The 71,151-nt window shown below is 48.8% G+C and overlaps 4 protein-coding genes and 1 pseudogene across 4 annotated transcripts; 3 read left to right on the top strand and 2 right to left on the bottom strand.

The window, feature by feature from the left end:
* The first annotated feature begins 18,781 nt into the window (after window positions 1-18,781).
* Window positions 18,782-22,780, top strand: LOC120713148 (bifunctional TH2 protein, mitochondrial-like). The gene is made up of 6 exons (XM_039999152.1): window positions 18,782-19,217; window positions 19,341-19,449; window positions 20,599-20,886; window positions 21,014-21,425; window positions 21,537-21,806; window positions 21,974-22,780. Exons 1-6 carry the CDS (start codon window positions 18,922-18,924, stop codon window positions 22,396-22,398), a joined length of 1,800 nt encoding a protein of 599 aa, XP_039855086.1. The 5' UTR covers window positions 18,782-18,921; the 3' UTR covers window positions 22,399-22,780.
* Window positions 22,781-22,864: 84 nt separating this feature from the next.
* On the bottom strand, window positions 22,865-26,661 carry LOC120713596 (annotated as a pseudogene).
* A 355-nt stretch (window positions 26,662-27,016) lies between these two features.
* LOC120713149 (monothiol glutaredoxin-S10-like) lies at window positions 27,017-29,562 on the bottom strand. Its single transcript, XM_039999153.1, has 5 exons — window positions 29,189-29,562; window positions 29,007-29,080; window positions 27,963-28,037; window positions 27,671-27,697; window positions 27,017-27,347 (listed from the first exon to the last, which is right to left on the bottom strand). Exons 1-5 carry the CDS (start codon window positions 29,440-29,442, stop codon window positions 27,271-27,273), a joined length of 507 nt encoding a protein of 168 aa, XP_039855087.1. The 5' UTR covers window positions 29,443-29,562; the 3' UTR covers window positions 27,017-27,270.
* Window positions 29,563-31,652: 2,090 nt separating this feature from the next.
* Window positions 31,653-34,115, top strand: LOC120713147 (histone-lysine N-methyltransferase family member SUVH9-like). The gene has a single exon (XM_039999151.1). It carries the CDS (start codon window positions 31,758-31,760, stop codon window positions 33,720-33,722), a length of 1,965 nt encoding a protein of 654 aa, XP_039855085.1. The 5' UTR covers window positions 31,653-31,757; the 3' UTR covers window positions 33,723-34,115.
* An 8,817-nt stretch (window positions 34,116-42,932) lies between these two features.
* On the top strand, window positions 42,933-53,175 carry LOC120713145 (7-hydroxymethyl chlorophyll a reductase, chloroplastic). Its single transcript, XM_039999150.1, has 17 exons — window positions 42,933-43,214; window positions 43,304-43,388; window positions 43,544-43,652; window positions 43,853-43,937; window positions 44,037-44,078; window positions 44,308-44,386; window positions 44,807-44,858; window positions 44,948-45,010; window positions 45,108-45,205; window positions 45,398-45,433; window positions 45,535-45,596; window positions 45,689-45,716; window positions 52,152-52,231; window positions 52,306-52,375; window positions 52,479-52,536; window positions 52,668-52,732; window positions 52,816-53,175. Exons 1-17 carry the CDS (start codon window positions 42,997-42,999, stop codon window positions 53,020-53,022), a joined length of 1,437 nt encoding a protein of 478 aa, XP_039855084.1. The 5' UTR covers window positions 42,933-42,996; the 3' UTR covers window positions 53,023-53,175.
* Window positions 53,176-71,151: the final 17,976 nt, after the last annotated feature.

The raw sequence follows: 71,151 nt of genomic DNA, 5'->3' as shown, positions 1-71,151 counted from the left end.
CATAAAATCATAATTACACATATAACCTTTCATAATTACAAAAAGATCCTTTTTAAGCATTTCAAGCACAAGATGCATATCAACAAACACAATTACTGTGCAGACACCTATTTAAATTACTGTGCAAACACCCGGGGTGTTACAGCCTTCCCCCCTAAAAGGAATCTCGTCCCGAGATTACAGGAAGGAAAGGGTACAAGAACTTGGTACCTGGATTGGTTCTAAGAAAGTCGGGAAAGTTTCTTTGGAGAAAATTTTCAGTTTCCCAAGTAGCTTCTTCTACAGTATGCTAATTCCACTGGATTTTGTACATTTTAACTTTCTCCCTTCTAGTACTTCTTTCTTTTGTGTCAAGAATCTTGATTGGATACTCCGTATAAGATAGATCGGATTCAATCTCGATATCCTGTGGTTCAAGGATTTCAGTAGGTACCCTGGTGCACTTCCGAAGTTGTGAGACATGGAAGACATCATGAACGGCGGCCAACTGAGATGGAAGACGGAGTCGGTAGGCAACGGGTCCACAAGTTTCGATAATTTCAAATGGTCCGATGTATCGGGGTGCTAATTTCCCTTTTAAGCCAAAGCGTTGAATACCTTTAGTAGGAGATACTCGCAAATATACGAAGTTCCCTACCTCGAACTATAAAGGATCTCTTCTTTTGTCTGCATAACTTTTCGGTCTTGATTGAGCTGTTTTAAGATTAACCTGGATAACTCTGACTTGCTCCTCTGCCTCAGAGACTAAATCTGGCCCAAAAATTTTGCGTTCCCCTGCTTGTGACCAATTCAAAGGAGTTCGACACCTTCGACCGTATAATGCTTCAAATGGTGCCATTTGCAAGCTGGATTGATAGCTGTTATTGTATAAAAACTCTGCCAGTGCTAGGCACTTAACCCAGTTCTTGCCATATTGAATAGTACATGACCTCAACATGTCTTCAAGGATTTGATTGATGCGTTCAGTTTGCCCATCTGTTTGTGGATGATAAGCTGAACTACGAATCAGTTTTGTTCCAAGGGATTCTTGCATCTGCTCCCAGAAACGTGCTATAAACTGAGGCCCACGATCAGAAATAATCGTCTTTGGAATTCCATGTAAACGAACAATCTGATCGAGATAAATCTCTGCGTACCTCTTGGCAGAATAAGTGGTGTGTACAGGAATAAAATGAGCGGTCTTGGTGAGTCTATCAACGATTACCCAAACAGAATCATGCTTATGAGGAGTAGTGGGTAAACCAACGATAAAATCCATACTGATGTCCTCCCATTTCCAGGATGGAATAGATAAAGGTTGGAGAGTACCAGCTATTTTCAAGTGACTAGCTTTAACTCTTTGACAAATATCACATTCAGAAACGTATCTGGCGATTTCTCTTTTCATTCGAGTCCACCAGAAATTTTGTTTGAGATCATGGTACATCTTGGTACCACCGGGATGAATCGAAAACTTCGATAGATGTGCTTCATCAAGGATTTGCTTTCTAAGCTGAGGATCCTTAGGTACAACCAGTCGAGATTCAAACCATAGAACTCCTCTATGATCCACTCGGAAACATTTATACTTTGCTTCTCCCTGTGATAACTTTTCCTTGATGACCTTGATACCCTCATCATGTAATTGTCCCATGATGATGCTATCATGAAGTGTAGGCTCAATCGATATATGGTTCAAACTCAAAGAATAATAAACCACAATCGGTACTGGTTCATCATTTGAGATTCTAAGGAATGAAAAGATCCTTACAACAACAAGATGGGGTTTAGGAGGAAGGCATGACTCAAAACCATATTTTTCATCCAAGGAAACCTAAGCATTTTACAAGCATGCTACTAAAATCAGAGTTTCACTCACTCATGTTTTAAGCACACTAACACTTATCTTATAAGGATTCATACTAGAAATTCCTTAACAAGCTCATGTAGCAACTTCAAATATTATGAACCAATCAAACATCAACCAAATATGTATGCACGTCCTGACCGACCTCACAAGATAAACAATTGCCAACTATGGTTGGGCTTACGTGGTTAGCACGGTGGTATACATAAATACGGCTCTCCCTATATAGCTAGTCGATACATTCTAACCGTTCTTATCTTATCGAATCGCGGTTAGTGTTCCTGCAGAAGATTGACAGAACATATATATATCCAATGAACCTTTCATGCCAGCACTCATGAAAGCGTTCCCAAACATTACCGCTCACTATAGAAGCGGCAGCCATACAATTTCCGCCATATGGCCAACGTTAACATACGCTACTCAGAGGCGTATTCACAAGTTCCTTTACTCCCAATATAGTCGACCGAGATCGATATATTGGCAGCAGCTCAAGTAGGCCACTGCTTGAGCGCAGCGTTCGGTTCGCATCGCCGACGGGAAGGCCAGACTCCCTCAGCTGACTGAGCACACTTTACTTCCAATATAGTCAACTAATAGTCGGTATATTGAAAGCACCTCAAGTAAGCCACTGCTTGAGGGCAGCGTTCGGCTCGCATCACCGACGGGAAGGTCAGACTCCCTCAGCTGACTGAGGATCCTTACCATCTTACCTCACGTAGGTGCGTCGTTACAAGAATTAAGAGTTGCTTGTGAGTATGGTTTGACAAGATGTAAAGTGCTGGAAGTCAGATAACATAAACCATACAGAAATAACCACCTAGTAATTCCCATAAATTCCCTAGGACTGTACGTTCTAAGCACAACTCTTAACGAATCCAACGTAGTTTTCCGAAATTCTTTATGGTTCCAATTTTATATGGAAAAATGGTTTTTAAGGTTCCAACACCTCTGATGTACGCTTGTGGCTCTGATACCAGCTGTGGCAGAACCGCCTAAATTATCCCGGCTCAAGTGCGTAAACCATCACCATAAAGGCAACATTAGCTTAAACGCACTTCAAACGGAACAATTTTTGGTCTGTCGGGTAACGTCCCGATACAACCACCGATTCACGGATCGAACAAGCATACCCCCCACGAAGGCGAGTTCAGAGATATTACAACCACAATTTTACAACTCAGGCATAATAACGATTACATACCAGTAAAAAACATTGTTACAAAGCCAACTTAAATAGAACAGTTATACAAGTTATGATTATAAGTTCAGAGTCTAAACAGCGGAAGATGAAACACGATGACTACAACACGTCGCAAAAGTATACCAAGCTAGCCCAAGCATGGTATCACTCGTCATAGTCATTGCCGGCCGAAGACGTATCCCATTCTACGGACCAGCCAAGAGGCAACGAGCAAGGATAGGTCAAGCTAGCGATCTGATCCTCAAAACTCATACCTGAAAAAGGGTTTCAACAGCAAGGCTGAGTATTCTAATACTCAGCAAGACTTAACCGTCAACGGGTATAAGTAGCCCACTTTAACTAGACTATGCAAGGTTTTGTGAGGCTCTGGTATTCCTTTTGCTGAAAAGCAATAAGAGTATGTCCTTACTTTCAAGTTTTAGCTTCAAGATTCTAGTTGATTAACCATTCTATGTAAGCAGCTACTGTCCAATCATGGTGGAACTTCTAAGCAAACATCAAGATTAATAAGAATATTGTTGCTCTTATTACTCTGTGTGGCAGATCAATTAAGCAGTCTCATTTCATCGTGAGAGGCGGACGATTCTGAATCGAAATTCAACCTTGCAAGGACAACCTAGCACACACGTCTGGAACACCGTCGGGTCATTCCCAAACAACCGTTGACCTTTCTTTCCGGCTTGTGGATAGTGCCACTCTCCCCGACTACAGGGCTCCAAGGCCGAACCTTGTCCCTAGAAGTCGTAGTGTTGCGCAACATAAAATAAAACCTACTCCTAAGAGAGAGTGGGAGGTATATCCACTCCCCGGTCCAATCGGTTACTAGGCTTGCCGCGTACCATATTTACGGCATGTGACTAGTACTTTCAAAAACTTAACCGGCACTACCACACACCGCGACCTTAGCAAGTTCATCAACACAGACGGGGTCTCACATAAGATCATGAAATCGAACACAACCCCGTCTGTCGTCCTTATATTGATGACAGAAAGTAAACAATCAATTCCTATAAAGCTCGCGAGTGACAGGCAATCACTCGACTTTTACCGGTCCTATAAGCTTAGCAAGTAGTCGAACTCAGGTCTAGTGTTCAGTACATAGGTTCCTAGGATCATGCATCTAGGGTTTCAATTCAAATCCTAAGAACTGTAAATGCACAAGTAAGTAATATAGTAAATGATATTAGTTTGAAATATAGGTTATGTCGGGGGCTTGCCTTCTCGGTAGTTGCTAACTATTTCAGCTCTAGGCTCTTCCGAACTTTGGTCCGGGGCTTCAGTTAGTACGGCGGTGTTTACTTGAGCTTCGAGATCACCTCCGTCAGACTCCGGAATCAGCTCGTATGTCCCGTCTGACAAAGTAGTTGTATCTATATGTAATGCAAGAACAATATTATAAATACACACATGGGCAATTGTTTATAGAGTAGTTAAATACCAAATTTAACTACACAAGGTATCCTGATCAACAGTACAAAAGAAGTTGATTAACTTCCTAAACAAGTGGGGTGATATCCTATACAAATAAGTCATGGTTTGCAAATAAAACAACAACTCAGAGTACAAAAAGTAATAAAATCTACCAAAATTACACTAAACAGAAAATGAACAAAGTAATCTACCCTACAAAAATCATATCAAGACATGTAACCATATAATCACAATAAATCATTTATGCAGGCAACACCTAGTACAAGCTTGAATTATACAGATCAAAATAGATCAAAACAGAAGCTCAAAATTTAACAGGAGATCTACACAGGGATGATCTATCTACTGTGATTTTTTCATGATTTTATCTACAACGAAATAATTCTGAGAAAATAAATAAAACAGACAACAGATTAGCAAGATTTATTTTTAGCCCCTGATCTAGCCATGAACTAAGGCTCAAACTTCCTGGACAAGCTAATATACTCCAGAAGAACACTCAGGAATATTTTCACGATTTATTAAGAACAGAAACTATTTACCATGATTAAAGTCTACTAAACAAAGATTAAAATCAAATAAATAGCTACACAAGAGATCTGATCATGAAATTTTTATAGCAAAGCTAGTGTAACAAGAGTAAACTACCACAAAAAATTCATAGCTATACCAGCTTTCAAGCATCAGATAAGAAAAAGAGTAAATAACTAGTATTTATAAACCTAGTAACACAAATCAAAATCTACAGCAAAAACTTGCAACTAAAGCCTAACATATTATGGTTCTACTGCATAGAGCTCTTCAAGAGGATTCCAAAACATCAAGATTTTCCATTTTACGAATTTTCTACGAATTGATCTAGAATTTCAAAGATCACAGCAAACTATTACAAACAAGTCCTTAGAGCACTATTCCTCTGAGTCTAGAGCTTCGCAGACAGCCCCCTGGGCTTTTCCAAATTCTAACACCGACGTCCCTGGCCGGGTCAGAGAGGGGAGGCGGGGTTTGACCGGCCGTTTCCCGGCGAGGGGCTCACCGGCGGCGAGGGTGGAGGGGTGTGGGAGCTTCACGGATTCAAGGCGCACCTCTGGGTGCTTGGAATCGAGGCTAGGGTGGTCGGAGGTGGGGTGTCGACGGCGAGCGGCGGCTTGCGGGCTCGGAGCACGGCGGCGGGGTGGCTCCGGTGGTGTTCGGGTGAGGGGAAGTGGCCTGGGAGCTGCGCTAGGACGAGGCGACGCTAAAGGTGGGGGCCGTAGGGGTGGAGCGGGCCTGCAGTGGCGGCTCCGCGGCGGGGTGGAGCTTGCCGGGGTTCAAGCGGGGCGGCGGTGGTGTTCTGCGGCGTGGGAGCGAGGATAGAGCAAAGAGATGCACGAAATCGAGTCCTGGGATATGTGTAGTGCTCGGGCGCTCGCTAGAAGAGGGCGGCGTGCTCTGCAGTGGCCGTTCCACGGCGGCGTCGCGGTGGCGGCCGTCGGGGCGGTTCTGGAAGCGGCGGGGCGCGTGGCAAGGGAAGAGGAGGGCCAGCGCGAGGCAACAGGAGGGGGAGGAGGTCGTCCGCGACACGTGGGTGCCAGCGCACGGCGAAGTAATGGCCGGGAAAGCCGGGAAGGCGTCGGCGGGCGGCGCTGTCGGTGGCCGGCGACGAGAAGCAGAGCAGGGAGGGGAAGAAGGGGATAAGGGCGATTTTGCAATTTCCAAAAGTTCCAGGGACCTCTCTGTAAACAAGCAATAACTTTTAAACTAAAGCTCAAATGGAAAAGTGCCCAACATGAAAGTTGTTCAACTTTTCAAGATCTACAACTTTCATGTTGTGCAAAAATTTATTTGACCAAAGATTCAAGAGCTAAAATTAAAAACATTGAAGAGATTTTGAATTCTAGGAAATTTGTCTTTTTCAAAGCAAATTCACTTCAACTCTAGACTCAAAAGCAAAAATGACTACCATGCATTAAATGCACTGAAATTTTGCACAAACACCCTCCATAAAAGCTATCAACACAAATAACTATATAAAGGACCTTGCATAAAATCATAATTACACATATAACCTTTCATAATTACAAAAAGATCCTTTTTAAGCATTTCAAGCACAAGATGCATATCAACAAACACAATTACTGTGCAGACACCTATTTAAATTACTGTGCAAACACCCGGGGTGTTACAGCCTTCCCCCCTAAAAGGAATCTCGTCCCGAGATTACAGGAAGGAAAGGGTACAAGAACTTGGTACCTGGATTGGTTCTAAGAAAGTCGGGAAAGTTTCTTTGGAGAAAATTTTCAGTTTCCCAAGTAGCTTCTTCTACAGTATGCTAATTCCACTGGATTTTGTACATTTTAACTTTCTCCCTTCTAGTACTTCTTTCTTTTGTGTCAAGAATCTTGATTGGATACTCCGTATAAGATAGATCGGATTCAATCTCGATATCCTGTGGTTCAAGGATTTCAGTAGGTACCCTGGTGCACTTCCGAAGTTGTGAGACATGGAAGACATCATGAACGGCGGCCAACTGAGATGGAAGACGGAGTCGGTAGGCAACGGGTCCACAAGTTTCGATAATTTCAAATGGTCCGATGTATCGGGGTGCTAATTTCCCTTTTAAGCCAAAGCGTTGAATACCTTTAGTAGGAGATACTCGCAAATATACGAAGTTCCCTACCTCGAACTATAAAGGATCTCTTCTTTTGTCTGCATAACTTTTCGGTCTTGATTGAGCTGTTTTAAGATTAACCTGGATAACTCTGACTTGCTCCTCTGCCTCAGAGACTAAATCTGGCCCAAAAATTTTGCGTTCCCCTGCTTGTGACCAATTCAAAGGAGTTCGACACCTTCGACCGTATAATGCTTCAAATGGTGCCATTTGCAAGCTGGATTGATAGCTGTTATTGTATAAAAACTCTGCCAGTGCTAGGCACTTAACCCAGTTCTTGCCATATTGAATAGTACATGACCTCAACATGTCTTCAAGGATTTGATTGATGCGTTCAGTTTGCCCATCTGTTTGTGGATGATAAGCTGAACTACGAATCAGTTTTGTTCCAAGGGATTCTTGCATCTGCTCCCAGAAACGTGCTATAAACTGAGGCCCACGATCAGAAATAATCGTCTTTGGAATTCCATGTAAACGAACAATCTGATCGAGATAAATCTCTGCGTACCTCTTGGCAGAATAAGTGGTGTGTACAGGAATAAAATGAGCGGTCTTGGTGAGTCTATCAACGATTACCCAAACAGAATCATGCTTATGAGGAGTAGTGGGTAAACCAACGATAAAATCCATACTGATGTCCTCCCATTTCCAGGATGGAATAGATAAAGGTTGGAGAGTACCAGCTATTTTCAAGTGACTAGCTTTAACTCTTTGACAAATATCACATTCAGAAACGTATCTGGCGATTTCTCTTTTCATTCGAGTCCACCAGAAATTTTGTTTGAGATCATGGTACATCTTGGTACCACCGGGATGAATCGAAAACTTCGATAGATGTGCTTCATCAAGGATTTGCTTTCTAAGCTGAGGATCCTTAGGTACAACCAGTCGAGATTCAAACCATAGAACTCCTCTATGATCCACTCGGAAACATTTATACTTTGCTTCTCCCTGTGATAACTTTTCCTTGATGACCTTGATACCCTCATCATGTAATTGTCCCATGATGATGCTATCATGAAGTGTAGGCTCAATCGATATATGGTTCAAACTCAAAGAATAATAAACCACAATCGGTACTGGTTCATCATTTGAGATTCTAAGGAATGAAAAGATCCTTACAACAACAAGATGGGGTTTAGGAGGAAGGCATGACTCAAAACCATATTTTTCATCCAAGGAAACCTAAGCATTTTACAAGCATGCTACTAAAATCAGAGTTTCACTCACTCATGTTTTAAGCACACTAACACTTATCTTATAAGGATTCATACTAGAAATTCCTTAACAAGCTCATGTAGCAACTTCAAATATTATGAACCAATCAAACATCAACCAAATATGTATGCACGTCCTGACCGACCTCACAAGATAAACAATTGCCAACTATGGTTGGGCTTACGTGGTTAGCACGGTGGTATACATAAATACGGCTCTCCCTATATAGCTAGTCGATACATTCTAACCGTTCTTATCTTATCGAATCGCGGTTAGTGTTCCTGCAGAAGATTGACAGAACATATATATATCCAATGAACCTTTCATGCCAGCACTCATGAAAGCGTTCCCAAACATTACCGCTCACTATAGAAGCGGCAGCCATACAATTTCCGCCATATGGCCAACGTTAACATACGCTACTCAGAGGCGTATTCACAAGTTCCTTTACTCCCAATATAGTCGACCGAGATCGATATATTGGCAGCAGCTCAAGTAGGCCACTGCTTGAGCGCAGCGTTCGGTTCGCATCGCCGACGGGAAGGCCAGACTCCCTCAGCTGACTGAGCACACTTTACTTCCAATATAGTCAACTAATAGTCGGTATATTGAAAGCACCTCAAGTAAGCCACTGCTTGAGGGCAGCGTTCGGCTCGCATCACCGACGGGAAGGTCAGACTCCCTCAGCTGACTGAGGATCCTTACCATCTTACCTCACGTAGGTGCGTCGTTACAAGAATTAAGAGTTGCTTGTGAGTATGGTTTGACAAGATGTAAAGTGCTGGAAGTCAGATAACATAAACCATACAGAAATAACCACCTAGTAATTCCCATAAATTCCCTAGGACTGTACGTTCTAAGCACAACTCTTAACGAATCCAACGTAGTTTTCCGAAATTCTTTATGGTTCCAATTTTATATGGAAAAATGGTTTTTAAGGTTCCAACACCTCTGATGTACGCTTGTGGCTCTGATACCAGCTGTGGCAGAACCGCCTAAATTATCCCGGCTCAAGTGCGTAAACCATCACCATAAAGGCAACATTAGCTTAAACGCACTTCAAACGGAACAATTTTTGGTCTGTCGGGTAACGTCCCGATACAACCACCGATTCACGGATCGAACAAGCATACCCCCCACGAAGGCGAGTTCAGAGATATTACAACCACAATTTTACAACTCAGGCATAATAACGATTACATACCAGTAAAAAACATTGTTACAAAGCCAACTTAAATAGAACAGTTATACAAGTTATGATTATAAGTTCAGAGTCTAAACAGCGGAAGATGAAACACGATGACTACAACACGTCGCAAAAGTATACCAAGCTAGCCCAAGCATGGTATCACTCGTCATAGTCATTGCCGGCCGAAGACGTATCCCATTCTACGGACCAGCCAAGAGGCAACGAGCAAGGATAGGTCAAGCTAGCGATCTGATCCTCAAAACTCATACCTGAAAAAGGGTTTCAACAGCAAGGCTGAGTATTCTAATACTCAGCAAGACTTAACCGTCAACGGGTATAAGTAGCCCACTTTAACTAGACTATGCAAGGTTTTGTGAGGCTCTGGTATTCCTTTTGCTGAAAAGCAATAAGAGTATGTCCTTACTTTCAAGTTTTAGCTTCAAGATTCTAGTTGATTAACCATTCTATGTAAGCAGCTACTGTCCAATCATGGTGGAACTTCTAAGCAAACATCAAGATTAATAAGAATATTGTTGCTCTTATTACTCTGTGTGGCAGATCAATTAAGCAGTCTCATTTCATCGTGAGAGGCGGACGATTCTGAATCGAAATTCAACCTTGCAAGGACAACCTAGCACACACGTCTGGAACACCGTCGGGTCATTCCCAAACAACCGTTGACCTTTCTTTCCGGCTTGTGGATAGTGCCACTCTCCCCGACTACAGGGCTCCAAGGCCGAACCTTGTCCCTAGAAGTCGTAGTGTTGCGCAACATAAAATAAAACCTACTCCTAAGAGAGAGTGGGAGGTATATCCACTCCCCGGTCCAATCGGTTACTAGGCTTGCCGCGTACCATATTTACGGCATGTGACTAGTACTTTCAAAAACTTAACCGGCACTACCACACACCGCGACCTTAGCAAGTTCATCAACACAGACGGGGTCTCACATAAGATCATGAAATCGAACACAACCCCGTCTGTCGTCCTTATATTGATGACAGAAAGTAAACAATCAATTCCTATAAAGCTCGCGAGTGACAGGCAATCACTCGACTTTTACCGGTCCTATAAGCTTAGCAAGTAGTCGAACTCAGGTCTAGTGTTCAGTACATAGGTTCCTAGGATCATGCATCTAGGGTTTCAATTCAAATCCTAAGAACTGTAAATGCACAAGTAAGTAATATAGTAAATGATATTAGTTTGAAATATAGGTTATGTCGGGGGCTTGCCTTCTCGGTAGTTGCTAACTATTTCAGCTCTAGGCTCTTCCGAACTTTGGTCCGGGGCTTCAGTTAGTACGGCGGTGTTTACTTGAGCTTCGAGATCACCTCCGTCAGACTCCGGAATCAGCTCGTATGTCCCGTCTGACAAAGTAGTTGTATCTATATGTAATGCAAGAACAATATTATAAATACACACATGGGCAATTGTTTATAGAGTAGTTAAATACCAAATTTAACTACACAAGGTATCCTGATCAACAGTACAAAAGAAGTTGATTAACTTCCTAAACAAGTGGGGTGATATCCTATACAAATAAGTCATGGTTTGCAAATAAAACAACAACTCAGAGTACAAAAAGTAATAAAATCTACCAAAATTACACTAAACAGAAAATGAACAAAGTAATCTACCCTACAAAAATCATATCAAGACATGTAACCATATAATCACAATAAATCATTTATGCAGGCAACACCTAGTACAAGCTTGAATTATACAGATCAAAATAGATCAAAACAGAAGCTCAAAATTTAACAGGAGATCTACACAGGGATGATCTATCTACTGTGATTTTTTCATGATTTTATCTACAACGAAATAATTCTGAGAAAATAAATAAAACAGACAACAGATTAGCAAGATTTATTTTTAGACCCTGATCTAGCCATGAACTAAGGCTCAAACTTCCTGGACAAGCTAATATACTCCAGAAGAACACTCAGGAATATTTTCACGATTTATTAAGAACAGAAACTATTTACCATGATTAAAGTCTACTAAACAAAGATTAAAATCAAATAAATAGCTACACAAGAGATCTGATCATGAAATTTTTATAGCAAAGCTAGTGTAACAAGAGTAAACTACCACAAAAATTTCATAGCTATACCAGCTTTCAAGCATCAGATAAGAAAAAGAGTAAATAACTAGTATTTATAAACCTAGTAACACAAATCAAAATCTACAGCAAAAACTTGCAACTAAAGCCTAACATATTATGGTTCTACTGCATAGAGCTCTTCAAGAGGATTCCAAAACATCAAGATTTTCCATTTTACGAATTTTCTACGAATTGATCTAGAATTTCAAAGATCACAGCAAACTATTACAAACAAGTCCTTAGAGCACTATTCCTCTGAGTCTAGAGCTTCGCAGACAGCCCCCTGGGCTTTTCCAAATTCTAACACCGACGTCCCTGGCCGGGTCAGAGAGGGGAGGCGGGGTTTGACCGGCCGTTTCCCGGCGAGGGGCTCACCGGCGGCGAGGGTGGAGGGGTGTGGGAGCTTCACGGATTCAAGGCGCACCTCTGGGTGCTTGGAATCGAGGCTAGGGTGGTCGGAGGTGGGGTGTCGACGGCGAGCGGCGGCTTGCGGGCTCGGAGCACGGCGGCGGGGTGGCTCCGGTGGTGTTCGGGTGAGGGGAAGTGGCCTGGGAGCTGCGCTAGGACGAGGCGACGCTAAAGGTGGGGGCCGTAGGGGTGGAGCGGGCCTGCAGTGGCGGCTCCGCGGCGGGGTGGAGCTTGCCGGGGTTCAAGCGGGGCGGCGGTGGTGTTCTGCGGCGTGGGAGCGAGGATAGAGCAAAGAGATGCACGAAATCGAGTCCTGGGATATGTGTAGTGCTCGGGCGCTCGCTAGAAGAGGGCGGCGTGCTCTGCAGTGGCCGTTCCACGGCGGCGTCGCGGTGGCGGCCGTCGGGGCGGTTCTGGAAGCGGCGGGGCGCGTGGCAAGGGAAGAGGAGGGCCAGCGCGAGGCAACAGGAGGGGGAGGAGGTCGTCCGCGACACGTGGGTGCCAGCGCACGGCGAAGTAATGGCCGGGAAAGCCGGGAAGGCGTCGGCGGGCGGCGCTGTCGGTGGCCGGCGACGAGAAGCAGAGCAGGGAGGGGAAGAAGGGGATAAGGGCGATTTTGCAATTTCCAAAAGTTCCAGGGACCTCTCTGTAAACAAGCAATAACTTTTAAACTAAAGCTCAAATGGAAAAGTGCCCAACATGAAAGTTGTTCAACTTTTCAAGATCTACAACTTTCATGTTGTGCAAAAATTTATTTGACCAAAGATTCAAGAGCTAAAATTAAAAACATTGAAGAGATTTTGAATTCTAGGAAATTTGTCTTTTTCAAAGCAAATTCACTTCAACTCTAGACTCAAAAGCAAAAATGACTACCATGCATTAAATGCACTGAAATTTTGCACAAACACCCTCCATAAAAGCTATCAACACAAATAACTATATAAAGGACCTTGCATAAAATCATAATTACACATATAACCTTTCATAATTACAAAAAGATCCTTTTTAAGCATTTCAAGCACAAGATGCATATCAACAAACACAATTACTGTGCAGACACCTATTTAAATTACTGTGCAAACACCCGGGGTGTTACATGCTCCGCGGCGGGGTGGTGCTCGGCGGTGGCAATGGCAGTGGCGGGCGGCGTTCCAGGGCGCAGGGAGGAGAGTGGGGGCTCGGATTGGGGTGGAATGGAGAGGAGAGGGGGTGTACCTGTCGAGGCAGCCGGGGAGAGCCGGACCGAGTTGGCGGCGCGAAGGGGAGGGGGCGCCGGTATCGAAGCGGAGGCGGAGGCGGCGGCGCACCAAGACGGGTCGGGCGGGGGTGGCCAGGCGTCCAGGCGGCGGCGGCGCGGCGGAGAGAGGTCCAGGCGTCGAGGCGGCGGCGGAGGACGATCGGGCGTCGAGAGGGCCGGCAGTGGAAGGAACAAGTGAGAAAGAAGGAAACAGGGCAGGGACTTATATATCCCAAAGGCCTTAGGTACCGGTTGGTAAGTCCAACCGGTTCCTAATAGGGCCCAAGGCACCGGTTTGTAACTCACCCGGTACCTAAGGTAACCCATAGACACCGGGTGATAAATCCACCCGGTACCTTAAGCCTACAACGGGCAAGAATTGAAAAGTGCCTAAGGCACCGGTTAGAAACAAAAAACCGGTGCCTAAGGCTTCTGAAATATTTGTACTTTAAGCCTTTTGCCGCTAGTGAGATCGATAACACCGTGTAACGCAGTGGTAACCCTAACTATTCTAATCGCCGTGGCCCGGGTTCGACTCCCGTGCGCCCGTTTTTTTCGCTTTGGTACCGGTTCAAAATCAAATAATTGAATAGTAAATTATTTAATTGCATAATAAATCATTTTAATTGCATTATAAATCGGATAATTGCATAATAAATCATTTAAATGCCTAATATATCTAATAATTGCATAATAAATTATTTAAATGCACAATAAATCATTAAAGTGCATAATAAATCATTAATGTGCCTAATAAATCGGATAATTGCATAATAAATCATTAAAGTGTATAATAAATCGGGTAATTGCATAATAAATCATTAAAGTGCATAATAAATCGGGTAAATGCATAATAAATCATTAAAGTGCCTAATAAATTTTATAATTGCATAATAAATCATTTAAATGCATATTAAATCTGATTATTGACTAATAAATCAGGTCATTGCATAATAAATCTGATAATGTTCACGGAAAATATTACAACACATAATCATTCAACTAAGGGAATATTAACGATGGTTCGCTTTACAATCGTCCCTTCATTATGATCATGATGTGCGTACGGAGCCTCCTCTTCGGCTAAAAGAATATTTGTGTCAACCTCCACTACGAACGCAGTCATATCTTCAACCTTATTGTATTCTTCTTCATCTGTGACATCGTCGACTCCCACAATTTTTCTTTTTCCTGCCAGAACAATATGGCGCTTTGCCTCATCTCCGGCACCTACAAAACTTGATTTATTCCTAGACTTGTCCTTTCTCGATTTGCTAGACATGTCCTGCACATAGAAAACTTGAATGACATCTTTAGCTAGGACGAATGGTTCGTCTCGATAGCCTAGAAGGTTCACACAAAGATTTTTGGTTAGGTGCATCACATCAATTGCGTGGCGGACGTCTAAGACTTCCCAATAAGGTAACTCCCAAAAAATACTCTTCTTCTTCCACATAGGTGCACGTCCGTCATCACTCTGCACTGATCTGCTATTAGGTCCTTTTCTGAATACTACTTTTATATCTTTGACCATTTCAAACACCATTTTTCCACAACGGTGCCTAGGCTTGGTATGATGATCTACCTTTCCATCATAGTGAGCATGCCTCCTCCTTAATGGGTGCTTGATCGAAAGAAATCGACGATGACCCATATACACGATCTTCCTACAGTGCTTGAGGTACATGCTGTCGGTTTCTTCTAAACAATGGGTGCATGCCCTATAACCCTTATTGGATTGTCCAGAGAGATTACTTAGTGTTGGCCAATCGTTGGTGGTTACGAAAAGTAATGCACGCAGGTTAAAATGATCCTCTGCGTGCGCATCCCACAAACGAACACCCTCATCTTTCCACAACAATAGAAGATCCTCAATCAGTGGTTTCAGATACACATCTATATCGTTACCGGGTTGCTTCGGGCCGGGGATAAGCACCGGCATCATAATGAATTTCCGCTTCATACACAACCAGGGAGGAATGTTGTATATACAGAGTTTCACAGGCCAGGTACTATGGCCAATGCTCTGCTCACCGAAAGGATTCATTCCATCCGTACTTAAGCCGAACCTTATATTCCTCGCATCATTTGCAAATGTTGGGAATGTTCTGTCCACTTTTCTCCACTGTGACCCTTCAGCGGGGTGTCTCAACATATTGTCTTGCTTACATTCTTTTTTGTGCCATCTCATCAATTTAGCATTCGTTTTGTTCATGAACAAACGTTTCAGACGTGGCATTAGAGGAAAATACCACATCACCTTGGCAGGCACCCTCTTCTTGACACGCATCCCCTCAACGTCGCCTGGATCATCTCGAGGGATCTTATACCGGCATGCGTTACATACAGGGCATGAATCCAAATTTTCATACTCACCTCGATATAGGATGCAGTCATTAGGACAAGCATGTATCTTCTGTGCCTCTAATCCTAAAGGACAAACAACGTTTTTTGCCTCGTATGTTGTCTCCGGCAAGGTGTTACCCTCAGGGAGTAAGTTTTTTATAAGTTTCAGCAACTCCTCGAATCCCTTGTCAGATAAACCATTTGATGTCTTCCATTGCAATAATTCCAATGTGGTACCCAACTTCTTTTGGTCTTGTTTGCAATCAGGGTACAACAATATTCTGTAGTCCTCCAACATACGCTTCAGATCTCTCGATTCCTTTTCTGTTTCGCAACCTTCCTCAGCTTCGCGCAGCATCTGACCAAGATCATCTTCTACAACGTATCCTTCAGTATCTTCTTCAGGCTCACCCATTGCAGTGTCATTGAAAAAGGAATTATAATTGGCTGCAAAGTCAGGAATCCTGTCCTCTTCTTCTACATTATTATCCAGCACAATTCCTCTTTCGCCATGCTTGGTCCAAACATAGTAGTTCGGCATGAAACCACTATTGAACAAGTGACTATGGATGATTCTTGATGATGAGTAATCCTTCTCATTCTTACAAAATTTGCATGGACAACGAACGAAACCACCATACTTGTGTTTCTCGGCCGCTTCTATGAATTCATGCACGCCATCCATGAACTCTTTTGAACGCCGGTCGGCCATGTACATCCATTGCTGACTCATCTGGGTCCACAATACATTTATATACATCATTGTACTGTACAAATAGTTCATTCATACTACCAATTTATAACAATATATTTATATAATTGATAATACATATAACTATAATAAATAGATACTATTCACTTATCAAATAAATTGAAAAAACATATAAATACAATAATTTGATAGTATTCAAATATCAAATAAATTGATAACGTATATAACTACAATAAGATGCTACAAATAAAAATAATTATCACATATATAAACTAAATCAAGTAATAACTGTTTCTAAAAATTAATTGCTAAGTTATAAAGAAAAATAACTAACCTTTTTTTTCAAAAAAAAAGCAAAAATTCGCCTCCCCTCACCCCACTCAGCTGCCATGAACAGTGAGTTCACGACAGTTTGAGAGGGGGAGGGGCTGGGGTATTTATAGGCTCGGGCCAAAGGCACCGGTTGATTTCAATGACCCGGTGCTAAAATTAATTCAATAGCACCGGGTCAAGGCACCAACCGGTGTCTTAGGCCCGAGCTCCTGGCAGCTGCCACGTTTTATTACCACAGGAACCGGTTATTCCTATAAACCGGTGTCTTTAGCGCAGTCTTCATTTGGTACCGGGTGGTGGTTTAGACCGGTTCCTATGGTGACTCATTGGAACCGGTTGGAACCACCACCCGGTGTCAATTGCCCTCCACAAGGTCGGTCGATGGCCAAAGGTATCAGCTGCTGTTGCAGCCGGTACCAATTGGTACCATCGGTACCGGCTGCAACAGTAGCTGGTACCTTTGGCCAGAACCGATGGCCCGTTTTCTAGTAGTGGGCGGCGGAGGAGAGGGTGCGCCGCAGCGAAAGGAAAAAGAACAACAAAGGGGTTAGCATAAAGGATGACAATACGAGTAATTTTGGTGAAGCTTTATATGGAAGTACATGGACTTGAAATAAGATTTCGGTGGGTACCGTTTGGTTGGCTTATGGGCTTTGACTCCCAAAAATTGTTTTGGAGACCTTGTCAGTGCCCCAAATGTAACTTTAGTTTTTGATACGGTAAGAGGTACACACAGTGATGTACTTGCTGCTGAGGAAATTAAATTTATTATCTACCAACCCATACGTAAGTAGTTCAAGTTTACTAATTTTGGAACCGCACATTTTGCTACAAACTATAGCTAGCTCGATCAAATGCGGTAGCCAACCAAATATGCACTACAACTCTCACATCTAGAATCGGTCAGCAGGTCACATTATCTACTAGTTGGATTGTAAATTTGTAAAGGCTCTAGCAGTTTTAGCTAGGTTATAAATATTGTATCACAATCCAGTCAGATCTATTTTGAATCTTTATGTATAATTGAGAGAAGTTGGTCAGCTGCATTGTGACATTTTGCTAAAACCCATCAATACTTGTTTTTTTTTCTTCGTTGCCAATGCTTGTTCGTTTCTGTGATACAATATAATTGCCATATATACTTACCCTTCATTCCTGTCTTGACACATTTACTGATAAAATTCTACCACCATATGATCAATCATTATATTTGAGCAATATGATCAAAGCAAACTCATCAGCCAAGGATAGATGAAAGAAAGATGAGGGGAACCCTAGTGAACGAAAAAACTTTAGCACGGTTGGGGCTAGCTGGTGAGATGAACCTAAGGTTAACGCTTGATGTGCCTCGTTAATGTTTAGCAACATAACTGTCAGTAGTAAGATGTATATGGTGACCTCATCGATCTCATAAGTTAGTTGTGCATGTGTGTGAGTTTAGCATCTATCTTTGTACCGTCTATTGCAAAAAAAAAACAAAAAAAGAAACCTAAAAGCATCGGTTCAAGTCTTGTACTATATGTTGATCTATATATGGATTTGTCAAGCGTTTCAACACGTCTATTCCCCTGTTTTAGACTTCAAATGTGACGGCCAATAAATTCACGTACTGTAAAATTCCCAAATATATTATCACTCAATGAAATGACTCTTACTCGGCACCAAAAAGAACCTAACAAACTCGTTGAACTTGTTTTTTCCCTCTCCACGGAACTTGTTTAGCGCCTAGCACCCACTATTATCTTCGGCATCTCTTCACAGTACAAAATTTCGTCTTCAGTAACCTACCATTCATAGATTTGGCAGTATCTTCATCACATCATTTACGCTATCCATTTTTTTTTTTTGAAGCAATTTACGCTATCCATTTAAGCCTATGTAGACTATCTAGAGCAAAACTCATTTAAGCTTCGAATTATATATTATTTTGTATCAAAAATTAGTTTCGGTATGCATCACAAATACTCCATATAATTCTTTCGCAAAAAAAACTTCATATAATTACCAAATTTGGTGTCTGAAGTTGTTTTTCAAAGTTCAATTGGATTGGGTTTAGAATTACGGAGTTAATCAAGGGGGGAAGAGAGAAAGATGGGGAGCATTTGCCGGCCACTTTTTTCGTCGTCCTCGTCTTCGTCGTCTTCTAGTAGTCGTAAGTGCGGGGAGGATTGGCCGGCCGGCGACGAGGCTCCTCCTCCTCCTCATCTTTCTCTGCATACAATACATACGGATATACGTATATGCTTGTTCTCCGCCGCCTCCGTCTCCCGCTGCCACGCCCACTTCTCGTCTCCTCCTCCTCCTGGTGGTCGTCGACAAGCCAACGGAGACCCGCCATGGCGTCCTCCTCTTCCGCCGCGGTCGTTGCCGAGGGCTCGGCGGCCCGCCGCTTCTGGATCGCCGCCTCCACGCGGGAGGCCGCCTTCACCGCATACACACCCTTCCTCCTCTCCCTCGCCGCCGGCAACCTGCGCCTCGACGCCTTCCGCCATTACATCGCGCAGGACGCGCACTTCCTCCACGCCTTCGCGCGCGCGTAAGTCCAATTCATTCCCCCCTTTCTCCTTCCTGAGTCCGTCCGATTCGATTCGCCTAACCACCTCCATGGCTGGACTGGATCTGATCCGATTCTTCCTTTCCTCCTGCGACAATCAATCAGCTACGAGATGGCCGAGGATTGCGCCGACGACGACGACGACAGGGCCACCATCGCCGCCCTCAGGAAGGCCATCCTCCAAGAGCTCAGCCTCCACGCCTCCGTCCTCGAGGTCCCCCTTTTTCTGCCCCACCCACCTACTAATCCTCTCTTTTCCCTGCCCTACTTTTCCTATGGAATCGCCGCCATACTGTGATGCATCTACACATGGATCTCTTTAGGAAACTACTAGCAACACTGAAGAACTAATATGTTCTATTTCAATATTAATCAACTACCCTTATTCCTCTTGTAATTTTGACACTAACATATATATTCACTTAAGCTTTCATCTTAACAATTCCAAACTGGGCAGTGCGTTTTTATCTGCAATTTTGTTGCTCTGCTGTTGCCTTCAATTAATTAAGCCATACCTTACCACTCAACAATTTCAACTGGGCACCTATTCTACAGTAATGCATTTTGAGATCTGGAGCCAAAATGCTTTCAAGCTGTCATACTGTTTCAGTTCATTATAGCTTATAAGATATTCCTAACACCTGAGTGCTGTCTGATATCAACTTGTGATTAGATTACTTTCCTTTCATTGCTAAGAGTTTTCACGACTCAGACAGTTGCCTTGACTGTTTGATTTGTTGGAGCGGGAAGTTGGTCACAGTCCTCCCTGTCCTCTTACCACTATTAGATTTCTACTAGCAAGCTGACTCTGTTGAATTCAAAGCTTGCAATAATTGGCTGTCTGTTTTGTTGTTAAGGCTATTTCAATCTAGAAAATGCCTCTTTGTGTCCTCTTGAGTCTTGAGTCCTTATACCATGTGTGTGCCCTCTAATCTCTTGTGATACAACTTGATACTAATTGTTACAACACTATTCTCACATTAACCGTTATGGTTCTGCTCATGATTTTGGCCCAACAACAGAAACTGGACCACGCACTTCTAACAAATCCTTGTCATGCATTCTTACATGAAAGTATGTATTTAGCTATGTTCTATTTAATTAATTAATTTACATTTTAAGGCCATGTATCTACAACCAAGATGCTTACCAGCCTGCATGTTCCCTCCCTCCCTCCCTTTGGAATGGTGCATGTTCTCTCAGTTTAGGACTATTGCTAGAGATATAGGTATATTGTCCTTAAAACTGAATTTTGCTTTCCCCTATGATTCAATAACTGCCGAGTAATCTTCTTCCAAGTTATAATCTTCTTTTCTCAAATACACAATTGGGTATCCTGAGTTCCTGACTATTCAATTTTCAGGAGTGGGGAGTTGATCCTACCAAGGAGATCCCTCCAAGTGCAGCTACAGCCAAGTACACTGAATTCCTACTTGCAACTGCAGCTGGAAAAGTTGATGGTGCAAAAGGTTCTGACAAAATGGTCACACCATTCGAGAAGACTAAAATTGCTGCATACACTGTTGGGGCCATGACTCCATGCATGAGGCTTTATGCGTATCTAGGCAAAGAACTCATGGTTTTCCTTAAACAAGATGAAAATCACCCATACAAGAAATGGATTAACACATATGCATCCAATGATTTTGAGGTATAAAATGGTCATCTGCCTATAGATGGATGCCCCTACATCTTAGTGTAGTATTGGCTGGTGCTTCAATGCGACTAGTTTATGTGCTGAAAAATCATTTCTCTTTTTTTTTTTTGCTTGGCTGCAGGTTAATGCACTCCAAATAGAAGAGTTGCTGGACAAACTGAGTATCTCATTAACTGGTGAGGAGCTTGAGATTATTGCCAAGCTCTACCAGCAAGCTATGAAACTTGAAGTGGAGTTCTTTTCTGCTCAGCTTGTAGACCAGCCTGTCGTAGCTCCACTTTTAAGATATTGTGATCCGAAATATAAACTCTTGGTCTTTTCTGATTTTGATTTGACATGCACTGTTGTTGATTCGTCTGCCATTTTGGCGGAGATTGCAATTTTGTCATTCCAAAAGACAAGTCAAAGTAAGATTGAGAATACCCTCGACCGTACGAAATCAGCAGACCTGAGAAATTCTTGGAACATGCTATCTAAGCAATACATGGAAGAGTATGAGGAATGCATGGAAAGACTACTTCCTCAAGAAGAATGTATGCGCTATGTGTTCCATTTGTTTCTATTTGTTTGTGATTTAGCAATAGTTCATAAGCCATGCTTGAATGATTTTCTGATGGTTTATGTGATCTTTTGTTTTATTACAGTAAAGTCACTAGATTATGATCAACTGTACAAAGGCCTGGAGGTGCTAGCAGAGTTTGAGAAGCTTGCAAACTCTAGGGTTGTCGACTCTGGTGTTCTTAGGGGAATGAATTTAGAAGATATCAGGAAAGCTGGGGAGCGGCTTATTCTTCAAGATGGCTGTAAAATTTTCTTTCAGAAGATTGGAAAAACAAGGGAGCGCCTCAATTTGGATATCCATATTCTTTCCTATTGCTGGTGCGCAGAACTAATACGGTCCGCCTTTTCATCAGGTAATCTTTGTCTTGTCTGATGACAATGGCTTCACCATAACAATTAAGCTAATTTTCTTTCCTTTTGCTGTTGCTATAAGCTTTCGATCACAATTTCAGTTTTGTTTTGAATAGGCATTTCTTAACTGGTAATTAATTTATTTTACATTGTCATGCTTTCGGTGCAGTCGGTTGTCTAGATGGTCTGAACATACATTCCAACGAGTTTGCCTTTGAGGGGTCTGTTTCAACTGGTCAGATTGAGAGGAAAATGCAGTCTCCACTAGACAAAGTTGAAAAGTTTAAGAGCATCAAAAGTGGCACGGACAGTACAGCTCCATCACTATCTGTGTATATTGGAGACTCGGTTGGAGATTTGCTCTGCTTATTGGAGGCAGATATTGGTATCGTCATTGGATCAAGCACAAGCTTGCGGAGAGTGGGCAAACAGTTTGGTGTTTCTTTTGTGCCGTTGTTCCCTGGTCTAGTAGAGAAGCAGAGGCAACTGACGGAGCAAGAGAAATCCACGTTCAAGGCACGTTCTGGGGTCCTTTATACGGTTTCCAGCTGGTCAGAGATACACGCTTTCATTCTGGGAAGTGATTTCAGCTGATGGAGGTGCTGTTTCTTTTCTCTGGGTGTTTTTTTCGTTGAGAAGTGAGAACCTTGGCAGCACATGATACGTGAATCCCCAATGTGGTCATTTTATGAAAGCCACATGCCAATTCTGGCCCGCCGCACCAGTATGTATGAATGAGTACCGATACCAGCTTGTGCTTTGTGATGGCTTTACCCGTGATCAATGTTCATTGATTCGTCCATATTCGGTTTGAGATTAATTTCTGGAGTGGTTGCTGTGGCATTATACAGCAGCGAGAACGGCCAGCTCCGGTATATATATAATTGCTAGACATCGAGTGGTGTATACACCCAAGTCCAAGTGTAACAGCAACTGCACTGGCATTAAATGGAATGGATTTATTTGCTTCTGCCTTCTTGTGTGGCATGCGCTAGCTACTTGATTGATCTTTAATTTTTAATACAGCAGCAGCTTATTATACATAGTAGTATGTATATATAGCTAGTAATATAATGCTCATTTTATTTCCAATTCGTATATATAGGTTAATTAGTTGAAGGCTGCGGCGGCGACGGCGAGGATGGTGGTGAGGTTGATGGGGTGCATGTACTCCTGTGTGCCATCCATCATAAACTGGCTGACAATGATCCGGTTGGCCCTCTCCGTGGGGTGGAAGTTGTCCCAGAAGGCGTAGACGCTCCGGTCCGGGCAGACGCTGGAGGCGGCGGTGCAGCGGCCCACGCCGTTGTAGGGCCCCTGGCCGCAGCAGGCCACCTTGGCGGTGACGAAGCCGTAGGCCGCCGGGTCGGAGATGAAGTCCATGTGCATTCTGTAGGCGTTGACGGCGACGAAGACGTCGTTGCCGAGGTCGGCGTTGAGCCCCTGATCATATCGACGAGCTGCGGGTTGTAGAGCGCGGCAGCGCGCTGCAGCTCGGCGTCGCACTCCCCGGCGCGGCTTCCCCGCAGCGCGAGCTCGGCGGGGGCGCATCCGAGCGGGCCGGAGCCGGTGACGAGCACCCGGCGCGCGCCCAGGCCGTGTAGCTGGCGAAGGATCTTGGCGTACTCGGCGACGAGGTAGCGCACGTAGTCTGGCAGCGCCATCTCGCGGGAGCGCGCGGAGAAGGGCACCAGGTAGTAGTTGTTGATGAAGTCGTTGCCGCCGAGCGTGATGAGCACCAGGGCGCCGCGCACCAGGCGGGCGGTGGCGTCGCCGCCGCCTCCGACAGAAATTCGAAAATACAGCAAATATTCATAAGACTTTACCTTAAGTTTTACAAATCAAGTTTGAATAAATACATAATTTACAAACTTTGCATTACTGAAATCCGGGTTCAACTAGAGGAAATGGGCCTACAACTACCAAAAGTGTACTCTAGGGAGATCCCTAACTAAACGTCTGGCTCCACAACCTCCCATCCCTCTGCATCCCGGCGGATGAACTTAGCGCAGCAGGGACAGAAGTCTACGTCTGCGTGTCCTGCAGTAATATTTCAACAAAAGCAATGAGCAACTAATACTCAGCAAGACTTACCCGACCAGTGGGTATAACTTAGCCCACATATCTAGACATGCAAAGCTTTTGGCTGGTGGTTAGTTTTGCGAAAAAAGGGACTAAGGTGAATCCTTATTTTCATATTTTAGCTCATGATTCTATATATCTTGACCATCATATAAATTTGGCATATCTAGAGCAAATATGATAAAGCATATACTAACATTCCAAGTGAATATAACCATATGCCATATATACTCCAACTCGATACTACGCTGTGACGCAGTGATCAAGGTGCCCATGTCGGAGAGCGACTGACGGCAAATTGATTCGTTTTAACCTTGCAAGGTGGACCTAACCAACACGGCACGCAAAAGCCCCGTCGGACCCCACGCATCAACCCTTCCCCTCCCCGCCTCAAACTACAGAACCGCCCCACCTACATATAGTCAACTGAGCTCAATGAGAGACCAACAAAAATAAACATATGCATCCCGTTTCCCCGCGACTACTCGACTCGCCCTAAGGCGTGGTGATGAAGTTGTGTACTTTCGAATCGAGGCAGTACTAGACTTACCGGTTTCGACTACCTCCTACTCCCGGCATGCGGTTAGTACAGTTCAAACATAATTAGCAGGGCCGACAACGGCTCGGTCCTTAACCGACACAGGTGGAACTACACCTCTCCCGCCCGGTCTCATATTCTATTCTTCCTTTCATTCCAAGACTTCCATGCCAAGATGAGTAACTCATATATGGAAACATAAAACATCCTATATCTCGCGGGTAACAAAAAATTACTCGACTTCTACCGAACCCGATTTAGCATAGCATTTCTATCGTCCTATACATACTAGTATAACTCAAGGAAACCTAAGGTTCATGCAACTAGGGTTTCAAACAACTCCTAAACATAATGCACAAGTAATAAATACATATATAGGTGTCATAATTTAAATTAATAGGATGTGCACCGGGGCTTGCCTTCAAGCTGTTGCTCAGAGTTAGGGTTAGACGGGCCTTGGGACGGGTTCTCACGCCTCTCCTCCTGGGCTTACTCCGGCTGCTCTTGCGGTGCCGCAATCACCTCGAACACGATGTCCTCAACGGCGGATGCTACACGAATGCATATGAAATATTTGAGAGCAGCTCAAGGATGCAACTATTATACTTCAACTGGAATGCCCTGCGGACTGTCCGCGCCCAAGTTGCGGACTGTCCACGCCCAAGTGGCGGACCGTCCGCAGTACAACTCTGCCGACCCACCAAAACCAACTACCTCTTTGGACAAATTTCAATCTATACGGCGGACCGTCCGCTCCAACACAGCGGACTATCCGCAGTTTAACTCTGTAAAACTACCAGAGGCAACGACGCCTCTGGACAAAATTTTAATCTCTACTGCGGATCGTCCGCAGTTCACTCTGCTAATTCCACCAGAGATAACGTCTCTGGACAAAATTCTAGACTATACGGCGGACTGTCCGCTCTCCAATAGCGGACCGTCCGCAGTTCAACCCTGCGAACCCCACCAGAGACAACATCGTCTCTAGACAAATCTTGATCTCTACGGCGGACTGTCCGCTCTCCAATAGCGGATCGTCCGCAGTTCAATCCTACGAAAACACCAGAGACAACATCGTCTCTGGACAATTTCTAACCTGACCGGCGGACTGTCCGGCCCTCCTAGGCGGACTGTCCGGCCCTCCTAGGCGGACCGTCCGCGACTCACTTTTGCAGACCACCCGACAGGCAGCAGTAAGCACGGCGGCGGCGGCGACGGTGGTTCACCGGCGCCGACGGCGCACAACGGGGAGGGGGAAAGAGGCCAGGGGACACAAGTGACTCACCACGAATCTATTCCCGCGGTCGGTTCGGGCGGAGGATGACCGGAGAAGCGGATCGACGGTGGAGCAAAGCTTCAAGCGCCTCCAATGGTGACCGGCGGTGGTTGGGCGATTCCGGCCGGGGAGAAGCCGGGCTAGGGGTTGGGGAAGGTGGAGGAGGTGCCGGGGAAGATTCTCGCGCGAGGAATCGAAGTATGGTGGCCGGAGGAGGGAGATCGACGGAAGGAGGCGACGGCGGCGCGAGCGGACGAGCTGCGCTCGTCTCTGGTCGAGGTGGGAATGAGGAAGAAGGAGATGACGACCGGGCCCACATCCAGCTAAATATCTAGGCGTTACTCTGGCGGACCGTCCGCCGATCCCTAGCGGACCGTCCGCGGTTTTCCTGAGTGTTACAATGATGTTGGCCAACGCCAGAATTGATGATGATGAATTAGGATGACGAAGATTTAGGATGATGATGACGACGATAGATGAGATGACACAATTAATACAATGCAATATCTAATGCATGGGCCTTACAAACTGGATGCCCGTGTCGTTGAGGATGCCGACGCCGGCGGACGCGAAGTTGGCCTCCCCCAGCAGCTTGTGGCCGTCGAGGTGCGGGCTGAGGTAGGGCAGCACCGGCTCCGCCCCCAGGTACTCGCTGATAATGTCCGGCACGTTCCGGCCGTTGGAGAAGCGGCCGGTGGCGCGGTGCGTCGGGTAGTCGACGCCGTACGGCGGCGAGTCGGCGCGCGCCGTCGTGGCAAGGTAGTTGTTTGTTGCCGCTGTCCACCAGCGAGTCGCCGAAGACGAAGAAGGCGCGGGGAGTGGCGGCGGCGGCGGCCTGCTGCTGCTGGTGGCACACCACCACTGAAGAATGGTGGTGCAGCAGCTCGAAGCATTCTCGACGTCGTCGGCAGCTTCCGTGTCTGCTGTGAGATTCTGATTCTTCTTCAGCTTGATGGATCATACGACGACCATATATATAGGGGGATAAGAGCTACTACGACTACTGGTGGAGATCGAGTCGTGACGGCTCTGGGGGATGCCGCAACCACGCTGCCGGAGTCGTGTGATTGCAACGCTTCCCTCAAGGAGCAAAGGCGCCTGCAGCCGCAACCCCCTGTCCTTGCGTAACAAACCCAATGCAATGCAATGCAATGCAATGCAACACCACCCAGCTTTTCAGGCCATTCATGGTCATCGCATCCATCGGGTCGGACCACAACAACAATAACCGCACCAGCACTTGCAGCTAGCTCCCAGTGACTGACCTGCTCCATCGGCGGCAACACTACTACAGGCATTGCAATATACTCACTGTATGCACGAGCAGAGCAGGAAACAACTAACAAAAGCCGAGAAATTGCCCAGCAAACACAGTATTTGCAATTCGCATACACTGGTCAAGTCCCGTGAGGCCGTGACATACTAGTAGGTGTTATACCAAACAAAAAATGTGTAAGTGGCACCAGTTTTTCCATACCAAAACATAATGGATCCGTAAAAGGCTAAATAACTCAATACAGGACTGCCCAAGTTTCTCAAGCCTCAACTCCGCGAGCCACACTCCATCTTGTCATGAGTTGTTAATGTCGATATCCAGGTCCGACAGCATGCTAGCTAGCTCACCCTTGCGATGCAGCTTCACAGTGTCTACAACATAAGGCACAGTATTAGCAGTTCCTTTTCCTTTCCAGCCATGGCTCAGGTACTCATACATGGCTCAGGTACTCATACATAGCACAAATTTAAGATTTCCCAAGTGTTAAAAGAATATGCATATTTGGCTGAACCCTCTCAATCACCTCACGTGACATGTAGCAGGAATAGCTTAAAAATTAGTTATTAGCGTGGGAAAAATATTACAAGATTAGTATGCACAACACACTCTTGTCTAATCTCTTGATGCAGGTGCAAATACATCACTTGCCACATTGCAAAGTATTATGCAATACGCATTCAACAAAGAATGATACCTGTACAGCCACCAACATGCTTTCCACCTGGAATAAGACAAAATAATTACTTAGAAGTATGCGAGTCATGCAATGTAAATCAAAATAACATATTCATGTATGCGGATTCATTTACATATAAACTGCAAACATTACACCTATCTATCAGTATTCAGACTCAATGACACCAACTGCAAATATCCCTGCTTAAAATGAAAAATCTTCGATTGATTTTGCTAATTGGTCATGAACAAAAGGGAAAAGCTAAGCCAGTAGAGTAAAAAAGGTGGGGAGAAACGGAAACCTGACATACCGATGAAAACATTAGGAACAGTAGACTGCCCAGTCAGCCTCTCTAACACCTTCTGTAGTTGCGGTCCTTGAGCGCCTGAAAGGGATTGGCTGTCAGTTGCATAATAACATCAACATGCAAATTGATATCCCGAACCACAGCATTCTACCTACTACACTATTTATTTTTTTTCCAGCAGGAAATAATTACAAAAAGATCATAATCCTTCAGTGCATGTGGCTTTGGAAAAAAAAAGACAGCAAGGACACATTTAGATATGCTGACATGACCAACTTCACTAGCACACCCAAAAATTAGGAATCAAGAAGCACTTGTAAATCCCAGGCGCCTATGGGCATGCATGATGTCTGGTAAGAGTAAAACGATGCGTTTGCATGCTGTGGGGTTTGTAATTGATAGCGCTGAAGCAGAACATCAAACGCAATAATGAAAATGTAGACTACAATTAGGAAAGGCCATACAACTGGCCAGCCAAGTGAAGAATGTGAGGAAATAGACTGAAAGGACAATCATGTTTGACATATGTACACCTACCCCAGGATGCGAAATAGATGTACAGCTACCAATCATTCAATGTATCACACAGGGCAAAAACTGGGTATGACCATAGCACATTCGGCTGACCAGAGATGACCATCAGTGATAAGTATACAGCTGTTGATGACATCCATGGTAGAACAAGGATAGTCATTGGCCACAGGATATGGATACCCAATTCTGAGGGAGCAATGATGTTCTTTTAAACCTTCAGGCTCGGCAAAATCCGAACTGCTCTAAGGCTTTGGCAAGACCTTTTCAATTCTTGATGGTTTGGGACTTTGGGAGGTCAGGAGGTATGTACACATAGTATATCTGAATAAACATCTATAACGGACCTCAAACCAAATTGTCCACGGTGACAGGGTCACGATTGCATATATGACAGCATTTTAAGTTGCTCAGAAAGTCCGAATTAAAGAGCTCTATCAATCCAGGTGCATTAAGAGAGCATTGCATCGGGAATTCGAAAGGGAAAAAAACATGAAGGGGAAAAAGGGGACAGACCGAGATGGTCGAGCTCGATGACGTGCGGCTGCACGCCAATCCGCTTGAAGAGCGCCTTCACCTCCATGGAATATCTGGGCACGTTGAGCATGTCATGGTATAGAAGCAGATGAGGTGAGGACGAATCAAAGCTAATGAAGAAGCAATGCTAGGTTTGGCTCAGTTGGGGTTGTCGATCTTACGAGCACCACGACTTGGAGTAGATGACTACGGGGTTGTCGGCCACTGTCTTCTTGACGGATTCCTCCATCCGCGAGCCGAAGGAGGAGTCCGGTGAGGAGGAGGAGGAGGAGGAGGCCCTGGCGGCGACGGCCCTGGCGCGACGTGCGGCGAGGGAGAGCTGGGGACGAGATAGCAAACAAGGGAGAGAAAGGGGGAGGCCGAGGGCGGCCGTGGGGAGGCGGCAGAGGGTCATGCCCGGCGGCGGCGGCGGCATCGGAGGTTGGCGGCGGCGGAATCTCTCTCGACTCCTCTCGTCTCTCTCTCTCTCCGCCTCTCTGGAGTCTGGACTGGATGGAGAGGGATAGATTCCCTTCTTGGGCTGGGCTTACTGCAGGCCCAAAACGCCAAAACTGATATCGAGCATAACGCCCAGCCCATATCTTATTATTTAGAAGTATATTGAATAAAATCTAATTTTGTGGGTGAGATATTAAATGAACCATTAAAATGCACCGCCGATCTTTAAACTTGACTCGGAGTGTCGTCCGAGTCCCTAAACTCCCAAAATGCACCTCTCTAAACTTGCTAATTGTTTCATACGAGATCCAAATCTCTATTTTTTTCGTTAAACGTGTCTAACAGTAAACTGATTAGGTGATGATGCGGACTTGACATGTGGGGCCGACATATCAGCCGGATCCTGCATTCTTCCGCAAGCTCCTCCCGCCGGCGTCGCCTCTCCTCCTCGCGTTGCTCCCTCGCCATTGTTTGCCGCTCCCTGCCCCCGTGGTGAGCTTCGCCCCCACCTGGACCACACCATGCACTCGCATCCTTGCCGCCTTGCCTTGCCGCGCCGTCGTAGCCCACCATGGGCGCGCACGACGCGTTTCGCCCCGCCCTGCCACAAGTCAAGGCCAACGGCCAGCCTTGACTCAGCTGGGTCCGCGGAGACGGCGGTCAGGGATGGAGCGCCGGCTGAGCATGCCAGTAGGTCGGGGGCGGAGCGGCGGCAGACTCGCGGCAGGGGCACGACCGCACGAGCGGAACGCGCGCGACGCGCGCTCACAAGCCCAGTTGGCGACGGCGAGCGGCGAACGGCGAAGCGGCAAGGCAAGGTGGTGAGGAGCCGAGTGCATGGCGTGGCCCAGGCGGGGCGAAGCTCACCACGGGGTTGAGGAGCGGCGAACGACGACTAGGGAGTGGCGCGACGAGGAGGGGTAGTGCCTACCGGAGGAGCTCGCCGAGGGGCACCTGCCCGACGAGGAAGAGGGCGGGGTGAGCACAAGAATGCATATGGGAGAAGCCGATCTAGTGCCACCGCTCGTTGCCATCCGCGCGTCTTGCCCCTGCCTCATGATGGACGGCGGCGACAATCTGGTCCCCCGCGCCCTGGGCGTGCGCCGCCGGGTACCAGCTGCCGAGCTTGGAAGCTGCTGCGCCCATGGTGGCACGGGTGCATTTTGGGCGCTATGGAGGAGAACACAGGCAGAACGTGAGAGCATGAGCATTAGGAGCTCGCTAGAGACCGATTTTGCCGGTTTGTTGGGAAGAACAAAGCCAGAAAAGTGGAGGTCAACGGTGAGTGCAGAGCACGGAGCAATGGGTAAATGACGGTCATAAGATTTGAAATTCGTGGTGCGGGAGTGGCAAGAGCGGGGTTAAAAGCGGTGGATGGGAAAGCTAACGGGGTGGAGGTACCATGGGTGCGAGGGATGGAAGGAGATGGTCAAAGTTGGCTGGATTTTGAGCTGAAGCTCTAGCGGCGGCGAGCGGTCTCCTGAGACATTGCTTAGCGGATTTTGAGCTGAAGCTCTGGCGGCGGTGAGCGGTCTCCCGAGACATTGTAGAGCGGTGTAGCGGGAACAGAGTCGTCGCTGTAGTGGTTGTGGAGCAGGTGGGCCTCACATATCAGGTCCACATTATCGTCTAATCAGTCTACCAAACACGTTTAATGGAAAAAAAATAGAGATTTGGACCTTGTATGAAACAATTAGCAAGTTTGGGAAGGTGAATGTGCATTTTGAAAGTTTAGGGATCGGATGACATTCCGAGCCAAGTTCAAGGTCCACCGGTTTATTTTTACACTTCTATAAACAAAGGCTGCTTTGAATCTTTGGGTGCTGGTGATCAGTGTGGGTTCTCTTCTCCTCCTCCAATAAAATATCATGTTGAAGCGAGCACTTCTCTGTTTACACTGATTATCCCGGTCCCTCTTCCATCTCCCCACTTCTAATCCTATCGGGGTTGGTCCTTTTATGTAAGACTCTTGAAATATTTATGTTGTAACCTCGAATTAAAAAAATCAAATGAACAATATAGTAAATTGCACTATAGTTGGCACTTTTCGCTCATTTCGTGTTAGAAAACACGTTTGCGTTACAAAATCTGAAGCAAATATTTTTTTTTCAAATTTTGGATTGATCTAAACTTGTTTCAAAATTCATTCAGGAATCTCCCCGACTCCACGTGACGCGAAGCAGCCGTGGGCGGTGCGGGAGGGAGATTCGGCCTGTCCACACTCCACACCGGAGAGAGAGAGAGAGAAAGGGGGAGGGAGGGGCCAGGGCCAGCTTAGCCCTCGCGTCGCCAATGGGGTCCTCGCCGCCGCCGCCGCCGCCGCAAATTGCACAGCTCCTCTCGCAGTTTCCCGTCATCCCCAAACCCGACCCCGATGGCCCAATCCCACCACAACCCCCCATCCCCGTCGCAGCACCTTCTCTACCTCTTCCTTCCCCGACCCCGGAGCTTTGCGCCGCCCTCCACAGGGAGCTTGCTCCCTCCCCCGACGACGACGCCTTCTTCGCCCGCTGCCTTCGCCAAGCCCAGCTCCACCTCGAAGCCCTCGCCGCACAGCTCCGCCCCAATTTCTCCTCCTCCGCCGCACCTTCTCCACCTCTCCCTTCCCCGCTTCCTCCTCTGGCACCTCGGCAGGAGATGCAGCTGCCTCGAGGTTCCGGCGCGGGCGGATCCAATCCCACTACCACCAAGAAGCGCGCCCGCCCCGCCGCTGAGATGGTGCGCGTCGCCAACCTCGCCCCGGCCGACCATCTCCACTACCGCGCCCTCGTCCGCCGCGCGCGCCTCACCTTCGAGGCGCTTTGCGCCGCCTACCAGCGCCAGGAGCCCTCCGCCGGCGCCCGCAACCGCGCCGACCTCCGCGCCTCCAGCCGGATGCTCTCCGCCGGCCACTGGCTCCACCGCGAGGTCCGCATCGTCGGCGACATCCCTGGCGTCCTCGTCGGCGACGCCTTCCACTACCGCGCCGAGCTCTGCGTCGTCGGCCTCCACACAGCGCCGCAGGCTGGCATCGGCTACATCCCCGCCAGCCTCGTCAACGAGGGCCACCCTGTCGCCACCAGCATCGTCTCCTCCGGAGGGTACCTTGACGACGAGGACACCGGCGACGTCCTCGTCTACACCGGCAGCGGCGGCCGCCAGCGCAACCGCCTCGACCACCACGCCGACCAGACGCTCGAGCGCGGCAACCTAGCGCTCCACAACAGCTATCTCTATGGCGTCGAGGTGCGCGTCATCCGCGGCCACGTCTGCGACCAGAGCCCCAACCCCAACCGCAAGGTCTACGTCTATGACGGCCTCTACAGGGTCGTCAGCTCCACCTTCGGCCCTGGCAAGTCCGGCCACGACGTCTGCAAATTCAAGCTTGCGCGTCTCCCCGGCCAGGAGGAGCTAGGCAGCAAGAGCTGGCACACCGCCAAGCAGCTCAATGACGCCATGGACGCCAGAATCCTCCCGCCGAGGTACATTTCGCTTGACCTCTCCAAGGGGGTGGAGATCCTTCGCATCCCCGTCTGCAACAAGCTGGATGATGACAGGTCTCCCCTGCTATTTGAGTACACTGTCCGCCCTGAGTTTCCGGTGCCCCCTGCACCCGGGCCGGTCAGCCGGCAGAGGGGCTGCCACTGCGCCACGGGCTGTGGCTCCAAGTGCAGGTGCGAGAGGAAGAACACTGGAGGACTGGCGTACAATGAGGATGGCACTCTGGTGATGGGAAGACCAGTGGTGTATGAATGTGGTGCTCTGTGTGGGTGCTCCATGACCTGCATGAACCGGGTGACGCAGCGAGGGATGAAGCACCGGCTTGAGGTGTTCCGCTCCAACGAGACAGGCTGGGGTGTTAGGGCGCTGGACTTGATACCACCGGGCGCTTTTGTGTGCGAGTACGGTGGGGATGTGGTCGCCATGGATGATCATCCAGGCAACACACTGATGGAGGATCGCAGCATCATCGACCCCAAGCGGTTTCCGGAGCGATGGAAGGAGCGGGGAGATGCCTCAGCCGTCGACCCAAGCATCAGGAGACCCCAATTTGCTCAGTTTGCAGGGCCAGGTTACCTTCTTGATGTGTCGCACAAGAGGAATGTGGCCTGCTACATCAGTCACAGCTGCACGCCGAACGTGTTCCTTCAGTTTGTGGTCCGTGGCAATGAGGATGAACGGTACCCTCACCTGATGGTTTTTGCCACGGAGACAATCCCACCAATGCGAGAGCTGAGCATCGATTATGGAATCGATGGGTATCCGAGTGCAAGCTGATGCTGGTTCTGAAGCAACAATGATCCAAAAGGCTTACTGGATTTTTTGGAGGATAGGCTATGTGAGGAATTTTTGAGGGGTATAGGGTCGCCATACATTGTTCTAGTTTCACCATAGGTTGTGCCCTCTAATCTTTTAGATTCTAGAACTGAGGGTGTTGCTAGCTGCTCACATTTCTGTTGGTGTCACCAAGCCTTTGATTGGTGGTGGTGTTGTGTTGCTGCTGTGTGGTTACAGGGCTTACGGGGCAGCAAAAGGTATGCTAAATCCCTTTTACTAGTTAGTACTGATGTGGTAAATGGTCGGCACATAGGACTGTGTTATGTGGATGTTTGGTGAACTTCACCCCGTATAACATGAATGAACAGCTGCTTCTATTTTGGCCTTTGTTTATGTCACAGAGTCAGAAAGGGGGCATACTGAGTTTTTGGATGGCATTGTTTTTGATTGGCCTGGATATATGAAATGGAAGTGATGGGGGGAGGTGGAAGTGGGAGATTGTTTGCAGTTGGTACTCGTGGTGTCTCTGCCTTCTCTGTTTTCTTGACAGTCTCGTATAGCATGTTTTCTGTAATCAGGGCAATGCTTTCGTTCTTCAGTCTTTTTTTTTAAAGGAACTTCAGTCTTTTTTTGGTTGATAGGTTCTTCTTCAGTCTTGTCCATTTTGTTTCCCCGTGACCGTGATGAAATAGTAAGAGGGAGGAGGCACAGGCCCACCAATGCAAGCCCACATAAGGCCTGCGAGCGAATTCCATGGCTCCGTCAGTCTCCGCCGCTGCCCGCTGAGTTTTTATATTTTTATATTTTTTTCGTCGATTTATCAAAAATATATGTGGGTATAATTTTTTTTTCAAAAATGTCACCCTGCCGCCGGATCAATTGGCGGTAAGGAGCTACCGCCGCGCTGTAGCCCGGCTATAGCCGGCTACTACAGCCGGCTGTAGCTGGCAGCGCCCTACCGCCGTTTGAAACGGCGGTAGGTGTCTCATATTTTTTTTTATTTTTAATTGTTTTATAAGTTTTCACTGATATAAATATTTGTATAATTATTTTAAAGACTATGTGAACTGTAATTATTATCTTTACATTTATAGATATTTCAGAAAATAATAGAGATAGCAGAGGTTAGGGAAATATTTTTTAAAAATTTATACAAATTAGATTTAACTCTAATAATCTGTGAAAATATATTTTCATGAGATATTCATGAGTTTCAATTACTATTTCGATGTCTTGTCACCTTGCATTAGATTCTTCTGCACCCCCACTATAATTAAAAATATGGGAGTATTTACCGCCGTTTCAAACGGCGATAGACATGCGTGAACCATGCTTATAGACCAAATAGCTCCATCTATAAATAAAACATCGCCTCATCTCATATGAAGTCAGTAGCCATCTCATACGGAGTCTTTAGCCATCCACGCACGGCCACCATGTCTTCCTCTGGTTCTACCTACATTTCGTGGAACAAAATTAGAAAATCTGTGCCTGAAGGAGTGCAGGTTCCAATGTGCTTCTGTGGTTCGTTGTGCAAGCTGATGGAGTCCAAAGTTTTGGGCGATGACTTCGGCAGGAGGTTCTTCATGTGTGAGAACTACGAGTTCGATCCGCCAAAACGCTACGGCAAGGACAAAGCGAAGGTATCACCTCGCACTATCTAGTTTGTGCCTTCGGAGTTCAGTATGTTAATTCTAACTCGGCTTCGAAATATAGTCCACCACCTCTTTGTGATTTCATACGGTGGCTGGACACGGAGCAATCGACCGAAGCTAAGGAACACATTGAGCGCCAAGCAAGGTGGGCTGCGGAAAGGTGGCAGCGAATGCTGCAAGAGGAAAAAATGGAGGAGAAGCGCAAGAAAGATAAAGAAGAGATCGAAAAGATGTTCGCAGAAGTTGAACGTCGGCAGGCGGAGGAGCGTGAAGCTGATAGGGAGAGGAAGCGAGAGAGGGCCCGCCGTGCGAAGGAGGCGGGACCCGAGGCTATTAGGAAGGGGAAGTATCCTCGGTGCACTCAGTAGATGACTATCATGTAATGTTCGAATTTCATATTCCCTAAGGTATGTTAGGTCTAGATGGAACACGACGTTACCGTGTTCCATGTACATGCCAGTGCAATTGTTATTGTAATTTCAATCTCAAATTAATCGGCATTGTGTAATTTGTACTAGCTACAACTAAATTATTCAAAAGCATTGGCCTACAAATAAACTTTTCAGACCGACGCGATAACAACTCCGTTGGCATATATCGGCCAGTACAGACAATAAAAACAATAAAAACAATCACCGTTCAAACATTGAACACAAATTAAATAGTGGTCCACACAATTCAACGCACAGAACACATGACATGGCATGTCAGGACCTGTTGCAAACTACGGTAACGAGGTCCAATACTAAACCTAACATGCCTTAGGTAATTCGAACAAACGTTACATTATTTATTCAGACGTAGCAGTACAACATCAATCATTCACGGGCAGGACCCTTATCACGTCCCGCGATGTCTGGTTTTGCATGCTCGCCTTTGCGTAAATCTTCATTCACCTTCTTTAACCACTCCATATATCGCTGATCACGATGGGTGATCCACGTGTCAATCCACTCATGGAAATGACACCAATGAGTATGCGTGTCTTCACCAGCGTACTTTTGCAAACAAGAAACGATTCAAAATTAATAAAAATAATAAAAGCATATTTACAAATTAATCTATACCTGTGATGTTGCACCTCTTTTTTGGACTTCCTCGATATTCTTGTAACACCAATATCTCTGGCCAAAAGTCTCGTAATCACGAGATATGTTCGGAACACAACGCATTTGGCAATAGCAATCTGGTGGCTCTACACCTTTCGGTCATACCTTGCAATCTGTAATACATCTATTGGGATCGTTAGGAGAGGGTCCTAAATTAGTCTCCATTTCCCGACGGAAAGCTGCCCGGGAGAATGAGGAGCTCATAGCTGTTTGGTTGGGCTAATTAAAAAAAGTGGGAACTGAATTGCAAGTCTGTGCTATCAGGAACCACAAGGTGCTCTTTTATAGACGCAGGGCTGCTTACATGTCCAAGCACTTTGAACACAGATATTATCTCTCACTGCTCCATAGTCGTCCACGGTTCTGCACTCGCACGCTCCACAGTGCGCACTCATTCCACTAAAAACAACAACAGGACCTCTCACTGCTCGTACCATCAGAACTCGCACGCTCCACAGCGTTCACTGCTACCACTTTAAACACGGATTATTGCATCGACCTATTCATCGCATCGCCCACTTTAAACTCGTCGTACTGTCACTGCATCGACCTACTCGTGTTTATTGCACTGCCCTGACACATCCCATCGCCCGGAACACTACACGGTACCGTCGTAATCGTCACAATGTTAACCATAGGAATTACATCATAATACAACGTTAATGAAACACACAGCAGAAATGCAGTGGCATGGCAGAACCCGTTGCAACTACGGTAAACAGATTTTGATCTAAGCTAACATGCCTTAGGTAATTTTAAAAACACAACAAATACAACGATGCAACATGTCACTTGGACTAGGTAGTCCTAATAGCCGTACCCCCACGTAGCAAACTGCGTTGAACCTTCTCCGCAGTATCCACCCATTGCAGGTTGCGCAGGCGGTGGTGCCGGAGGGCCAGGGCCCTTGTTCTTGTGACAAGGCCAGTTGCAGTAAGGATTAGTGCATGGTTCATCTTGTGAAGCGGCAGCACTGCTGTTATCATCATCTTCGCCGTCTTTGTTACCCTCGCTTACTTCCTCGTAATGGTTCACCTTGCACTCCAGATCAAATATCTTAATCTGGAGGTACTCGATGAACTCCTGAACAGAATCAATTGGTGCAGGATCGACCCACCTGGTAAACCCACAGTTTTTTGGAGCATCTGAAGACTGCAAAACAAATTTCATGTAAGATGTCTCAATGAATAAAGAAATAAAACAACCGAGCATTACCCATGCGTGAAGGCATTTGAAGAAACGTCGACCGCCATCCATCCCGTCGGTGCACATCTGCACTAAGCAGTCCTCACCATGTCTGCATTTTGGCCACGTTTCTCTACGGTTATCGTATTGTCGAAGAGGAGTTTCATTGGTAAATTCACTCTTCTGTTGTGGCGGAAACTCAAACACTGGTTCTGGAAAGGAATCGGGTCCAAGAGGCCCCTCCCATATTATGGGGTCTCCCTTTCTTCCTCCTTTTCCTTTGCCAAAACCGTAGTAATTCTTCCCGCTAGACCCACCTCCAGACATCGGGTATACAATGAGCTTTGGTGTTTGAGTGCTGCTGCGAGCTCACAACCTTGTGAGTATTTATAGGCGCAAAAAGGTGTGATACCCGGAGTGTGGAGTGTAAATGCACATGAAAAGCCTACTGTATTCGCATGCTCCACAGCGCTCACTCGTACCACTTTAAACACGGACACGACCTCTCGTTGCTCTTGATTTGTACCCTCGCACGCTCAACACCGCTCACTGCTCCCACTTTAAACAATGACATGACGTCTCACTGCTCATGACTTCAGCACTTTCACGTTCCACAGCGCTCACTCGTGATTATTGCACTGCCCCGACATTTCCAATCGCCCGAAACACTGCACGGCACCGGCCTAATCGTTATAATTTCACTCCACGGACATATACCATCGCCCGAATCATTGCACCGGCCTACTCATCATAATGGTACGCAATGGACACATCGAATCATAGTCTGCACATGCATACATAAGATAGTATGTCGGAATAAATTAATTAACAAGCTACAACCTGTAAACTAGATGCGTCCGCGCTTGCCCCCTCTCCTCCTGCCACGTCGCTCTGCAGCCTGGCCCGCCCTAGTGTGGTGCTGTGAGTACGTCAGTGGCTCCGGCGGGATGGTCTGGCGAGTGGACCGACGACCCTGCTCAGGAACAGGCGTCTGTTCCACCTGACTGTAGTCCTGCGTCGCGAGTGGGGCACCCCCCAGCTGTGAAGTGCCGACGACCTCCTGCGTCGGTGCAGAAGAGAAGAACGTGTTCACCCACTCCATCTGCGAGAGGTCGTCTACCTCCTGAATCTCCTCATCGTCGTCTGTCCCTCCCACTTGCCGGTACTCTGATTCACAAACTTCAATCCATCAATATTCAATTAAAAATGCACTTGTTACCGCCTATTAACAACTGGTCTTAGACGTACCTAAATCGTGTATTGGACGACGAAGAGACAAAGATCCAGGGCCGTAGGGATCCATCGACGGAAACAGCGACGAGCCGGGCGCTACACGAATAAGAAGTACAAATTAATAAATAAAGTAATACAACAAATTTTTAATAAAATACTAAATAAAACATAACGTAATAAACTTATAAATGATGCATAACAAATTACATATTATATAACTTCAAATTCCAATTACAGCAATAAAGTTGAACATATATTTGGGGCACATATTACAACAAATATTCGTACGCCAAGACGAAATCAGTTTACGACATATTAGTTCTTAATATTACATAATTTAACATCGAACATGATTGAATAGCGAATGACACAAATGACAATCGTACTCGATCAAATAAGGCCATCGTTGTTAGGACGGCGGCCACGACGACCCGTTGCCTGCGGTGCCGGATTTGGAGCTGCTTCAGATGGGCCCGCTCCATCTGTGCGGCCACCATAACTCAATGCCGTACAATACTTGTACGTATGACCCGTCTCATGGCACTTCGAGCAGAGGTGGACATCTCGACCAGCCTCTGAGCGATCCATGTTATTTCTAATGCGTTTCTTCTTGCGTCGGCCCACCCCTTGAAACATTTCTGGATCTGGATCTGGAATGTAAGTTGCATTGTGTCCAGGATCAGTTATGAAGTCTCCAAAGATGCGAAACCCATATATCTCGTGCCTCCAAGTCATCCAAATAGTTTCCTTCATGAAGTAATTTGAGACATACATACGAGCCTGTAGTCCACCAGCTTCAAAACAGGCAGCAATGACATGTGTGCACGGCAGGTGCAACAGCTTTGGCTTATGACATGAGCAAATACAAGCATCAGGACGGAGAACACACTCCTGCACATGCTTCTCACGCCGGCCCCCATTCGGCCTTTGTCCCTACACATCACCTCGTACCGACGTTCCATAGAGCCAACTGTAGTCACCCGATGTAAACGGGCCTTTTTGAAAGCTTCCTCCATATGCTCCGTAACCTTGTATCCGTAAACTTTGCGATTATCGAGCATATCTTTCTGTGCCACAGCGTAATGGTCCCTGAAGTACTCGCAAGTGCGATACAAGAAGAACTCCACGATCCCAACAAGTGGCAATGATCTTACACCACGCAGCACCCAATTGTATACCTCGGCTAGGTTCGTAGTCATTAAACCGTACCTAGCACCTCCTTCATCAAACAGTAAAGCCCATTTCTCTTTTGGTTCGTGCTCAATCCACTCAGAGAATGTCTTAATTGCCTTTCTCCTTTTGCGCCTGACATTCGGACCGTCCAAGCCCACATCTTCAAGCGAGACCTGGTCGTCGTCCTCTGTATTGACAGATCTCTTCGCTAGCTCCGCCGTTTGCTTTTTTGTTAGCTCATCCAATTTTTTCCATAGGAAGTTGAATTTCCTTTCCTGATTCTGGCTGCATAACCGCTTGAATAGCTTCATAAGGATTTTGTTCTTGAACTGGGTATGAAAGTTTGCCCCCATATGCCTCATGCACCACCTACTCTTTAGGTCCGGCCAAAGTGCAGTCCTACTACGCTCAGTAGAACCATTCTGTATGTCATCAATTGCTTGTAATATACCCTTGTGCCGATCATGAATCAAACACACGTTCTCTACATCTTTAACAATCATCTGCTTCACCCTCTGCAAAAACCAATACCAAGTATCCCCTGATTCTTTCTCCACAAAGGCAATTGCCAAAGGCAACAATTGTCTGTTACCATCAGCTGCAACAGCTGTGAGGATTGTGCCTTTATACCTTCCTGCCAAAAATGTCCCATCTATACAAATGACTGGCCGGCAGTGCGGAAACGCCTCAATGCAAGCGCCCAAGGCCAAGAACGACCGTTGGAGTACCTGCTTTCCAGGCTTCTGGGCACATGGATACGTTTTCAAGTCGTAGTAGCTACCAGGATTTCTAAGACATATAGTGTGCAGCAATGCCGATATATTGTGATACGAAGCTTCATACGTCCCCCACCTCATCTGCAGCGCTTTCTGTTTCGCTCTGTAAGCTTTGTTGTAGCTAATTTTATATTTAAACTCCTCCTCAACAGCACAAATGATTGACTTAGGTTCATAACTAGGATTGTCCACGATCAAAGGGTACATGTAGTTAGCTATGAAACCTGCACTGAGGTTGCGGTGCTGTGGTTCTAATTGCTCAAGCAGGCATGTGTGCTCCACAATTTTTTTAACCTCCCAGAAATCCTGCCACTTGCCCATAGAAGCATACACCCTGAAAGGACATTCGCTTCTCACACAACGCACGTCATATGTTCTCGGACTGCTCTTGAGAACTTTGAACTGTCTTTGCAAAGAGAGAGTCGACCAACATTTTATAGCTTCCTTCATGTTGTCACTGTTAGCATACATCGAACCGATGCATACCTCATTTTGCCTGTACTCCCAACACACCGCTTCACCTTCATTTACACTTAATTTTGAAAATTCATAACCGGACCAATTGTGTGGGACATGATAATCTTCGTCGTCATCATCATCATCATCCGAGGAGTCATCATTCATTGCATTGTGCTGTTCTTCACTCTCCCTCTGAAACTCTTCAACTATCTCTGGAATGTTTTCCCCTTCATCAGCCTGACCAGTTGCTTGACGAGGTTCGTGTGCAGCATGTGTATCATCTTCTAAAATCTCAAGTTCACCATCTTCTTCATGAGATTCATGCATCGTCTCAGTTTCTTCGGAAACTATATCTCCCTGGCCTTCATGATCCCCGCCCGCTTGAGTTCTAAAACTAATCTTCTCGAATGCTTGAACAAACAACACAAGCGGTAAGCCTCGGCTACTACTTATATTGACATAGTTCCTCCAGTTTTGCGTCCCTTCAAGCGGCAATAGCTCCCAAAATACTGGTTCCCTTCGACTAACCACTGCCATGACAGAGATCTCATGTTCATCTCGACTAAAGCCGAAAGCTTTAAATAGCTAATTGGATATTGAAATCCAAGTCCTCTCTCTAGCTCGGGGTATTTTTTTTGTGATCGAGCTAAACTCTGACAAATCTACCCCTTCAGGACCATATCTAACTTCTCTAGACCCATAGAACACTTGAAAATACAAATCATCTGACATGCCTGTCAATATTTACGACAATAATTACTCATCCTTATAATTTAATCAACGCTAAAAAATAATTCTGCTATTCTTGCATATATCTTAATTATTTCTTTACAATTTTTAGTACTGACAACAATTTCTATTTTTCTGTAATATAATATTAATTAATATTATTTTTTATGCGACAAATATGTCTGTTTGAATTCATTAATATTTTCAATTGTATTCGTATGTAAACTAATATTTTTAATTACATGTTCTACGATTTTATATCGTAATAATTCCTACATATAAACTAATATTTCTACATATAAAAAAATAATTTCTACACATCAAACTATACTCAAATAATTACACGCTAAAAACTATTTCTACACATAAAACTATATTCAAAAACACTAATATTACTAATTCTAATCTAAAAACTATTATTAATAAAATTAAAATTGTACCTGGAGTGGGCGGCGGCGTCGCGGGCGGAGCGCTGCGAGCGCCGGCGCGCGTGCGGGAGCCGCGCGGGGGGCGGGCGGGCGGCGGCGCGGGCGGGGGGCGTGGCGGGCGGAGCGGGCGGGCGGAGGGCGCGGGCGGCGGCGCTGGGGGAGCGGGGCGCGCGTGGTTTTAAGGGACGGACCTTACCGCCGGTTCAACCGGCCGTAGGTGCTTACCGCCGGATGATCCGGCGGTAGGTTCCACTTACCGCCGGTTGAACCGGCAGTAAGGCTCGGCCCACCACGGCCCAGCGCGGGCCCATCCTACCGCCGGTTCATCCGGCGGTAACAACCTTCCACCGGATGAACCGGCGGCTGGGTGACATTTTTTTTAAAAAAAACAAGACATATATTTTTGATAAATCAAAAAAAATAAAAATAAAAAAAATTTCTGCCCGCTTGCTCTCCCATCTCCCTCCACTCGATCCCTCTCCTCCGTCTCTTATCATCATCGTCGTCGGTGGTTGCGAGCGAGTTCCATGGCCTCCACCACCTGCCTATCCCTTTTCTTGTTCGCCTCCTCGGCGGCTCCCTCTGATCCCGGACCCCGCCGCTTCTCCTTCTCCTTCGCCTCCTCCTCCTCCTCCTCCTCCAAGAGAAATGAAAAGCTCCAGGCCAAGGCTCTCCGGGAGGATTGGCGGCAGAAATCCAAGCCCATCCCTCCTGGCGCCGTCTACCCTGCCAAGGACCACTGCAGGTATGCATTAGATTGCTCGGCCTGCAGCTCAATCTTGTGCTGTGTGCGATGCGATGCTCATCTCTGTTTGTAATTATTCCCCATCTTAGCCGCTGTGGCCTCTGCGACACATACTACGTTGCGCATGTCAAGACCGCCTGCGCCTTCCTGGGCGACGGCATGTCCCGTGTCGAGGTCGTCTCTTCCTCCATCTTCGCATCACCTACCTAGCTCTGCTAATCCTTTGATGAATCCGTCCGTCGCCTCGCCTGCAACCAAGTAGTAACGTTTATTCTACACCAATTGTATTGACGCAAATTTACAAATGCCAACATTATATACATATGTAGGATCTTGAGCCACTAGTCCACGGGAGAGGCAGGAAGGAAAGCATGGATGAAATGTACTTTGGAGTCCATGATCAACTCTTGTATGCCAGGAAGACCGAACCAATTCAAGGTACTATCTTACCGTACGCACCTCTTGTGGATTCTTCTCCTCCTCCTCCTCCTTTACCCAGCATTACCTGTCCCCAACCTGCACCTCTGCAAGGAAGGGGAAAAAAAGAAACATATACAGTGTACCACATGGCCACCTTAAGAAACCAAAACTACACGCACCAGCATCGCATGTAATATATATCTGCGCCTTACATGCAGGCGCTCAGTGGACAGGAATTGTGACAACAATCGCTGTTGAGATGCTGAAAGCAAATATGGTCGATGCTGTGGTTTGTGTACAAAGGCACCCAAACAAGAATCAAATGCCACATCCTTCTTTCTCTCTGCAATGCACAAGCATAACCACGTGGGTTTAAACATTGGTTTTTGTTACCCTCTGCAGTGATCCTAACGACAGGCTTGCTCCAAGGCCTGTTTTGGCCAGGTATTGTGAAACCGATGGATTTCAGAAATTATCTATATGGCTTGTGTATAAGCTAAGCACTCAACGGCATATACATTTGAACTTCCACACTTTCTGCAACTAGCTTGAGCGAAAACTATTATTATCAGTTCATCTATCAATTATTCATGCTAATTAATCAACATGTCCCTTGCTTGCTACTTTGCTAGAATAATGGAAGCGTTTAATTTCGGTAGCCATGCTCTTGTAGGACACCAGATGAAGTTATTGCAGCCAAAGGCGTGAAGCCAACATTATCGCCAAATCTCAATATGCTTGCCTTAGTAGAGGTAAATCATTCCTTCTAAAATTCTACTTTTCTCCTCCCCCCCCCTTCTTTACACAAGCTGTGGCACCTTGCCTCCTTCCCCTTCTTAAACCAACAGAAGTAATAATGGATCATGGTGGCAGAACCATTGGCTGTTCCGACATTAATTTTGGGTTACTTGGTCCAGAACTCCAGATACTTGTTCCCATCTCCCAATTCTAGGGAGTTAGAAGTATTTAAATTATATTTGATTTGGTTGTTTCGGCAAGGGTAATTCTATTAGCCTTTCCTACCTGGAATGCCCATTTGACTACATATTCCAGTGGGTTCCCAAATTCATTCCAGTCATTACTCTGTGCCATAACCAGATGCATCTTACTGTATCAGCATAATAGTAACCAGTTTAGATCAACCCAGAGAGTTCAGTGATTTCCTTTGGCAGGCAGCTGGTGTAAAGCGTCTTCTTTTCTGTGGTGTCGGTTGTCAAGTGCAAGGTGTTTTCCTTTAACTAGCCATTTTGCTATTTCTATATGTGATGGTTTATCATATGTCATTGTTGTCAAAGTTATTATTTGGATCGCAGCCTTGAGATCTGTAGAAAAGTACCTTGGTCTGGAAAAGCTTTATGTGCTTGGCACAAACTGTGGTAATTTCCAATGCTTTTCTCAAACCAGTCAATCTTCACATTTCTTATCATACATGGAAGATATATTGTAGCTCTGACATACTGTAATTTTTCTCAGTTGACAATGGTACACGTGAAGGACTCGATAAATTCTTGAAGGCGGCAAGCAGTGAGCCAGAAACTGTTCTTCATTATGAATTTATGCAGGACTACAAGGTCGGACATTGAATGAATTAGCTGCATAGATTTTTTCCCGTTTTGAGAGTTTCATGCATGGCAAATCAATGGGATAGGAGAACCATTTACTTTCCCAAATCAACAGCTCAGGAAGCATTTTAAGGTGTTATTATGCTTTTGCTTAGAAACTTTTGATGCGTGATGACATTGTATAACCGAGAACTTTTACAGGTTCACTTAAAGCATTTAGATGGACATATTGAAGAGGTAAATATTTGTTGGCCTATTATGTTGACGCTTTCTTTGGGGTTTTCCACAATGGAACATAATGGAATCTTTTAATTTATATATGGCCTAATTCGATGCAGGTTCCCTATTTTTGCCTACCAGCAAACGACCTGGTTGATGTTATTGCACCATCATGCTACAGGTATTCTCTCTACAAATGGGTTGCTATTTTTTCCCCGCAACTTTAATTGCCCGTTCACAATTGAGCTAATGCTTTGCTTATACCATCTGCAGCTGCTTTGACTACACAAATGGCTTGGCGGTAAGGTTTCCACCATTTTGAATTTGAATAGGTCTCTTGTTGCTGTTGGTTTGGATGGACACAGAAAAGAATCACATAGTTTCTTATCCTAGGTGTTGGTGTATATGTGAGCCCATGTATAGAGGCCTATCTAGAGACCCATGTATAGAATCTATATATCCCACCCTCCCAGGGCCCTTCTAGGATTTGGAGGAATACATCCATTATTCTTTCCTACATGGTATCATTAGCCTAGGGTTCTCTCTCTCCTCTCTCTTCTCCCCAGCCGCAGCAGCCGCCGCCGGCACCATGGCTGGCCGCCGGCCGCCGGCGCCGCCCCCCTCCTCCTCCTCCTCCTCCTTCCCTCCCCTTCCCTCCTCCTCCCCCCCTGCGCCGAGCGCCGCCTCTGCCTGGGCCGCCGCCACGGCTTGGCCCCAGATCAGGCCCGCCGCCGCCCTGCACGCCGCCGCCGCTGCAGCTGGCGCGGGTGCCGGGACTGCGGGAGCAGGGGGTGCGGGCGGCGCGGGATCCCTGCAGCCCGCCGCCGCCTGGGCCCGACCCGCCACTGCCCCTGCCCTGGTCGCCTCCCTGCCGACCCCTGCAGTTGCCGCCGCCGCCGCAGCTGGCGCGGGCGCCGGGGCTGCAGGTGCAGGGGGCACGGGTCCGCGTGGCTGCCCTCACCTGGGAGCATGAGCGCGCCACGGCCGATGCCCTCGCTCTCCGGGTCGTCGAGGCGGAGCACTTCCTCCGCGTCTCCTCCGGCCAGCCCGTCGTTCCCGAGCACGGCGTCTCCTCCTTCCACCAGGCTCCGCCCGCTGTATCTGGACCCCGGTACGACCCGACCGACCCCATGGTCGCCCAGTTCCACCTCCAGGCCGCCGGCGTCCAGAACATCAGGGCCCTGGTCACCGTCCTCCTCGACCCCACGTCCTCCTCCTACGGATGCTGGCGGGACCAGGTCCTCCTCACCCTCCGCTGCTACGCCCTCGACGACCACGTCCTCGTCGACTCGCCGATCGAGACGCGGGACGTGGTATGGCTGCTCCTCGACAGCGTCGCCCTGTCCTGGATCATTGGGACCATCTCCCTAGATCTTCAGGACCTCGTCAGGACCCACGGCGGCACTGCGCGCCAGACCTGGGTGGCGCTCGAGGGGCAGTTCCTCGGCAACGCCGAGTTCCGCGCTCTCCAACTCGACTCCACCTTCCACACCTTCGAGCAGAGGGACCTCTCCGTCGGTGAGTTCTGCCGGAGGACGAAGGGCATGGCCGATGCTCTTCACGACCTCGGGTGTCCGGTGTCCGATTGGGTCTTGGTGCTCAATGTCCTGCGGGGTCTGAGCAGCACCTATGACCACATGAAGAGTTGGATCGCCCGCCAGAGGCCGTTCCCCTCCTTCCTGCAGGTCCGGGACGACCTCGCCCTCGAGGAGATCACCAGGGGTCTCGCGCCCGGATCGTCTTCGCCCACCCCCACCGCGCTCGTCGCTGCTCCACCGGCTTCCTCCGCCGCTCCTGCCACCTCCCACCTTGGTGCTGCTCCCGCGAGGCAGACCGGAGGTGGGGGGCGTGGACGTCGTCGGCGGGGGGGGGGGGGTGGTGGTGGCACTGGTGGCCCTGCTTCTAGTGGTTCAGGTGTCGGTGGGGGCCGTCGGGGCGCGCCGACTCCCGCTCCTGCCCCTGCCCCTGGAGGTGCGCCCTGGCCATCCTTCTGCAACCCATGGTCAGGGCGCATCTCGATGTGTCCGTTCCAGAGTCCGGGCAGGGGTCCTCGTCCTCAGCTCCAGCCAGCGGCCATGTTTACCGGTGCTGCACCCCTCTTCACGCCGTCCTGGACCCCGTCCACTCAACCCAGCCAGCAGCCGACCTGGCCTGGGGGTGGGACTAGGCCGCTCTTTCGCAGTCCTTCGGCACCATGGGGCTGACGCCGCCGGTCAGCACCGAGTGGATCGCCGACTCGAGTGCTTCCTTCCACACCACCCCAGATGCCGGTATCCTCTCTTCCGTCCGACCCCCACACCCCTCTTATCCTTCTTCCATCATGGTTGGTGATGGGTCTTGCCTTTCTATCACCGCCGTGGTTCTGCTCCTCGTCTTCCTAATGTTCTTGTTGCTCCTCAGATGGTTCACAACCTTCTTTCCATTCGCCAGTTTACTGTTGACAACTCCTATTCTATCGAATTTGACTCTTCTGGTTTTACTGTGAAGGATTCGGCTTCCCAGCTTCCGCTCCTCCGATGTGACAGTTCGGAGCCCCATTACACTCTTCGGTTTCCTGCTTCCGCTACTCCGCCTTCGGCTTCTTCTTCTTCGTCTGCTGCTTTTGCCGTGACGCCTTCTTCCACCACCTGTCACCGCCGGCTTGGACACCCTGGCCGTGATGTTTTGGCTCAACTCAGTCGTAGTACCGATGTTCCATGTACTAGGGCTTCTGCTGAGCACCTCTGTCATGCGTGCCAGTTAGGACGTCATGTTAGACTTTCTTTTTTTTCTTCTTCTTCTTTGCATGCTGCGCATGCTTTTGATCTTATTCACTGTTACCCGTGGACATCTCATGTACTCAGCATGTCTGGCTATAAATATTATCTGGTCGTGGTGGATGATTTCTCTCATTACTTTTGGACTTTCCCTTTACGCGCCAAGTCTGAGACCTTCCCCACCCTCCTCCACTTCTTTGCCTGGGTGTCCACTCAGTTCGGCCTCACCGTTAAGGCCGTCCAATGCGACAACGGGTGTGAGTTCGATAACTTCACCTCCCGTTCCTTCTTCCTCTCTCGGGGTGTTCAGTTGCGTATGTCTTGTCCGTATACCTCTCCACAGAACGGCAAGGCTGAGCGGATGATTCGCACGACGAACGATGTCGTGCGCACCCTTCTGATACAGGCCTCTCTGCCCCCGCGCTTCTGGGCTGAGAGCCTCCACACCGCCACCTACTTGCTTAACCGTCTTCCATCCACTGCTTCTCCTGCTCCCACTCCACACCACGCTCTTTTCGGTACCCTCCTCGCTATGACCACCTTCGGGTCTTCGGGTGTGCGTGTTACCCTAACACCTCCGCCACCGCTTCTCACAAGTTGGCGCCCCGCTCGACTCGTTGTGTGTTCCTTAGGTACTCCCCTGACAACAAGGGGTACCCATGCTTTGACCTCACCTCTCGCCGCGTTCTGATCTCCCGACACGTCGTCTTTGACGAGTCGGATTTCCCCTACTCCACCTCATCCACATCTTCTCCTGACCCTGAGTTGGATTCACTATTTTCGACTGACCCGGTGGTTCAGCTACCGTTACCTGTCTGTCCTTTCCCTGCAGGTTTTCCCGGTACACTGGCACCGCTTCCGGTGATCCCTGCCCGCGGACCCGGTGTCTCCTGCTGTGCCATGCGCAGCCCCGGTGCCTCTCCCTACACCTGCGCGGTACGCTCAGCCAGTGCAGGTGTACCGGCGTCGCTCAGCGCCGACATCGGCGCCGCCGCGGTACGCTTTGCCGGTACAGGTGTACCGGCTTCGGTCGGCGCCGACACCGGCGCCGCCTTCGGCTCCGGAGGCTCCTGCGACGCCTACACCGGAGCCATCGCCGCCGCCGCCTCCTCCGGCTCCCTCTCGAGCCGATCCGACGGTGTACCATCCGCCAGTCATCAATCGGGATTCTCGGCATATCCATCCCATAGTGACTCGGCGGATGGCGTCTCAGGCCGCGACTCTCTCCGCTACCGAGGGAGAGCCGCGGGTCTCTCCGGTACTCTCCTCTGTCCGCGATGCCTTGGCGGATTCTTACTGGCGTCGCGCGATGAAAGAGGAGTACGCGGCTCTTCTTGCCAACCAGACGTGGGACCTCGTGCCGCGTCCGTCTGGTTGCAATGTGGTGACTGGCAAGTGGATTTGGACGCATAAGCGTCGGACTGACGACACACTGGAGCGCTACAAGGCTCGCTGGGTTCTCCGGGGTTTCACCCAGCGGCCTGGTGTGGACTATGTTGAGACCTTCAGTCCAGTGGTGAAGCCTGCTACGGTACACACGGTCCTCTCGCTTGCGCAATCTCGATCTTGGCTAGTGCACCAGCTGGATGTGAAGAATGCATTTCTTCACGGCACTCTGTCAGAGACTGTCTACTGCTCTCAACCAGCGGGATTTGTGGACTCGAGTCGTTCGGATATGGTCTGCCGGCTCAACAAGTCTCTCTATGGTCTGAAGCAGACTCCTCGGGTTTGGTATTCTCGGTTCGCCACGTTCTTGCTGACATTGGGATTCACCGAGATCAAGTCTGACACGTCTCTCTTCATCTATCGCCGTGGGGATGAGACTGCCTATCTGCTGCTCTATGTCGATGACATTGTGCTCACAGCCTCCAGTCAGCAGTTGCTTCAGAGTGTCATCTCCTCTTTGCAGTAGGAGTTTGCTATGAAGGATCTTGGTTAGCTCCACCACTTCTTGGGCGTCACTATTGAGCCTCGCCCGTCTGGTCTTCTCCTTCACCAGCGACAGTACGCACTCGATATTCTGGAGCGGGCTGGGATGATCGATTGCAAGCCCTGCTCCACTCCTGTCGACACTCAGGCGAAGCTGTCTGCTGATCTGGGTGATCCGGTGGCTGATCCTACTGCCTACCGGAGTCTGGCCGAAACTTTGCAGTACCTCACCTTCAACAGGCCGGACCTCACCTACGCTGTTCAGCAGATCTGTCTCCATATGCATGATCATCGGGAGTCACACCTTGCTGCGCTGAAGCGCCTCCTCCGCTACGTCCGTGGCACTGTGGACCTTGGCCTGGTGCTTCACCGCTCGTTCCCTGCTGAGCTGGTTGTCTACACCGACGCTGATTGGGCTGGCTGTCCGGACACCCGCCGCTCCACGTCCGGCTACGCCGTCTTCCTGGGCGGCAACCTGGTCTCCTGGTCGTCCAAGCGGCAGCCGGTTGTCTCCCGCTCCAGTGCCCAGGCGGAGTACCGTGCTGTCGCTAACGGCGTGGCGGAGGCGTCCTGGCTACGACAGCTCTTGGCAGAGCTCCACAGCCCGCTCGCCAAGAGCACGCTCGTCTACTGCGACAACGTCAGCGCCATGTATCTCTCCACCAACCCCGTCCAGCATCAGCGGACGAAGCATGTGGAGATCGACCTGCACTTCGTGCGCGACAGGGTCGCCATCGCCGATGTTCGGGTGCTCCATGTCCCGACTACGTCCTAGTTTGCCGACATATTCACCAAAGGACTATCCTCCTCGACCTTCTCGGAGTTTCGCTCCAGCCTCAACATAGCAGGTGGCTTGTTGTGACTCGGGGGGGGGGGTATTTGCCCTTTGTACTCTCTTCTTGTCCAGTCTTGAATACCGCTGCGCTAGTAGTTCAGACTGCGGGTTGGTGTTGGCTTTCTTGTTGTTCAGTTTTGAACACCGCTGCGCCGGTAGTTCAGACTGCGGGTGTAACGACCCGGCCCGGGATAACGGCCAAAATCTATTCTGCACATTGAGTAAACCACACCTGCTAAATAACTCACTTTCGCTTTCATCCTTGCTTCGCGCAAAAGGTTGCAACCGGAGTTACTAGCTTCCTAGAGACCGCCTTATTTTAGCTGGTTCAACTCCCTCTCGTTTCTCAGTTTGGGACTAAAGGGCACTGTCCCGTGGTGCTACAGTAGCATCGCTAAAGTAACCGCGCGGCCCATTGGCCCACTGGGCTGTTCTGTTACAATCACCCACCCTTTAGGATTCGACGCCCCCGTCGAATCATCGAACCAGCTTACCCATACAGGACACAGGACCAGGATCTCCTCTCTTGGCTCATGACTGTATGTCCCAGTGCCAATCAACACATGTACACGTCCGTGCGTCCAATGCTAACGGCGCATTCCAGATGCCCGCGCACTGACCCGCACACGCCCGTGTACATGTTGGGCCCGTGACCCACACCTACCCGTGAAACTCGGCTGATACCAATGTAACGACCCGGCCCGGGATAACGGCTAAGATCTATTCTGCACATTGAGTAAACCACACCTGCTAAATAACTCTCTTGCGCTTTCGTCATCGCTTCGCGCAAAAGGTTGCAACCGGAGTTACTAGCTTCCCAGAGACCGGCTATTTAAGCTGGTTCAACTCCCTCTCGTTTCTCAGTTTGGGACTAAAGGGCACTGCCCCGCGGTCTACAGTAGCATCGCTACAGTAACCGCGCGGCCGACTGGACCACTGGGCCGTTCTATTACAGCGGGGGTGTTGGTGTATATGTGAGCCCATGTATAGAGACACATCTAGAGACCCATGTATAGGATCTATATATCCCAGTTTTTTAGGGTTTGGAGGAATACATCTATTATTCTCTTCTACACTAGGCACTAGCAGCCTAGTTGTAGTACTTTGTATCATTGTCTTGCTATATATCTTAACAGTCTGCTCCTAGTTATCCTGGAGTGGAGAAGCAGCTCACAGCTAGAGCTTGAAGATGGTGTTTTGTGGAAAATCTGTGCAGGATTTAGTGGTGGGGTATATGGGCGTGCCAAAATATGCTGGGGTTTCCATGATGCAGCATCCTCAGTACATTACAGTGAGGTACAGCGAGTATTGTTGGCGGGGATGCATCCTCAGTGAATTATATATATCGATCTGAGTGTGGCTTTCATCAGGAACGATCGTGGGAGGGAGATGCTGAGCCTGGTGGAGGGCCTTCTGGAGAGCACGCCTACAGTGAGCAGTGTACGCATCGTACGCTGCTACAGATCGATTTGATGCAACAGTGACTGTAGTGCGGGATTGTTAGGACATTATAACTGACAAGAGTATGTGTTGCTTTCTTCAGGGCGCGAGGCAACCGTTTGTTATGGAGACAGTGAAAGCCGACGATGCGGCAAAATTTGGTATGAACGTGCATGCTACCGCCCCCAATCATTGATCTGAAATATGTAGAACCAGTAATAATAATAAGAATTATTCAGGAATGTGTTTGTTGCATTACATTACATTAGGAATGAATTAAATTAATGTGCAGGGAAAGGGCCTTCGAGACCAGCTCCTAGGTTTGTGGGCAACATTCTGGCCTTCTTGCTGAACCTGGTGAGCCGGTGTGCAGACTAGGACTAGCAGCAGTAGCAGGGCCTGAATGAATGAGATGGATTGGATGGTGTTTGTGCATGCAGGTTGGTCCCAAGGGCCTGGAGTTCGCACGCTACTCTCTGGACTACCATACGATCCGGAATTACCTGCATGTGAGGCGGGCATGGGGAGAACAGAGGGCTGAGCAGCACATCCCAGGATACGCCAAGAAGATCGTGGAGGCCTACGACCGGGATGGACGGATCCAGGCAATGCTCGACTCCAGTCCAGTCAATCAAGTGCCTGAATGAATGAATGACTAGACCTGCATTGTATTTGGATGATCATGATTGCAAGATTTTAGGTATTGTTGCACGGACACATGATTATTGTAGCGTAACGTAAAGTGACATAGTACTTGTGGGCCCCCGGGTGAACAATAACCAGGTTACCGTTGTGCTTTACTGTACTTGTCCTATGATCAGTCCGCAAGTACGCACAACAGCACCGGTACAACAGCTGCATTTAAAAACTTGTTAGTAATATTAAAATTTAATCAGAACTAATAGATAATTTGCAGCAGAAGCAAATAGAAATAGGGAAAATTCGATTCATGCCACCACAACTCCGTGAAATTGGGTGTCATGTTGAAAATCATGCCACTCAATGGCATGATTTTCAACATGAGATCCAATTTCAAGAAATTGGAGTGGCATGGATCCAACTGACCCATAGAAATATAGGATTTCCATTCTACAGTAGTGTGCCTTACCATTTCCATATGCAACTGACTGTGAGTTAGTCCTAGAAACAACCAACGTCGAAAACCCGCATCTCTCGGCATGGAACTGAACTGAGGCGGCTCTTCTTCGAACTCTGGATTTTAAAATTTCAGCAACAAGGGTGAGTACAATTTTGTACTCGCAAGACTTCAGGTGTATATCAAAAATCTTATAATACATGCATGGTTAATCAAGGAAGTCTGATCGGTTCACTAGCACTAGACTGCATTATATTTGAGTATATCTTTATACACATAATTTTTGTAAATATTTTGTTTTATATAAAATAGACCGACAAAACCAATCATTTCATATTTCGCGGTCCTTTGACCATCTATATCGGTCCAACAACTTTTGAACCGGTGCAAGTGTTACCAAACAATTCCCATACCAACTTTCAAACCAAAAATTCTAAAACCGGCGATTAGCTCAAGCGCTCATGACCGTGAGCACGGCTATTCGAATAGTTTTACACTCTGCAGAGGTTGTACACTTTTCCCATACGACATGTTTCGCTTTGATGCCAGCGCGTAGCTAGCGCGCATATACACAATTCCTTAGATGTGTCGGCAAACTAACATGATAAAGCCGTTACATCAACTGGACTCAAGAATATTCTACACGACAGACTGTAGGAGTATCACGGCTCCGTACATCTGACCGGGTTAGCTACCCCGACACCGACGAACTCCTCGAGCACTCGGCCGGTAGCATCCTCTCAAGCCGACTGACTTAATAAGCTAAGGCCAGTGCCCATTTAGCCGTATGGTTGCATTGTAATACTTGGCTAGAATAGTGCCAATTACCGGTCTTTAATTTAACACGGGTGATAAATCCCTAAAACGCGTCGGAAACGCATACAGTACCAAGTCATATCGATCATCCATTTTTCCATCCATTTTTTCATCCATATTCCTTTTCTTCATCCTCATACCATCATATCCTCTAGACCATATATTCACCCGCGTCTACCATAGAATTTTTATCCTTTAAAAACAACCATATAAATGTATATTTTCTTTAAAAGAAACCAACCCATGTGATACTAATTGACTACTGCGCATATACTAAGCCAACTAAGTATATGACTCTGAATTACGCGAATAACCCATAAACTTAGGATAACAAGGTATAAAAGGGGTACAAAATAACAAGGGAGATAAATGCATTAAGGTAGGACGTGTTTATCCAACATAAAATGACATTTGGACTCATAAAATCATCATCGCATGCATATATTTGTTGGCTTAGGAATTCATATAGGAGCAAAAATGATCAAGGAGGTGCTTGCCTTGCTGCTGATCGTTCATACTCTCAAGTATTAGCTCGTCGTCTGGCGCAGTTACGAACGTCTCGCCGTCTACGCGAATCGGACCAACAACAACACATGCAAAACAACAAAATAAACAGCAATGAATAACCAAATAAATACCATGAGATGATAAGGCATGATTTTAGAAAAAGTTCCTATATAGAAGTATTTAATTTGGAGTTCTTTTAGGCAAGTTGGAGAGGTTTGAAACTAAATATAGATTAAGTGTGTATTTCTTATTTTATTTTTGTCAGGGAAAACGGCAAGAATGCAAGACACGTGTTGCCGTGAGGTCCACCATATTTCTCTCTTTTATTTTTGTAAAGAAAAACGGACACTTTGCGCCTATGATTAGAGCTCTTGGTTAGGGTGTATTTTAGCTTTTATTTTTGTAAAGAAAAACGGCCGCTTTGCTTGATTAGCAGGCCGAGAGGTACCACCGCTACTACAAAAACTGTTGATTTGTCCCGATTGGAAAACTCCTGTTGTCCTGGTTTCCCAACCGGAAACGTCAGTCCGGAACAAAAAGGGGTGCCCTTTTGTCCCGGGTCTGGCAACCGGGACAAAAGGTCCCCTTTTTTTTCCTGTTTTCCTTTTCTCAATTCTTTTTCTATTTTAATTATACTTTTGCATTTCAATTAAACTTATGTATTGGAATTCAGTGTGTATGATCTCCACTAATATATACATACATATATATAGTTACTTATATAATATTTGTCCTAGATAGTTTTCATATATAAATTAATTTACTTATATATATATATGTATACACATATCTATACATGTGAATTCCTTTACATATGAAAATGTCTAGGACCAATATTATATATATATATATATATATATATATATATATATATATATATATATATACACACACACATATATATATTATTGGAGTGCTTATATATATAATACATACATACTCATAAATAGAAATTTAATACATACACACACATATATATTTACATAGGTATATTCATTCTTAATTACATATATACGCGTATATTATCATATTTGCTGCTATTGTCAATATTAGATAGTCTATCATAGTAGAATTCGCCTTTTGGATCGAGGACTTGCTCAATAATAAATCCGGACAATTGTTCTTGGATCGCCGTAATCTTTTCCTCCGGTATGAGTTTATCGCGCATCTCCTCGACCTATGGAAAAAGGGGATAATTAATTTCGACTAATTAAAATACGAGTTCAAATATTAACAAGTTTTTTACTTACTTCCTCCTCCCAATCTGTCCAGCCCTTTGGAGGACCAACCAGACCATGGATGTTCTCGCATACATAGTATGAGCAAAATACAGTGCTTTGTTTCTGCCTCATATACTTTAAGAGAGAAAAAATTATCAGGTATTTACATGAATATATAATAAAACTAATGAATCGTGCAACGAATCATCCAAGTGCATACCGCAAAATCTGTCTTGATCTTCAATTCCTTGTCAAATTTGCCTGGATGATTTTTAGCGAATTCTTTCCAAATCCTGTGCATGATTAGAACAATTATAGTCAAGTAACAAAGTGGTTCAAATTATCGGTCATCGATGGAGTAGTGGTAGAATTACTTTTTCATCATGTTAAGAAGATTTTCGTATTGTTCTGGAGGTCTCCTCAATGAGTCCATAACCACGAGAGTAGGCTCTTCTCAGGAATTATGACAATTAGGACCTAGTGTTCACTACAAGATTATACGGAGGCAGTTCTTGGTAGTTAAGGTTTAAACAATTCGATTACAGAATAGAAAGAGTTAGACGGAAGGAATCACTCACGCAAAGTTGTAAGGAAACAATATCATTTGCTTGTTGTGATGAACACTTATGTACTTGAACAAGTTTTGGTATAGCTCATCGGCAGTGTTGCGCAGAATCCTCCAATTACAATTAATTGGGTCGATGAAGCCGAGGTGAGAGTATCCATTTCTCCTGCAAGTTTGTATCTCCATTCTACATGATACCGAATAAATCAAGAGATCAGTATGTTGAGATCATGCAAAACAATACGTAAGAAGAGTAAAATACTTACAGAACCTACAAGCCGACCATAGAGATGTCGAGGGTCTCCTGATGGAATAGTTGGTAAATTTCTTCCCAGTTTATCCATATAATGGCCTCCCCCCGTAAGAAATCGTCATCCTTAATTTTTGCACCCTGCATGAAGATGCAATCGGCCATCGCACGCATGTAGTGCTGGTGCAGCTTATACATTTGCGTTGGAAGCACGGACACTACTTCTTGGGGTACAAGAGATTTGCCGATCTCATACGTCCATTTGACGACCACATCAGCCTTTGGAATATCTTCTCCCCCTGCAATCTGAGCCGCCGTCAGGTTTGATTCTTTCAAAAATGTAACAAAGTCTTGTTCTTGCGTCGTTTGTCCCACTACGAGAGGCTCTATTGATTGTTTCTTTTGGACTCCGAGTTGTGGAACGTCAGACGACGACGACTTTGATTGTCTCTTCTTTTTCTCAGTAGTTTTGATAATTGTACGTTCGTAGTCTGAAGGGGGGTCTCTCATAATGAATTTTCTCTTATTTTCTTCGCACATTCTCTTAAAAATTTCAAATCTATCGGATTTATCCCTTTCTCGGGCTCCGGCTTCGGCTTCGGCTTGAAGTGCTCTTTAACTCTTTCTTGAGTTATCCGATCGTATTCTTCAAGGCTCATGTCCCAGTGTTTAATAGGAGCCTCCTTGGTTTTCTTCTCCTTTTCCTTCTTCTTTGGAGGCTTCTTAGCCGGTGCAGCTACCTTCTTTGCCGGCGGCCGTTTCTGCTTCTTTGCCGGCGGCGGAGGGGGTGACCATGGAGGCGACGGTGACGCTTGAGTGTTCATCGGCGCATGAGATGATGGTGATGGAGAATGTGCCGGTGAACCTTGCCGAGACAGTGCTGCCCTTGGGGAGTTTTGCGGAGATGCCGGCCTTGGAGAGGCATGCTGAGATGCCGGTCTTGGTGTTTGATCATCCGACTTTAGGACTGTTATCGCCATAAATTAACAGGATTAATTTATGGGCCGAAAGCAAGATGGGCTTAAAGCAGAAGATTGAAGAGGCTTGTAAATCGGCTCCTGCGTGAGCGTTTGGGCCACATGGGCCATGTATCTTTAGATTTAGTTCAAGATTAGAGATAGAGTCTGATCGGGACAAGATTAGTTTAGATTGTTTCCCAAGTCTCCGGACTATAAATATGTACCATATGTTATTCATGAAAAGAAGATCAACACATCTCGCAAACAACAACTCTCGGCGCATTGCCAACCCTAGCCCTAGGGTTTCATCCAAGTAAGCGCCATGCTGCCCTGATCGCTTCTCGCGATCAGGGCAGCGTTGTTCTTGCTTTTACCTTGGTATTACTCGTACTGAAGCGTTTTTGATGGCGAGTAGTACTAGTTATCTTGATGTTCGTAGCATGGCTTTTAGTAGATCTGTTGTGCTTTGTTGCTTATCATATACGGATATCATGTTGTCTTTATGCGATCATGTCATTATCTTATACTAGCTCTTGTTGCATAGAGTTAGCTGCGTAAAGGCAACACCCTGCTTCTTTTATGTCTAGTAGATCTAATCTGTTATGGTTTACTCTTATCTCTAAGAGTTGGCGTAATATCTGTTAGATTAGGCCTTGCAAACGGGTTGGATGATCCGGGCAGAAATACGATGAGGCCAAAGCTCAGTTCGAAGCCGATCTCATCGGCTCTTTTGAGAGGACCCGCAACCATGGCATCAGGTGGAAGGGGTTCTCACCAGAAGGCGCTCTTGACAACGTTGATCTGTCTGTGCCGTCAGAGGAGCGTACCAGGGCCCTACGCCAGGAGATGAACTACATGGTGGCACACACGCTCCATCGGCACTCAGAAAGCCTGGTGAACGAGCTTGAGCGCGTGGCACATCGCGTTGTCCAGGAGGTGATCAAGAACCAGTACTCCCCGTCGGGACCAACCCTGGGGAGTCATAGGGGGGAAGCTGCACTGCAAACCAAGCCGCCAGTGTCCTACTCGTTCACGGCAGCAGTACAGCAGAATTCGCCGATCTACGTCGTCCACAAGATTGGCGGTGATCCTGGAGAAGGCCAGTTCCTCACCGAGCCACCCAAGGAGATCCCGCACGGCTACACGTGCGCATACATTCCTGATAGCGTCATTCCAACACGCTCGGTGCAGTTGGTAAACCCAGGAGCTTCTGGAGCAGACGTGGAGAAACAAGCGTGGTTGGCAAAGTACGCTACCGGGCCGAATGCTGAGCCATCGGCCCCAGGAGTTCTTAGTGTGGACCAGGTCAGTGCAATACTGAGAGACCAGTTCGGCATCCTGCCCAAGAGAAAAGCGATCGGCTATTCCAAGCCGTATCCAAGTGACTACGACTTGATCCCGCTGCCACCCAAGTATCGGCTCCCTGAGTTCACCAAATTCAACGGGTCGGAAGGAGCCAGCTCCATCGAGCATGTGAGCCGATACTTAACGCAGCTTGGGATGATCTCAGTATCAGATCCTCTGAGGGTCCGATTCTTCGGCCAATCTCTTACAGGCCCAGCTTTTGGATGGTACGCGTCATTGGCTCCAGATTCAATTCGAACTTGGAGGCAGCTGGAAGATCAGTTCCATACCCAGTATCACTCAGGGGCTGCTGAAGGTGGGATTGCCGACCTCGCCCAAGTTAGGCAGAAGCGAGGAGAGACTGTGTCAGAATACATTCAGCGCTTCAGAGAAGCCAAGAACCGATGCTACTCATCGCGCATCATAGAGAAGGAGGCAGTCGATTTGGCTGTTCTGGGACTTGCTAAGCCGATCAAGGATCTGACTTTTCAGTTGGAATTCACCTCTCTGGCACACATGGTGCAGAAGCTTACGGCATATGAGCTTTACCATCCTGAGCTGTACCAGGACAAGTTCAAGCGCCATGTAAACATGGCCCAGGCGGATGAATCTGATGACTCTGGCGAGGAGCAAGAAGTGGCCGTGGCAGAGTGGACTCGGGGGGCAAACCCTGTCCCGTGCAAGTGGGTCAAACAGCAGGGGCTTGTGAAGGGCTTCGACTTCGACGTGACCAAAGCAGAGCAGATATTTGATCTGCTCCTCAAAGAAAAACAGCTGAAGCTCCTAGAGAATCACAAGCTACCGACGGCACAAGAGCTGCAGGGAAGACTGTACTGCAAATGGCACCACTCGTTCACTCATGCCACGGGTGAATGCAAGGAGCTGCGTCATCGGATCCAATCGGCTATCGAGCAAGGCCGATTAATTCTGGCTCAACACACGATGAAGGTCGACACGAAGCCCTTCCCACAAGCAAACGTGGTAGAGTTGTCAGACTTCACTCCTACGAGCCAGAATTTTTCATTCCAGATCAACATGGCCGGGCCTGTACGCCGTCGTGACGAGCAAAGGAGAGAGGCCGTTTCTGGCAAACGGCCCCAGGATCAAAATGAGCCAGGGCGACAGCATATTACTGAAGAGCAAGTGTGTCACATCCGTAATCAGCTTCCTGCTTCCGATCGGCTTCTGGAAAAATATGAGTATCAGCACAAGCTGCGTCGCCGATATCAATCGGAAGAAGTGGAGTACGAGTACCGCACAGGGAGGACGCTGGGAAGGCGCCAGGCTGTGCGCGACCACTGGCATTGCCCGTTCTTCAGGTACTGCTGGAATTCCGGCATGAGCCGATTGCCCACTATAGATGATTGTCTGGAGTGCAGGCCTCGGACACGCCAGTCAGGCGATACTTCGGTGTTTCGACGCTTGGGGCCCAAAGTGCGTCACAATGAACATGTTGAGTAGTCGATCAGCGGTGATTCCGAGCCAGAAGAAGAAGACAGGTACCATCGCCCACGGTGGTGTCCTGACGGGCTTAATCGCTCACAGAAGCGCAGAGTGCAGCGCTTGCGCAATCTAGAAGAGGCAGAAGCAAAGTACCTTGACATGCTGAGGAAGGCGCGTCCGGATCTCGCGTAACAAGTCAAGCACCCGCGAAGGGTGGAAAGGCGCCCTCCAAGAAAAGAGTGGCGCCCCAAGCAGACAAAAGCCGATGAGAAGCCATCGGCTGATGTGAACATGGTGTTCGTGCTCCCATCAGAGTTCCGGGCACCCCAACCGGAGGATTTGCCTGTCGCACAGTTGGATCTTGGCCCCCAGCCGATCATCTTCGAGAAGCCAAAGGAAAAGAGCTACAAACATTTGAAGGGACTGTATCTCAAGGGCTTCATCAATGGTAAACCCGTTAACAGGATGCTGGTTGACACCGGTGCTGCAGTCAACCTGATGCCATACTCGGTGCTACGCCGGTTGGAGCGTTCTTCTGCCGACATAATCAAGACCAATGTGATGCTCAATGACTTCAACGGACAACCATCAGAGGCAATGGGGGTTCTTAATGTGGAGTTGACAGTGGGCCGCAAGACGATCCCGACTTCGTTCTTCATCGTCAACAGCAAGAGTACATACACGGTATTGCTTGGGAGGGATTGGATTCACGCCAGCTGTTGTATCCCTTCCACAATGCATCAGTATCTCGTCCAATGAGATGCCGATGAAGTGGAGGTGGTCCGTGCAGATGACTCCAATGAGGTCTTGCTCGCAGACATGAACGCCTGGGATGCGGAAGGGCAAGAGCCGATCTCAGGGATCGCCCTAGAAGATTGTGATTGGATCGAAGCGACAAAAAACGGATTGAGGCTGGTCTTATCCACTGGCCTCAAAGAGTAGATGCGTCCTGGCATGCTACGGGGTGTAATAGAGATAGAGATGCCGGTCCCAGCGACCGGCCCCAAAAAATAGAAAAATCCTGTTTGGGGGCGGAATTGTTACATCATGTACATACGATGGCCTGCTCTAGCAGTTGGCCACTCATCGACTATTTGGTTTCGGATAATAATGGAAGTATAGAAGCGGCCAGCCCGTGCGGTTGGCCAAATAATTTTTCTTGCCATTTCCCTGTGTTTGCCGCTGATCTTGTGGATAACGAAGACTCGCCTGCGTTCGCGGCTAGTTTTTCAGACGACGGCAAGCTGGGATACGGGTTCACGTCAGCTGATGATTTGGAAGAGGTTGACATCGGTCCTGGGGATAAGCCACGGCCGACATTTATCAGCAAGAAGTTGGATCCGGTCTTGCGTGAGGAGATGATTGCACTACTGAAAGAGTACCGGGATTGTTTTGCATGGGACTACACCGAGATGCCCGGTCTAGACAGAAGCATCGTCGAGCATCGGCTCCCGCTCAAGAAAGGGTTTCGGCCATTCCAGCAATGAGCACATCAGATGAAGGCTGAAGTCCTAGAAGATGTCAAGAAAGAGGTGGCGAAGATGTTGGATGCTGGGTTCATCAGGCCGTGCCAGTATGCAGAATGAATCTCTAGCGTGGTACCGGTACAAAAGAAGGATGGCCGATGGCGTGTCTGCGTCGATTTTAGAGATCTCAACAGAGCGACGCCAAAGGACGAGTACCCGATGCCTGTTGCAGAGACATTGATCAACGCAGCTGCCGGCCACAAAATGATGAGTTTTATGGACGGTAATGCTGGCTACAACCAGATCTTCATGGCCCCAGAAGACGTGAACAAGACCGCGTTCAGAGTACCAGGCGTAGTCGGCTTGTTCGAATATTTGGTTATGACCTTTGGACTGAAAAATGCCGGTGCAACGTACCAACGTGCCATGAATTACATTTTTCATGATCTCATCGGCAAACTGGTAGAAATTTATATTGATGATGTCGTGGTCAAATCCAAATCAGCTGGGGGCATCTAGAAGATCTGCGTCAAGTCTTGGAGCGGACTCGAAGGTTTGGGCTCAAAATGAACCCAAAGAAGTGTGCCTTTGGCGTGTCGGCCGGTCAATTTTTGGGATTCCTGGTGCATGAACGGGGAATCGAGATCGGCCTGAAGAGTCAAGAAGCTGTGAAGACGATGAAGCCACCTACTACGAAGAAAGAGATGCAGAAGCGCATCAGTAAAATTAATTTTGTCAGACAATTTATTTCTAATCTGTCTGGGCGCATCGAACCGTTCATGGGTGTCGGGTGCCACAATTAGGGACACCCTAATTGAGGTACTAAAACCACTTTCAAAAACACAAACATATGTTAAGGCAACTGGGCCCACGAAGGCCCACGGCCTATTTCTCCCTTAGAGGAAAGGAAATGACTCAAAGAAGTCCAGCATGTGGCCCAGCCACATCCCCCTCGGGCAGGTGGCCAATCTCCGCCTCGCTCGAGGGCCCCTCTCAGGCCCACCAAACAAACTCCGCCCCGCTCGAGGGTAGCGGATCTACCCTCAGGCGGGTCACTCATCTCCGCCTCGCTCGAGGGCTCCCCTCGGGACCCTCGACCACGCAATCGCATTTCCGCCTCGCTCGAGGGCAGCGGACCTGCCCTCGAGCGGGTGGCCAATCTCCGCCTCGCTCGAGGACAGCGGACCTGCCCTCGAGCGGGTGGCCAATCTCCGCCTCGCTCGAGGACAGCGGACCTGCCCTCGAGCGGGTGGCCAATCTCCGCCTCGCTCGAGGACAGCGGACCTGCCCTCGAGCGGGTGGCCAATCTCCGCCTCGCTCGGGGCCATCTCTCGGCACAAGAGACAAATGGCCCCGCCGCCCAACCGACCGCCGTACAAAGGCATTAAAGGCCAGCTACTCCGCCACGGCTCAAAGGACGGGCGGCGTCAGACTGCCACTCCCGCAGTGGATGTGACCGGCGTCCCGTCCACTGACCCCGGTCACCGCTCTGCCACCCCAGCCGCTGTAGCAGCACTGTGGAGCATTCAACGCGGTACAAGACAAGTTGGCGCCGCCCCCGTTATTGTCACGCCGACATCAACCATCCGAACACACCTCCCCCTGGGGAAGGGGTCTGGCGATGTCACGTGCCCTTCCGAGAGGGGCGCTCCGCATGCGCGGGCGGGACCCCGGGCCTCCCTCTTGTGGGGTCCGGGACTTCCACGCGCCCCCGGACCTTCTAGTGTGCACACCCGCACTCCGGCCAGGGGGTCCGGGACTGTCCCACGCCATTACTACCACTGGTACACTACAGGACGGCCGCCGCCATCTCCACGGGACCAAGGACGAAAATCCAGGACGACAGCGACACGCGCCGCCTTCCCACAGTACACTTTCTACAGTGTTCGACCACTGTACCCCGTGATTCAAGGGAGAACGACGACTTCCGCGCCCCTACACTCATGTACACCGCCTCTCCTTACAACTATAAAAGGAGAGGATGGGCTTCCTTTTGTAAGGGGCTGATCGACTCTCTCCGATCAAAGGTTGGAAGTAAGTTCTGTGAACTCCCCCTCAGAGGACTCTCAGCACGACTGAGCACTCCTCTCAACCAACTCCACCTCTAGCAGAGACTTGGGAGCTTCTCTCCCTCTCTCGCCTCGCTTGTATCCCCTACTACGAGCACTTCGGGTGCAAGATAATACAGTGCCCTCGCACACCCCCTTTGCTGGACGTACGGCCCCGCGGCCGGAACCAGGATAAAACCGTGCGTTACTGTGATTGCCTCTTGCATCATCATCTGGGACGAGGAAACACGCAGCATTTACTAGTTGGGATTCAGGCCCCACGGGTCGGAACGCCGACAGTTGGCGCGTCAGGTAGGGGTCGCTGCGTGACATTTTCTCTCTTTCTCCCATTTGATCTCCCGGAATGGCGAGAAGATCCAACCCATACCCTATGGGCGTTTCAGATCCGTTTCCAGCGGGACGCGCGGTCTCGTTCGGGAGTCTTGAGTTCAGAGCAACCGGCAATGGTTACCTCATGTAGCTCCTCTCCTCCGAACGCAACCTCATCGCTCCGACTCCGCCAGCCCGACGCAACAGGCGCTCGGGTCAGCGTTCACGACAAGCACGCACGGAGCGGCGTCGTGCGGCCCGCCACAGCTCCCCCACGTGGGTCGAGGCTGGCGTGTCGCAACTCAACATCGCGGCCATTGGGGCAACCATCTCATCATCGCGTGCCTCGGCGTCATCCGCGCCGGCACCATCGCCTGCGGCAGCACTAGTGCCTCCCAGGGGGGACCCGACTTCGGTGTCTTCTTTCCCCTTCGGGATGCGCAACGCCGCCACCCGCGCCTTGTCAACCGTCGCTGACCTCATCGAGCATGAGGATACACCGGGTCATCATCTTCTGCCGATCCGCAGCCTCAGCGCGTCATCCCCTGACGAACCCTACCCCGAGACGGCGAGCTCGATCGCCGACGACGTCGACTTCTTCATGAACAACTTCACGGCCGAGGAGGCCGAGGACTACTCCGGGGTCCGCGACCCCGACGCTCTCCGCGCGTTCCAGCTGGCGACGGCCTACTGCCTCACCTGCTCCGAAGACTCCAGCGAGGGGGATTTCGATCCTTCCAGGGAATGCTTCATGGCGGACCTCGCGAACGAGCAAGACGACAATACTCCAGCCAACGACGAGGACGGCGGGGCGGACATACGGGCAAAGCAACCGGTGGTCCCGCCAGTAGCCCCTTCCTTGTCAAGTTCAGCGGCGCGTCAAGCCCAGCTGGCGCAGCTCAACGAGCTTCAAGCCAAGCTCGACGAGCAGTGTCGGCAAACCCAGGAGCTACGCGCCGCACTCGAGCAGCAGCGTACCGTGCCTGGTGCGCACGCCCGGACGGCGGGACGTGTGGCCCGGGAGCGCATCCTGGCTGACGACAACGTCGACAAATCTCCGGAACTGCAAACGGCCGGCGAGAAACTCGTCGCTGCGGCTTATCTACTTCAAGCTATGCCTGAGCCATCGACACCTTCGGGCCGCAACCTGCGCCGCGAGGCACAGGAACTCATCGAGCAAGCTGCCGTGCAGCAGGCCGAGAGTTCTGCGTCTCGCATGCGCTCGAAGGCCCCGGAGCAGTGCGCTGGGACTGCGCACCAGGACCGTGAGGTTTCTGTGCACACACCCCCAGCAGGGAAGGGCAAGGCAGCCGTAGCACCCGGTGCGAGGGCACCCCCGGTACACGAGCGCATCGGAAGAGTTCCCGTAAGGGAGCGAATCCGCGACACTCGCGGGCACGCTGGCGACGGCGACGCCCGCAACGTCATCAACGGCAGGAGGTACACCCCTCGACGGGGTGGACGCTTCGACCCTGAGCACGACAGGGGTGAGTCACCGGAGCCTCCGGGCACCCGGGTGTTCAGTCGGGAGATCTGGACCGCGCCTTTTCCCCCGCGCTTCCGACAACCCAACACCCTCGTCAAATACTCGGGCGAGACTGATCCTGCAGTCTGGCTCAACGACTACCGCCTAGCGTGCCAGCTAGGCGGCGCGACGGAAGACGCGGTCATCATCCGCAACCTCCCCCTTCATCTTGCTGACGCCACACGAACGTGGCTCGAGCACTTGCCTGTGGATCAGATCTACAGCTGGGCCAACTTGGTCCATGTCTTCGTAGGCAATTTCCAGGGCACGTACGTGCGCCCTGGGAACTCCTGGGACCTCAAAGGGTGTCGCCAGAAGCCCCGCGAATCCCTGCGTGACTACGTGCGGCGCTTCTCCAAGCAGTGCACCGAGCTCCCCAGCGTCACCCATGTCGAGGTCATTAACGCTTTCCTCGAGGGTACGACGTGCAGGAATCTGGTGCATGAGCTCGCGAGAAGCCGACCCGTTAATACCAACGAGTTGTTCGACGCTGCCACCAACTTCGCCGCCGGCGAGGAGGCTGTTGGTGCCATCTTCGACGACAAATCAAGCAAGCGCAAGGACGATGCGCCCGCCGAGGGCAGCAACGTCAAGCCCAACGCCCCCGCCAAGAAACAAAAGCGGGGGAGGAAGGGAAGGAAGCCGGTCCCGCCGGACCAGCGCGGGACGGGGCAGGCAGAAGACTCCGAGGAGGCCTTCGCAGCCGCCCCGGACCGCAAAGGGCCTCGAGGCCCCCCTCGAGGCGGTGGTGGCCAGTTCGACGACATGCTTAAGAAACCGTGCCCTTACCACAAGGGCCCGGTCAACCATACTCTCGAGCAGTGCGAGATGCTCAAGAAATACTACAACCGCGTCGCGCATCGCGATGAGGACAAGAAGAAGGATGCTGGCGACAAAGGTGGAGATGACGAGTTCCCCCCAGTGGAGAACGCCTTCTTCATCTTTGGAGGAACGACGACGAATATGACTTCTCGGCAGCGCAAGCATGAGCGCCGCGAAGTCTTTTCCGTCACCAAGGCCACGCCATCCTACCTCGACTGGTCGAAGGACACCATTGCCTTTGGCCGCGAGGACCACCCCGACTACGTCCCGCATCCGGGACGTTACCCGCTCGTTGTCGACCCCATCATCGGCAACACTCGCTTCTCCAAGGTGCTCATGGACGGAGGCAGCAGCCTCAACATCATGTACGCCCCCACCTTGGAGCTCATGGGGATCGGATTGGACAAGCTACGCCCCAGCAAGTCGCCATTCCACGGCGTCGCGCCGGGGAAGCGGGTCCAACCCCTCGGCCAGATCGATCTGCCGGTCTGCTTCGGCACGGCAGCCAACTTCCGCAAGGAGGTACTCACCTTTGAGGTGGTGGGGTTTCGAGGATCCTACCATGCCATCCTCGGTCGTCCTTGCTACGCCAAGTTCATGGCCGTCCCCAACTACACCTACCTCAAGCTCAAAATGCCGGGACCAAAGGGCGTCATCACCATCGGCTCTTCGTTCGAGCACGCCTACGAGTGCGACGTCGAGTGCGTTGAGCGCGCGGAAGCTCAAGCGGAAGACGAGGCCCTCGCAGCCACCCTCGACAAAATGGCAAGCGAGGCCTTGGATTCCACACACCGACATGCCGGGAGCTTCGAACCCACCGAGGGTATCAAGAAGGTGCCCCTCGACCCGAGCCACTCCGACAACAAGGCGTTGCAGATCAGCGCCACCCTCGACGACAAATAGGAAGTGGTGCTCGTCGATTTCCTCCGCGCCAACGCTGATATCTTTGCGTGGAGCCCCTCGGACATGCCTGGCATACCGAGGGAGGTCGCCGAGCACTCTCTTGATGTCCGACCCAACTCCAAGCCGGTGAAGCAACGCCTGCGACGCTTCGACGAGCTCAAGCGCCGGGCGATCGGCGAGGAGTTGCAGAAACTTCTGGCGGCCGGGTTCATCAAAGAGGTATTCCATCCTGAGTGGCTCGCTAATCCAGTATTAGTAAAGAAAAAGAGTGGAAATTGGAGGATGTGCGTAGATTACACTAGTCTAAATAAGGCATGTCCGAAGGTTCCCTTTCCTTTGCCACGAATCGATCAGATTGTAGATACTACTGCGGGATGTGAGCTCTTATCCTTTCTTGATGCTTACTCCGGTTACCATCAAATCAAGATGAAAGAGTCCGACCAGCTCGCGACTTCTTTTATCACACCTTTCGGCATGTACTGCTACGTTACGATGCCCTTTGGCCTCAGAAACGCCGGAGCCACCTATCAACGGTGTATGCTCCACGTTTTCGGAGACCAGCTCGGGCAGAGCGTAGAGGCATATGTCGACGACATCGTTGTCAAAACCAGGAAGGCGGACGACCTGGTTGCCTACGAGCCAAAAGGGTAAAACTTAACCCCGAGAAGTGCGTGTTCGGGGTCCCTCGAGGCATGCTCTTGGGCTTCATTGTCTCCCAGCGGGGCATCGAACCCAACCCTGACAAAGTCTCGGCCATCACTCGGATGGGACCGATCCGAGACCTAAAGGGGGTACAGAGGGTCATGGGATGCCTAGCGTCCCTTAGCCGTTTTATCTCGCGTCTCGGCGAGAAATGCTTGCCCCTGTATTGACTCTTGAGGAAAACCGAGCGCTTCACGTGGACCCCCAAAGCTCAAGAGGCCCTCGAAAGGCTGAAGGCATCGCTCACCCGTGCTCCCATTCTTACACCACCTACGGACGGCGAGCCCCTCTATCTATACGTGGCCGCGATGACCCAAGTGGTCAGCGCGGTGATCGTTGTGGAAAGACAAGAGGAGGGTCAAGCTCCGCCCGTCCAGCGGCCGGTGTACTATATCAGCGAGGTGTTGTCTGAGACCAAGACGCGCTATCCTCAGATTCAGAAGCTGCTCTACGTAGTAGTGCTAGCTCGACGCAAGCTGCGCCACTACTTCGAGGCTCACCCCGTCACCGTGGTCTCGTCTTTCCCCTTGGGAGAGATAGCCCGCAACCGGGAAGCCGAGGGCAGAATCGCCAAATGGTCTGTGGAGCTAATGGGAGAGACACTCACTTACGCCCCCTGCAAGGCAATTAAGTCCCAAATCTTGGCTGACTTCGTGGCTGAATGGACGGACATTCAGCTACCCCCATCACAAATCCGGGGCGAATGCTGGACTATGTACTTCGACGGGTCGGTGATGAAAACTGGAGCCGGAGCCGGCCTCCTCTTCATCTCACCTCTCGGAGAACACATGCGGTATGTAATCCGCTTGCATTTCCCTGCTTCGAACAATATGGTGGAGTATGAGGCCCTCCTCGGTGGCCTCCGCATCGCCATCGAGCTCGGCGTCAAATGCCTCGATGCGCGCGGTGACTCTCAGCTCGTCGTCGACCAAGTAATGAAGGAGTCCAGCTGTCACGACCCGAAGATGGAGGCGTATTGCAACGCAGTACGCCTCCTCGAGGACAAATTCGACGGCCTCGAGCTCAATCACGTCCCACGCAAGTACAATGAGGACGCGGACGAACTGGCCAAGATAGCTTCGGGGCGGACCACCGTCCCCCCGAACATCTTCGCTCACGACATCTCCAGGCCCACCGTCGAGTTCAAGTAACCGACGGAGGCAGGCCCCGCGTCCGCCGGACCCTCCGACGGGAACCCCCCGGCGGACGGGGTCGGGCCCATGGATACTAACTTCGGGACAACCTCCGCGGACGAGGCCGAAGCAATGGAAGTTGACGAGGCCCCCGCTTCGCGAGACTAGCGCGTTCAGTACCTCGAATGGATGGTTCGAGGGCTCCTACCCTCGGACCGCGCTCAGGCGCGACGCCTTGCCAGGCGGGCCAAGTCCTTCGTTCTAATCGACAACGGGCTGTACAAGCGTAGCCCCTCGGGTGTCCTGCAACGCTGCATCCCCATCCCCGAGGGCAAGGAGCTGATCCGCGACATCCATGCTGGCGTCTGCGGCCACCACGCCGCGCCACGCACCCTCGTGGGTAACGCATTTTGGCAAGGCTTTTACTGGCCCACCGCGGTCGCCGACGCCACTGACGTCGTGCGGACTTGCGAGGGATGCCAGTTCTATGCCCGAAAAACACACCTCCCGGCCTATGCCCTGCAGACCATCCCCGTCACGTGGCCGTTCGCCGTGTGGGGACTGGACCTCGTCGGTCCGTTGAAGAGGGCGCCCGGGGGCTTCACCCACTTGCTGGTGGCGGTCGACAAGTTCTCCAAATGGATCGAGGCTCGACCCATCGGCAAGATCAAATCCGAGCAAGCAGTCCAATTCTTCACCGACATCGTCTTCAGGTTCGGGGTCCCGAACTCGATTATCACCGACAACGGCACCCAGTTCACAGGCAAGAAGTTCTTGGCGTTCTGCGACAGCTTCCACATACGTGTGGACTGGTCAGCTGTGGCTCACCCACAGACGAACGGGCAAGTGGAGCATGCCAATGGCATGATTCTCCAAGGACTAAAGCCGAGGATCTTCAACAAGCTGAACAAGTTCGGCCGAAGGTGGCTCACAGAGCTACCCTCGGTCATCTGGAGTCTGAGGACGACCCCGAGCAGAGCTACAGGTTTCTCTCCGTTCTTCCTCGTCTATGGCGCCGAGGCCATCCTCCCCACCGACTTGGAATACGGATCGCCAAGGCTCATGGCATATCAAGAGCAACGAAACCAGCGAGCTCGCGAAGACTCGCTGGACCAAGTGGACGAGGCTCGAGACATGGCACTCCTGCATTCCGCGCGCTACCAACAGTCCCTACGAAGGTACCAAGCGCAGAAGGTCCGGCGCCGAGACCTCAACAAAGGGGACTTGGTGCTAAGGCTTCGGCAGGACAACAAGGGCCGCCACAAGCTCTCACCTCCATGGGAAGGACCGTACATAATCGCCGAGGTACTCAAGCCCGGCACGTACAAGCTGGCCAACGAAAAAGGCGAAGTCCTCACCAACGCTTGGAATATACAACAGCTACTTCATTTCTATCCTTAAGCATTTCAAGCAATTTCTATATTGTTCGTAATCGCATTTTCGATTTCCCGAAATAATAAGGAAGCACCCTTCACTTATCGCTTTTTGGGAACCTTCCCGACCCTCGAGGGCTCGGGCGCACACGAACATAGAGGTACGCTCGGCTTTACCCTCGGCAAAGCCGAGCCTCCCTCGGGGGCTACTACGGGGGGAACCCCCGAACGTCCCCAAAAAGTCGCCAGTGTTTTTTCGAAATATTTCCATCTC

Source organism: Panicum virgatum, chromosome 6K (assembly GCF_016808335.1).
Source record: "Panicum virgatum strain AP13 chromosome 6K, P.virgatum_v5, whole genome shotgun sequence".
NCBI classification, from domain to species: Eukaryota; Viridiplantae; Streptophyta; class Magnoliopsida; order Poales; family Poaceae; genus Panicum; species Panicum virgatum.
This window is presented reverse-complemented; position numbering and strand designations above follow the sequence as displayed.

Bases quoted from the DNA above. Each gene is read 5' to 3' on its own strand.
- LOC120713148 (XM_039999152.1), top strand. From the start codon at position 18,922: ATGCTTGTTCTCCGCCGCCTCCGTCTCCCGCTGCCACGCCCACTTCTC. The intron at 19,218-19,340 runs GTAAGTCCAATT...ACAATCAATCAG, and splicing joins CTCCACGCCTTCGCGCGCGC to CTACGAGATGGCCGAGGATT. The intron at 19,450-20,598 runs GTCCCCCTTTTT...TTCAATTTTCAG, and splicing joins TCCACGCCTCCGTCCTCGAG to GAGTGGGGAGTTGATCCTAC.
- LOC120713149 (XM_039999153.1), bottom strand. From the start codon at position 29,442: ATGCCGCCGCCGCCGCCGGGCATGACCCTCTGCCGCCTCCCCACGGCC. The intron at 29,081-29,188 runs GTAAGATCGACA...CAACGTGCCCAG, and splicing joins TACTCCAAGTCGTGGTGCTC to ATATTCCATGGAGGTGAAGG. The intron at 28,038-29,006 runs GTCTGTCCCCTT...AATCCCTTTCAG, and splicing joins CATCGAGCTCGACCATCTCG to GCGCTCAAGGACCGCAACTA.
- LOC120713147 (XM_039999151.1), top strand. From the start codon at position 31,758: ATGGGGTCCTCGCCGCCGCCGCCGCCGCCGCAAATTGCACAGCTCCTC.
- LOC120713145 (XM_039999150.1), top strand. From the start codon at position 42,997: ATGGCCTCCACCACCTGCCTATCCCTTTTCTTGTTCGCCTCCTCGGCG. The intron at 44,387-44,806 runs GTAAATCATTCC...TTCCTTTGGCAG, and splicing joins ATATGCTTGCCTTAGTAGAG to GCAGCTGGTGTAAAGCGTCT. The intron at 45,717-52,151 runs GTAAGGTTTCCA...AAATCTGTGCAG, and splicing joins ACTACACAAATGGCTTGGCG to GATTTAGTGGTGGGGTATAT.